This window comes from Chiloscyllium plagiosum, unplaced genomic scaffold (assembly GCF_037043375.1).
Source record: "Chiloscyllium plagiosum isolate Xiang-an unplaced genomic scaffold, Cpla_swu_hap1 HiC_scaffold_31, whole genome shotgun sequence".
In the NCBI taxonomy this organism is placed as follows: domain Eukaryota; kingdom Metazoa; phylum Chordata; class Chondrichthyes; order Orectolobiformes; family Hemiscylliidae; genus Chiloscyllium; species Chiloscyllium plagiosum.
The window spans coordinates 64,691,709-64,763,797 of record NW_028270169.1 but is presented as its reverse complement, the minus strand read 5'-3'; the positions used below and the strand labels follow the sequence as shown (position 1 = coordinate 64,763,797).

The following is a 72,089-nucleotide window of genomic DNA, read 5'->3' as shown; positions in this document are numbered from 1 at the left end:
TACAATTGACATTGGTTTCGATTACTGACATCAGCTTTGGGATCTCAATATTTTATTCATTGTTATTAATTTCCACCAGATATCAGAGCATGAACCTGTTCCTCTGGATCAGTAACCAGTAACAGTTCCACAACAGCACTATTTCCACATGGGGAACTAGTAGAAACCACACTGAGCAAGTTACTTCTCTACTGCTTGACAGCTCTGTCAAAAATAACTTCCAACAATTTGACTATAGTGATGAGATGGAGGGTGTGGCAATTGGTCATATTGTAATTATTCCCATTTTAGGGAACTGAACATAGTTAAACAATTTTGAACATTGTCAGGGAGATTTCAGAGTTGGAGTTAGAATGATACGGATTCCCCAGTTGAATCGCAGGAATGGTATCAGGGCCCATTGCTTTTGTCGTATCCATTGTGTTCTGCTGTTTCTTCATGTCACGTGCATTGAATCAGATTGATTGCAGATGGGCATTTGTGATTCTGTAGCCATCATGATGAGGGTGAGGTGATTCATCGACTCAATACTTCTGTCTAAGGATGGTGCAGATACTACATTTTTGACTTTTGCTGCACTGTCCATTAATTAAAACTGGGGTATTTATGGAGCCCTCTCCTCCAGTGACTTGTTTAATACTCCATCACCATTCATGACTGAATGTGGCAACACTGCAGATCTTAGACATCATTTTGCCTCTTCTATCAGATTTTTTTTCTGCTGCTTGGAATGCAAGCAGTTAAGTGTGATAGCTTTAACAGGATTGTCATCAGTTTTAGATTAACATGGTTCTAACCCTGGCATGTTCACCCACACTTGTCACTGAACCATAGATCCACTTGAAAGAAATAGTAGACTGAGGGATAATCCAGTGAAAGAACTTACTGAACTTCATTGAATACAATTCTGCTTCTGCTGCTGCTGTGGTATACAGCATGCCAGGAGAACTGCAGTATCTGCAATGCAATTCTGTTGCCTGTCCCCCAATTCACACAAGCCTCGTTCATTCATCATCCCTCTACTCAGTAACCTACTGTAGTTTCTGCTGTAGTAACACTTCCATTGTAATATTCCTATTCTTCTGAGGTGTCATGTCTCCAATTTGTCACAATCTCAAAACACTTCAGCATATTCATCTGAACATTTTCCTTCCATCTTCTGTGTTTAAAATGAATGTGTCTCCCTGACCATGATGAAGAGCTCTGTAGTGTCAGTGATGCCAGCCTTATGTAGGTTCAGAACCAATGAATTTGTACACAAAAATTGACAGAGTCGCAGAAAGAACAGGGAACTGACAGATAATAAAAGAGAATATAGATAGGCTGGAGAGTTGGGCAGAGAAGTGGCAGATGGAGTTCAATCCAGGCAAATGTGAGGTGATGCATTTTGGGAAGTCTCATTCTAGAGTGAACTATACTGTAAATGGAAAAGCCTTGGGAAAAGTTGATGAGCAGAGAGATCTGGGAGTTCAAGTCCATTGTACCCTGAAGGTAGCTGCACAGGTGGATAGAGTGGTCAAGAAGGCATATGGTATGCTTGCCTTCATCAGATGGGGTATTGAGTATAAGCGCTGGCAGGTCATGTTAAAATTGCACAAGACTTTGGTTCGGCCACATTTAGGATATTGTGTACAGTTCTGGTCGCCACATTACCAAAAGGATGTGGATGCTTTGCAGGGGGAGCAGAGAAGGTTTTCTTGTATGGAAGGTGGTAGCTATGAAGAGAGGTTGAGTAGGTTAAAATTGTTTTCATTAGAAAAAAAGGAGATTGAAGGGGGACCTGATTGAGGTCTACAAAATCATGAAGGGTGTAGACAGGGTGGATAGCAAGAAACTTTTTCCCAAGGCGAGGGATTCAATAACGAAAGGTCACGCTTTCAAGGTGATAGGTGAAAAGTTTAAGGGAGATACCCATGGAATGTACTTCACACAGAGGGTGGTAGGTGCTTGGAATACATTGCCAGCAGAGATAGTAAAGGCAGGCACGGTAGATTCATTTAAGGTGTGAAGATTTGTAGCTCAGGTTGAGGTTCTGGATGTAGTTTTTCTCACAGAGCTGGAAGGTTCATTTTCAGACGTTTCATCACCATACTAGGTAACATCTTCAGTGAGTCTCTGCTGATGATTCCTGATGGGGGTCCAAGTCAATATGTTCAAGTCAATACTCTCTCACTAGTATCCTTACGTACAGATAAGGAAGGCCACCACTTCAATTGGGATGACACATCAATCCTCAGACAAGCCAAACAGAGACACATGGCATTCCAACCAGAACTCTATCAACAAACACATTGACTTGGACCCCATTTACCATTCCCTGAGAAAAAGAACAGGAAATGACTTCCCTGTAGGAAATGACATCATCACAGGAAATGACATCGCCAGCCCAAAGAAACGCAAACATATAAATAGAAAGGAGGAATCGTCAGCAGTGCTTTGTCCGGAGGCTCACTGAAGATTTTACCTAGTATGGTGACAAAACATCTGAAATTGAACCTTCCAGCTCAGCAAGCAAACCTACATTCATTTATGTATGTCTAGACAGATGCATGAGTAGGTTGGGAGCAGAGGGATGCAGATCCTTAGGAATTGGGCGATAGGTTTAGACAGTGGATTTGGAGCAGCACAGGCTTGGAGGGCCGAAGGGCCTGTTCCTGAGCTGTACATTGTCTTTGTTCTTTGTTCTTTGTTCTATAATCATAGAATCTCACTGAGCCACCATGTGGCCAAACACATTAGCATGGACTGAGGATTGAACAACACAGAAGATGAAGAGTGGGAATGAATGTGACTTGATCAGATTAAAAAGATGTATTTACTGGAGTGCCACAAGTATTAACCCTATTACATTAGCTACTTACAAAGGATTAGGACGTTCCTGTGCATTGAACAAATACCTAGACTGATTCCTGGGATGAATCTGTCGACCTATCATGAACGCCTAAAATAACCATTTATTAATTGTTGTTGAAATGATGAGCGCTGATATTACTGAAACATAGAAGATAAAGAAAGGGCTTGACAATGTAGATATTGGGATGATGTTTACATTCTTGGGCGGACGCTCGAACAGAGATACAGAATAAGGGACATCAATTTAAAACTGAGTTCCAAAGAAATGTCTGGAATTCCCTAACCAGAGAGTTGTGGAGGCTAGAGCACTTGAAGGAATTGGTAGACAATGTAGATGGGTTTTCGACATATTGGCGAGTTGAGGGATACAAGGAGTTGGCAGGAAGTTGGTGTTGAGCCCTGGAGCAGATCAGCCATATTCTTATTGAATGACAGGCAGGCTTCTGCTCTTATTTCTTATGTTCTTATGTTCTGTTATTGGAAAGAAGGGAGATTACAGAGAGTTAGGCAGAAATTTAAAGAGGAGGGCCTCAAGAGTAGTAATATCTGGATTAATCCCAGTGCTACGAGCTAGTGAGGGCAGGAATAGGAGGATAGAGCAGACAAATGCATGGCTGAGGAGCTGGTGTATGGGAGAAGGATTCACATTTTTGGATCATTGGAATCTCTTTTGGGGTAGAAGTGACCTGTACAAGAAGGATGGATTGCACCTAAATTTGAAGGGGACTAACAAACTGGCAGGGAAATTTGCTAGAATTGCTTGGGAGGATTTAAACTAGTAAGGTGGGGGAGGTGGGATCCAGGGAGATAGTGAGGAAAGAGATCAATCTGAGATGGGTACAGCTGAGAACAGAAGTGAGTCAAACAGTCAGGGCAGGCAGGGACAAGGTAGGAGTAACAAATTAAACTGCATTTATTTCAATGCAAGAGGCCTAACAGGGAAGGCAGATGAACTCAGGGCATGGTTAGGAACATGGGACTGGGATATCATAGCAATCACAGAAACATGGCTCAGGGATGGGCAGGACTGGCAGCTTAATGTTCCAGGATACAAACGCTATGAGAAGGATAGAAAGGGAGGCAAGAGAGGAGGGGGAGTGGCATTTTTGATAAGGGATAGCATTACAGCTGTACTGAGGGAGGATATTCCTGGAAATACATAGAGGAAGTTATTTGGGTGGAACTGAGAAATAAGAAAGGGATGATCACCTTATTGGGATTGTATTATAGACCCCCCCTCCAAAAGTCAGATGGAAATTGAGAAACAAACTTGTAAGGAGATCTCAGCTAAGTGTAAGAATAATAGGGTAGTTATGGTAGGGGATTTTAAGTTTCCAAACATAGACTAGGACTGCCATAGTGTTAAAGGTTTAAATGGAGAGGAATTTCTTAAGTGTGTACAAGACAATTTTCTGATTCAGTATGTGGATGTATCGACTAGAGAAGGTGCAAAACCTGACCTACTCTTGGGAAATAAGGCAGGGTAGGTGACTGAGGCGTCAGTGGGGGAGCACTTTGGGGCCAGCGACCATAATTCTATTCATTTTAAAATAGTGATGGAAAAGGAAAAGGACAGACCAGATCTAAAAGTTGAAGTTCTAAACTGGAGAAAAGCCAATTTTGACGGTATTAGGCAAGAACTTTCGAAAGCTGATTGGAGGCAGATGTTCGCAGGTAAAGGGGCGGCTGGAAAATGGGAAGCCTTCAGAAATGAGATAACAAGAATCCAGAGAAAGCATATTCCTGTCAGGGTGAAAGGGAAGGCTGGTAGGTATAGGGAATGCTGGATGACTAAAGAAATTGAGGGTTTGGTTAAGAAAAAGAAGGAAGCATATGTCAGGTATAGACAGGATAGATCAAGTGAATCCTTAGCAGAGTATAAAGAAAGTAGGAGTATACTTAAGAGGGAAATCAGGTGGGCAAAACAGGGACATGAGATAGCTTTGACAAATAGAATTAAGGAGAATCCAAAGGGTTTTTGCAAATATATTAAGGACAAAAGGGTAACTAGGGAGAGAATAGGGCCCCTCAAAGATCAGCAAGGCGACCTTTGTGTGGAGCCACAGAAAATGGGGGAGATACTAAATGAATATTTTGCATCAGTATTTACTGTGAAAAAGGATATGGAAGATATAGACTGTAGGGAAATAGATGGTGACATCTTGCAAAAAGTCCAGATTATAGAGGAGGAACTGCTTGATGTCTTGAAATGGTTAAAAGTGGATAAATCCCCAGGACCTGATCATTGGATAAACCCCAGGACCAAGAACTCTATGGGAAACTAGAGAAGTGAGATATTTGTATCATCAATAGTCACAGGTGAGGTGCTGGAAGACTGGAGGTTGGCTAACATGGTGCCACTGTTTAAGAAGGGTGGTAAAGACAAGCTAGGGAACTATAGATGGTGAGCCTGACCTTGGTGGTGGGCAAGTTGTTGGAGGGAATCCTGAGGGACAGGATGTACATATATTTAGAAAGACAAGGACTGATTCGGGATAGTCAACATGGCTTTGTGATTGGGAAATCATGTCTCACGAACTTGATTGAGTTTTTTGAAGAAGTAACAAAGAAGATTGATGAGGGCAGAGCAGTAGATGTGACCTTTATGGACTTCAGTAAGGCATTCGACAAGGTTCCCCATGGGAGACTGATTAGCAAGGTTAGATTTCATGGAATACAGGGAGAACGAGCTATCTGGATACAGAACTGGCTCAAAGGTAGAAGATTTAGGGTGGTGGTGGAGGGTTGTTTTTCAGACTGGAGGCCAGTGACCAGTGGAGTGCCACAAGGATCGGTGCTGGGTCCTCTACTTGTTGTCATTTACATAAATGATTTTGATGCGAGCATAAGAGGTACAGTTAGTAAGTTTGCAGATGACACCAAAATTGGAGGTGTGGTGGACAGCGAAGAGGGTTACCTCAGATTACAACAGGATCTGGACCAAATGGGCCAATGGGCCGAGAAGTGGCAGATGGAGTTTAATTCAAATAAATGCGAGGTGCTGCATTTTGGGAAAGCAAATCTTAGCAGGACTTATACACTTAATGGTAAGGTCCTAGGGAGTGTTGCTAAACAAAGAGACCTTGGAGTGCAGATTCATAACTCCTTGAAAGTGGAATCGCAGGTAGATAGGATAGTGAGGAAGGCGTTTGGTATGCTTTCCTTTATTGGTCAGAGTATTGAGTACAGGAGTTGGGAGGTCATGTTGCGGCTGTACAGGACATTGGTTAGGCCACTGCTGGAATATTGCATGCAATTCTGGTCTCCTTCCTATTGGAAAAGATGTTGTGAAACCTGAAAGGGTTCAGAAAAGATTTACAGGGATGTTGCCAGGGTTGGAGGATCTGAGCTACAGGGAGAGGCTGAACAGGTTGGGGCTGTTTTCCCTGGAGTGTCGGAGGCTGAGGGGTGACCTTATAGAGGTTTACAAAATTATGAGGGGCATGGATAGGATAAATAGACAAAGTATTTCCCCTGTCTTTTCTGGACTCCCTGGGGTTGGGGAGTCCAAAACTAGAGGGCATAGGTTTAGTGTGAGAGGGGAAAGATATAAAAGAGACCTAAGGGGCAACATTTTCACGCAGAGGGTGGTACGTGTATGGAATGAGCTGCCAGAGGATGTGATGGACGCTGGTACAATTGCAACATTTAAAAGGCATCTCAATGGGTAGAAGAACAGGAAAAGTTTGGAGGGTTATGAACTGGGTGCTGGCAAGTGGAACTAGGTTAGGTTGGGATAACTATTCGGCATGGACGAGTTGGACCAAAGGATTTATTTTTGTGCTGTACATCTCTATGACTCTACGACTTTATGTTGGTGTCCAAAGAAGTTACATATGTCATTAAAGTGTTCCTCTGACTGTCTATTGAAGTCTCTCTCTCTGGAAGTTGTTCCCTCCTGCCTGTAAAAGTCAATGCCTGTATTTACATTTTTTCAAGGTGTGTGTTTATGGGATGTTACTGTATTGGAGCAGTTAGTTAGTGGTAGTTACTGAATCGGGTTGTTTAAGTTTCCAGTAGCTAACTTATAAAATTTAGCTTTCTTCTGTTCGTGTTTCAACTGTAGTATTTAGATAAATTTTGTTTTCCTTAAAGCCAGTAGTTTGACCAGTTGCATCAGACCTGGAACAACCACGTCATATCTGCCTTTATAATAAGAAAACGTTCGGGTCTAGGCTAATTCTTAAAAGATTTTGAGTGGGTCTGGCCTGATATATAACAGTCAGCACTGGTCACATTCTCACTGTAATTGTTAATTTTTGTTAAAGTCATAAAGATTTATTTATCCCTCATTTGTTCCTGCTTCCAGCTCATGAACCACTCCTCCTGTTTAGCAGCTTTGAAAGGCTGAATAGTCCTTTCCATTCCCAGCAGACTTGAGAGATTAAAAACAATGCTCCAATGGCTCATTAACAGGGTTGAATGGATGAGCGACATCATTCTATTCCTATTTAAATCTCTTAATGGACTGAATAAACTGCTTCAGTATGAGTGTAGTTGTGAATGATGCTGACCATTTTGGAACCATCAGTGAACAGTCCAGTTCTGACTTTATGATGGAGGGAAGGCCATTCATACTGCAGCTGCTGATGGCCCACACTGCCTCATGGCTGCCCAGTTTTAAATTGGCGAAAGTGAGTTCTGCAGAAGCTGGAGATTAGAGTCAAGATTAGAGTAGTGCTGAAAAAGCACAGCAGGTCAGGGAGCATCCAAGGAACAGGAAAATCAACATTTCGGGGAGAAGCCCTTCATCAGGAATGAGGCTGGGACCCTCGGGGGTGGAGAGATAATTGGAAGGGGTGGGGCTAGGATAAGGTTGCTAAGAGTGCGATCGGTGGATGGAGGTGGGAGTAAAGATGATAGGTCGGAGAGGAGGGTGGAGTTAATAGGTGGGAAAGAAGATGGACAGGTGCAACAGGTCATGAGGACTGTGCTGAGCTGGAAGGTTGGAACTGGGGTAAGGTGGGGGGAGGGGAAATAAAGAAACTGGTGAAGTACACATTGGTGCGCTGGGTTTGAAGGGTTCCAAGGCAGAAGATGAGGCATTCTTCCTCCAGGTGTCAGGTGGTACGGGAGTGGCGATGGAGGAGGCCCAGGACCTTCACATCCTCGACAGAATGGGATGGAGAGTTGAAATGCTCCGCCATGGGGCGGTGGGGTTGATTTGTGTGGATGTCCCGGAGATGTTCTCTGAAGCACACTTTGATGAGGCATCCAGTCTCCCCAGTGTAGAGGAGACCGCATCAGGAACAATGAATACAGTAAATGACATGTGTGGAAGTGCAGGTGAAACTTTGATGGATGCAGAAGGCTACTTTGAGGACTTGGGCAGAGGTGAGGGGAGAGGTGTGGGTGCAGGTTTTGCAATTTCTGCGGTGGCAGGGGAAGGTGCCTGGAGAGGAGGGTGGGCTGTTAGGGGACATAGACCTGACCAGGTAGTTATGGAAGGAACAGTCTTTACGGAAAGTGGATAGGGGTGGGGAGGGAAATATATTTCTGGTGGTGGGGTCAATTTGCAGCTGGTGGAAATGTCAGCGGATGATGCAACGTATACGGAGATTATTAGGGTGGGAGATGAGGACCGGGGGTTCTGTCCTTGTTGCAGTTGGGGTTCAAGGGCAGAGATACAGGGAGTGGAGGGCATCTTCAAGCACGTGGGAGGGGAAATTTTGGTCTTTAAAGAAGGAGGCCATCTGGTGTGTTCTGTGGTGGAACTGGTGCTCCTGGGAGCAGATGAGGCTGAGGCGGAGGATTTGGGAATAGGGGATAACATTTTTGCAGGAGGCAGGGTGGGAGGAGGTGTAATCCAGGTAGCTGTGGGAGTCGGTGGGTTTGTAGAAAATGTCAGGGTTGAGTCGATCATCATTGATGGAGATGGAGAGGTCCAGGAAGGGGAGGGAGGTGTCAGAGATGGTCCAGGTGAATTTAAGGTCAGGGTGAAATGTGTTGGTGAAGTTGATGAACTGTTCAACCTCCTCATGGAAGCACGAAGTGGCGTCGATGCAGTCATCAATGTAATGGCGGAAAAGGGGGGGAATGGTGCTAGCGTAACTGCGGAAGATAGACTGCTCTACATAGCTGACAAAAGACAGGCATAGCTGGGTCCCATACGGATGACCATGGCTACACCTTTCATCTGGAGGAAGTGGGAGGATTCGAAGGAGAAATTATTGAGGGTGAAGACCAGTTCAGCCAAACGAATGAGAGTGTCAGTGGAAGGGTACTGGTGGGGACGTTGGAAGAGGAAGAAACGGAGAGCTTGGAGGCTCTGGTCATGGCGGATGGAGATGTAGAGGGATTGGATATCCATGGTGAAGATGAGGCATTGGGGACCAGGGAAACAGAAGTCTTGGAGGAGGTGGAGGGCATGGCTGGTGTCCCGAACGTATGTGGGGAGTTCCTCAACCTGGGGTATAGGACAGTATCGAGGTAGATGCAGATTATATGAGATTAGATTAGATTAGATTCCCGACAGTGTGGAAACAGGCCCTTCAGCCCAACAAGTCCACACCCACCCTCCGAAGAGGAACCCACCCAGACCCAATTCCCTCTGACTAATGCACCGAATACTATGGGCAATTTAGCATGGCCAATTCACCTAACCTGCACATCTTTGTACTGTGGGAGGAAACCGGAGCACCCGGAGGAAACCCACGCAGACATGGGAAGAATGTGCAAACTCCACACAGACACCCGAGGCTGGAATCAAACCTGGGACCCTGGTGCTGTGAGGCAGCAGTGCTAACCACTGAGCCACCGTGTGGTGGGACAGGACCAGGCTGTGACGATGGGTCAGCCAGGGTGGTCAGGTTTGTGGATCTTGAGTAGGAGGTAGAATCGGGCGATGTAGGCTTCCTGAACTATGGGGTTGGATTCTGTGGGTGGGAGTTCCCCTGGGGTGATGAGTTTGTGTATGGTGTGGTAATGGGGGGGGGGGGGGGGTGAGGTCATGGTGAAGGGCGATGGGGGGAGCGATAGGAGGAGGTGTCTTCGAGTTGTCACCTGGCTTCAACAGTGTAGAGGTCAGTGTGCCAAACTACCACTGCACCCAACTTGTGCGCTAGTTTGATGGTGAGTTTTAATTTGTTCAATCGTTTAAAAGTATGCCATACTTCGCAGGAGGTAGTGCAATGTAACACAGTATCTTCAATGTATGTGTGACGATGCTGTCACTTTAAAATGGTTATTTTGCCCTGGCTGTTTTTTTGAAGAAAGGTTGTAAAGGCAGAGGTCCCATAATGTTTATTTAAACAGCTTAACAGTGGAAGGGGAACAGCCAGTTCTACCAGTCAGGCTTTCTAGAGTAGTTTTAGCTGTAGCATTTACAAGGTGTTTGAGAGCCAGAATGGTTGCAAGTTTCACTAAATGATTCCTAACTGACTCTCTCTGAAATCTCTCTTGTTGTTTTTCCCTCCTGGATTGGAATACTTCCCATAAGATTCTATGTTTGAAATATCTTTTTGCCCAGGATGTGTTTATGGGATGTTACTATATGGGACCAGTTAATTACTGAGTAGTTGCTTCAATTTTCAAATTGTTAAGTTATTCTAAAGTTCTTCTTTTGTTCATGTTTCAACTGCAAAGTTTAAATAAATTATGTTCTGTTTAAAGCTGAGTGATTTGAGCAGTTGCATCACATTCTGGAACACCCACTTCACATCTGCCTTTAAAATAAGAGGAAGTTTAAGGCCTGGGCTACCTTCTTCAAACACTTTGAGAGGGTCTGGTCTGCTCTGATCCATAGTATGAGGAGGAGACATTTCCTTCGCCAGGATTGTGCACTGTGTGTTCGTACCGATACAGTTCGGTCAGATACATCTGTACAAGGTGTTTGATGAGAATGTTTCCCTCTAGTTGGTTCACCCATCACTTCCCACTATCTGGCTGCTCAGTCAGTGGTGGGCCTGTGGAGACATGCTTGGTGACGGACATTGAAAGACCACACCCAGAGTATGTTCTGTGCCTATGCCACCTGCAGTGCTTCCTCCAATTTATTTTCAACATTGAGGGACAATGATTTGAGGGATGGTGTAGAGAGCAGTAGATTTCCATCGTCAGGCTATTTCTTTGACCACCTTTGGCCTGTTACCATGAGATTTCTTGGGTTCTGGGTGCAATGTTGGGAAACTCATATCCTAACTGTATAATACGTTGCGAATACCACTGGTGGTTCTGTCTTGCCGGTAGGACAGGAAAGATCCAGGGATGGTGATGGTGTTTTTTGAAGTATGAAATCAAATGATCAAGGTATTGGCTTTATCTTGTTTTTGTATGCAAAGTGCAAGTTGATTTGAGTTGGGTAGAACTTTTCACTGCGAGGCTGAGTGGAACTCACCAAACTCAGCTGGAACAAACACAGTCCATGCAGCGCTACCCTTACAGCCTCTGATATTGAGCCTACACAGAGGTCTCTGGGAGAAATTGCTGTACTAACCGAATCCACGTTGTGGGCATGGGCATGGAGCTCCTCTTGGTGCAGAGGTGCACAAGCAGAACTGCTCTGAAGTTGGAACCCAGGTTACAGTAGACTTAGCTATTTGGAAAAATACACATGATTTGGAGATGCCGGTTTTGGACTGAGGTGTACAAAGTTAAAAATCACACAACACCAGCATTGTAGGGAGATCACCATCTTTCAACATTCCACCAGTGTAAGGGAAGACCCAGTGACGAATTCACCATCCCCCTTGAGAAGAATGAACAAGCAGCGAGATCATTTTAGCATCAAGAAAGACCTCAACAAATATCTTGTTCAATCTAACATTAATCTCGCTGCAGCCCACATCACAGAGATTCTACAGAAACACTTTGGCTGGAGCTCAGAAACAGCAAGTACTGGTGAGATTTTTATATCGAAGACTAAACGATAGGGCAGATGTTGTGCATGTCATAAACAGGAAATTAGTGTGCCAGTACAGAAATAGCCAGTGAAACTCAATGAGTCTGATGGCATCTGAAGGAAATAAGCAGAGATCACATTTCAAATCCTCAACTCTTCATCAGAATAGTTTCAGATCTCCTTGCTTTATTTTAGATAGGCAAGTATTTTCCATACTGCAATATTAATTAGCAACTTGATCTGGGAAGAAGGAGAAGTGGTAAGGGCAGTGGCGCAGGAAATGTTTCAGTTACAGCTGAAGGCCCTGTCTATCAGAGTTTGGGGGAGTGGGTGAAAAATCCTCGAGTGAAGGCAAAGGAGCTCATGTCGAAGGTATGCCACTGAATTCAATATCATCAGAACTGGGATGACAGATCAGGAGAAAGTGGGAGAATGCAGGCACTCTTAGCTGCTCATTGGAGAAGCATGGTGAATCAGTGCTTCGTACCTTTGCCTTACAGCACTGTGGATCCAGGTTCAATTCCACCATCGGCAATTGTTTTTGTGGAGTTTGCACATTCTCTGTGTCTGTGTGGGTTTCTTTTAGGTACCCCTGTTTCCTCCTACAACCCAAAGTTGTACAGGTTAGGTGGATAGGCCATGCTAACCTGTCTGTAGTACCCAGGAATGTGCGGGTTGACTGTGGGAAATGCAGCATTACAGACATCGGTTGAAGTGTGTGTGGTGGAATGCTCTTCAGAGAGTCGGTGTGGATTTAATGGGCTTGAATGGCCTGTTTCTGCACTGTAGGGATTCTACGATTCCTATAGAGGTCTCTGTGTTTGGCAACATTACCCAGAACCCCACCTATAAGTCTTGCCTCGATTTGCCTTACTAAAACGCAACATCTCACATTTATCTAAAGTTAACTCCATCTGCCACTCCTCAGCGAATTGACCCATCTGATCAAGATCCCACTGTACCCTGAGAATAACTTTCTTCACCGTCCACTGCACCACCAATTTTGGTGTAATCTGCAAACCTACTCACTTTCCCTCCTATATTAATTTTCAAATCATTTACGAATGACAAAAAACAGTTAGCCCAGTACCAGGCCTTAAGGCATGCTTCTGGTCTCAGGCTTCTTGTCTGAAAAAACAACCTCCATCAGCAACCTCATTTTCCTATGTTCGAGCATTTATTTTTATCAAAAGGCTAGCTCTCTCTGGATTCCATGTGATCAGTTTGCCATGTGGAAACTTGTTCAATGCTTTGCTGAATTTCAAAGAGAAAATCTTCACTGCTCTGCCTTCATCAATCTTCTTTGTCACTCCTTCAAATAACTCAGTCAAGTTAGTGCGTGATTTCCCATGCACAGCAAAATCCTGTCCCTCAGAATCTTCTCCAACAACATACCCACCACTGCCATCAGGTTCACTGATCTATCGTTCTCTAGCTTTTCCATACCACTTTCTTAAATAATGGCATTATATTAGCCAACTTCCAGTCTTCCATGTCACTTGTGGATATCAATGAAACAAATATCTCAGCAAGTGGCCCAGAAATCACTTCTCTAACTTCCACAAAGTTCGAGGGTACATATAGAACTTAGAACATAGAATATTACAGCACAGTACAGGCCCTTCGGTCCTCGATGTTGCACCAACCTGTGGGACCAATCTGAAACCTATCGATCCTACACAATTACATTTTCATTCATGTGGCTATCCAGTGACCATTTAACTGCCCTTAAAGTTGGCGAGTCTACTACTGTTTCAGGCAGTGCATTCCATGCCCCTACTACTCTCTGAGTAAAGAAACTACCTCTGACATCTGTCCTATATCTATCACCCTTCAATTTAAAGCTTGTGCTAGCCATCACCATTTGAGGAAAAAGGCTCTAACTATCCACCCTTTCTAACCCTCTGAGTATCTTAAATGTTTCAATTAAGTCATATCTCAACCTTCTTCTTTCAAACAAAAACAACCTCAAATCCCTCAGCCTTCCCTCATAAGACTTTCCCTCCATACCAGGCAACATCCTAGTAAACCTCTTCATAACCCTTTCCAAAGCTTCCACATTGCTCCTATAATGCGGTGACCAGGACTGTATGCAATATTCCATATACTGGCCGCACGAGAGTTTTGCACAGCTGCAGAATGACCTTGTGGCTCCAAAACTCAATTCCTGTAGAAATAAAAGCGATCACACCAAAAACCTTCTTAACATCTCCAGGGTGGCAACTTTCAGGAATCTATGTACATGGACACTGCTTATCCACAATACCAAATATGCTATTGTGTTCTTTTGGAACTTTGGAGAAAAAAAAGTCAAAATAACAGCACTTTTAACAGGGAGAGGAACAAGCAAAGGCAGCACATAGTGAGATCAGTGTATGAGAAAAAACCCAGACTGCTAACTGACACAGCAGTGAACCTGTGCAGTTACTGCCTTTGCTGTTGAATTCATGCATCGCTGGACATCGTATTTAATCTGGGAAAATTAACAAACAGTGAAATTCACAACTAATCTTGGAGGAACCTGTTTGGTAGAGGTCACAGCACAGAAACAGATACGTGAATATTATTAGGCATGGCCTTACAAAAAGTCTACAGTAGTGAGTTGAGTGGGTTCTTTCTTGATTATATGTTTATTGAGATATGTCACTTGATTAAACTTAAAAATATAAGCCACAAGTATTAAGTTAGCCTGGGTAAGTGTTGTTTTTTCGAGGAGTAAGATAGTGCTGTTTTCTGGGTCTATACATTGAAAGAAACAAAAATGGCCTTTAATAGAGTGATATGCTCTTCTTGTCAGAGGTGGGAGTTTAGGGAGAGTTGACATGTTACTGAGGATTATATATGCAATACATGCTATTGGTTGTGAATCCTATCAGATCAAATGGATTGATTGGAGAGACAGTTAGTGGCAATGAGGAATTTACAATAGCAAATGGATGTGATGGATGGCAGTTATAGGAAGGGAGAAAAGTTGCAGATACAGTCACATAGATGGGTTAACTCCAGGAAACATAAGAGAGGTAGGCAGGTAGTGCAGGAGTCTTCTGTGGCTATCCCCATTTCATGCAAGTATGCTGTTTTGGAAAATGTAGGGGGTGATGGATTCTCAAGGGAATGTAGCACAAATAGCCAAGTTTCTGGTATTGAGACTGGCTCTAATGCAATCAGGGGTACGCTGGGTTCCAAGAGATCAATTGTGTTAGGGGACTCTCTAGTCCGAGGCACAGACAGATGTTTCTGTGGCCAACAGCAAAAAATGAGAATGGTGTGTTGCCTCCCTGGTGCCAGGATCAAGGATGTCTCAGAGAGGGTGCAGAATGTTCTCAAGGGGGATAGGGACAAGCAGGAGGTCATTGTACACATTGGAAACAATGAAGTAGGAAGGGAAAAGTTTGAAATCCTGAAGGGAGAATATAGAGAGTTAAGCAGGAATTTTAAAAGGAGATCCCCGAGAGTAGTAATATCTGGATTAGTCCAGGTGCTACGAGCTAGTGAGGGGAGGAATAGGAGGATAGAGCGGATGAATGCATGGCTGAGGAGTTGGCATATGGGAGAAGGATTCACATTTTTGGATCATTGGAATCTCCTCTGGGGTAGAAGTGACCTGTACAAGAAGGACAGCTTGCAACTGAATTGGAAGGAAATTTGCTAGAGCTACTCAGGAGGACTTAAACTATTAAGGTGGGAGGAGAGGGGGATCCCAGGGAGATAGAGATCAATCTGAGACTGGCAAAGAGTCAGGACAGGCAGGGAGAATGCAAGAGCCCAAACAGGGAAGGCAGATTAACTCAAGGCATGGTTCAGAACATGGGACTGGGATTTCATAGCAATTACAGAAACGTGGCTCATAGATGGACAGGACTGGCGGCTTAATGTTCCAGGATGCACATGCTACAGGAAGGACAGAAAGAGAGGCAAGAGAGGAGGGGGAGTGGCGTTTTTGATAAAGGATAACATTACAGCTGTACTGAGGGAGGATATTCCTGGAAATGCATCCAGGGAAGTTATTTGGCTTGAACTGAGAAATAAGAACGGGATGATCACTTTATTGGGATTGTATTATAGTCAGAATGAAATTGAGAAACAAATTTGTAAGGCGATCTCAGTTATCTGTAAGAGTAAAGAGTAAGTTATGCTAGGGGATTTTAACTTTCCAAACATAGACTGGGACTGCCATAGTGCTAAGGGTTTAGATGGGGAGGAATTTGTTAAGTGTGTACAAGAAAATTTTCTGATTCAATATGTGGATGTACCAACTACAGAGGTGGTGCAAAACTTGACCTACTCTTGGGAAATAAGGCGGGGCAGGTGACTGAGATGTCAGTGGGGGAGCACTTTGGGGCCAGCGACCATAATTCTAAAATAGTTTTGAAATAGTGATGGAAAAGGATAGACCAGATCTAAATTGATTGAGGATTGGCTGTCTGACAGAAGGCAAAGAGTTGGGAGAAAAGGGTTCTTTTTCAGAATGGCAGTTGGTGACAAGTGGTGCCCCGCAGGGTTCAGTGTTGGGGCCGCAGCTATTCATTTTATATATTAATGATCCTGATGAAGAGACTGGGGGCTTTCTGGTGAAGTTCGCCGATGATGAGATGTTAGGTGGACAAGCAGGTAGTTCTGGGGAGGTGGGAAGGCTGCAGAAAGATTTAGACAGTTTAGGAGAGTGGTCCAAAAAATGGCTGATGACATTAGACGTGAGCAAATGCGAGGTCTTGCAATTCAGAAAAAATAACACAGGCATGGACTATTTTATAAACGGTGAGAAAATTCATAAAGCCAAAGTACAAAGGGATCTGAGAGTGCTTGTACAGGATTCTGAGCTGAAAATGTGTTGCTGGAAAAGCGCAGCAGGTCAGGCAGCATCCAGGGAACAGGAGAATCGACGTTTCGGGCATAAGCCCTTCTTCAGGAATGAGGAAAGTTTGTCCAGCAGGCTAAGATAAAAGGTATGGAGGAGGGACTTGGGGAGGGGCGTCGGAAATGTGATAGGTGGAAAGAGGTCAAGGTGAGGGTGATAGGTCAGACTGGGGTGGGGGCGGAGAGGTCAGGAAGAAGATTGCAGGTTAGGAAGGCGGTGCTGAGTTTGATGGATTTGACTGAGACAGGGTGGGGGGAGGGGAAATGAGGAAACTGGTGAAATCCAAGTTCATCCCTTGTGGTTGGAGGTTTCCTAGGCGGAAGATGAGGCGTTCTTCCTCCAACCGTCGTGTTATTGTGGTCTGGCAATGGAGGAGTCCAAAGACCTGCATATCCTTGGTGGAGTGGGAGGGGGAATTGAAATGTTGAGCCACAGGGTGGTTGGGTTGGTTGGTCCGGGTGTCCCAGAGGTGTTCTCTGAAACACTCCGCAAGTAGCCGGCCTGTCTCCCCAATATAGAGGAGGCCACATCGGGTGCAGAGGATGCAATAAATGATATGTGTGGAGGTGCAGGTGAATCTGTGGCAGATATGGAAGTTTCCTTTGGGGCCTTGGAGGGAGGTGAGGGGGGAGGTGTGGGCGCAAGTCTTGCACCTCCTGCGGTTGCAGGGGAAGGTGCCGGGAGTGGAGGTTGGGTTGGTGGGGGGGTGTGGATCTGACGAGGGAGTCACGGAGGGAGTGGTCTTTACGGAACGCTGATAGGGGAGGGGAGGGAAATATATCCTTGGTGGTGGGGTCCGTTTGGAGGTGGCGGAAATGACGGCGGATGATGCGCTGTACATGGAGATTGGTGGGGTGGTAGGTGAGGACCAGTGGGGTTCTGTCCTGGTGGCGGTTGGAGGGGCGGGGCTCAAGGGCGGAGGAGCGGGAAGTGGAAGAGATGCGGTGGAGGGCATCGTCGACCACGTCGGTGGGGAAATTGCGGTCCTTGAAGAAGGAGGCCATCTGGGTTGTGCGTTTTTGGAACTGGTCCTCCTGGGAGCAGATGCGGCGGAGTCGAACGAATTGGGAGAATGGGATGGCGTTTTTACAGGGGGCAGGATGGGAGGAGGTGTAGTCCAGGTAGCTGTGGGAGTCGGTCGGTTTGTAGTAGATGTCCGTGTTGATTTGGTCGCCTGAGATAGAAATAGAAAGGTCGAGGAAGGGGAGGGAGGAATCTGAGACTGTCCAGGTGAATTTGAGGTCGGGGTGGAAGGTGTTGGTGAAGTGGATGAACTGTTCAACCTCCTCGTGGGAGCACGAGGCGGCGCCGATACAGTCATCGATGTAGCGGAGGAAAAGGTGGGGGGTGGGGCCAGTGAAGTTGTGGAAGATGGATTGTTCCACATATCCCCTGTGGCTCAAAGTTTCAATTCCCCCTCCCACTCCACCAAGGATATGCAGGTCTTTGGACTCCTCCATCGTCAGACCACAACAAAACGACGGTTGGAGGAAGAACGCCTCTTCTTCCGCCTAGGAACCCTCCAACCACAAGGGATGAACTCGGATTTCACCAGTTTCCTCATTTCCCCTCCCCCCACCCTGTCTCAGTCAAATCCATCGAATTCAGCACCGCCTTCCTAACCTTCAATCTTCTTCCTGACCTCTCCGCCCCCACCCCAGTCTGACCTATCACCCTCACCTTGACCTCTTTCCACCTATCACATTTCCGACGCCCCTCCCCCAAGTCCCTCCTCCCTACCTTTTATCTTAGCCTGCTGGACAAACTTTCCTCATTCCTGAAGAAGGGCTTATGCCCGAAACATCGATTCTCCTGCTCCATGGATGCTGCCTGACCTGCTGCGCTTTTCCAGCAACACATTTTCAGCTCTGATCTCCAGCATCTGCAGACCTCACTTTCTCCTGTACAGGATTCTGTAAAGGTTGACTTGCAGGTTGAGACTGTGGTAAAAATAATGACTGCAGATGCTGGAAACCAGATTCTGGATTAGTGCTGGAAGAGCACAGCAGTTCAGGCAGCATCCAAGGAGCAGCGAAATTGATGTTTCGGGCAAAAGCCCATCATCAGGAATAAAGGCAGAGAGCCTGAAGCGTGGAGGGATAAGCTAGAGGAGGGTGGGGGTGGGGAGAGAGTAGCATAGAGTATGATAGGTGAGTGGGGGAGGGGATGAAGGTGATAGGTCAGGGAGGAAAGGGTGGAGTGGATAGGTCGAAAAGGAGATAGGCAGGTAGGACAAGTCTGGACAAGTCATGGGGACAGTGCTGAGCTGGAAGTTTGGAACTAGGGTGAGGTGGAAGAAGGGGAAATGAGGAAAATGTTGAAGTCCACATTGATGCCCTGGGGTTGAAGTGTTCCGAGGCGGAAGATGAGGCATTCTTCCTCCAGGCATCTGGTGGTGAGGGAGCGGCGGTGAAGGAGGCCCAAGACCTCCATGTCCTCGGCAGAGTGGGAGGGGGAGTTGAAATGTTGGGCCACGGGGCGGTGTGGTTGATTGGTGCGGGTGTCCCGGAGATGTTTCCTAAAGCGCTCTGGTAGGAGGCGCCCAGTCTCCCCAATATAGAGGAGACCACATCGGGAGCAACGGATACAATAAATGATAGTAGTGGTTAGAGACCGTGGTTAAGAAAACAAATATAATGTTGTCATTCATTTCAAGAGGGTTGGAATGTAAAAGCATTGATGTGCTACTGAGAGCTCTGGTTAGACCCCATTTAGAATACTGTGTCCAGTTTTGGACCCCTCACCACAGGAAGGGCATACTGGCACTGGAGCGTGTCCAGCAGAGATTCACAAGGATGATCCCTGGAATGGTAGGCCTAACATACGATGAATGGCTGAGGATCCTAGGATTGTATTCGTTAGACTTCAGAAAATTGAGGATAGATCAAATAGAAATTCACAAGATAAATCATGGCTTAGAAAGGATGGATACTGGGAAATTGTTTCCGTCAGGCGGGGATACTAGGACTCGTGAGCACAGCCTTAGAATTACAGGGGGTCAATTTAAAATGGAAATGAGGAGACATTTCTTCAGCCAGAGAGTGATGGGCCTGTGGAAGTCACTGCCACGGAGCGCAGTGGAAGCCGGCATGTTAAATATCTTCAAAGTAGAGGTTGATACATACTTAATCTCGCAAGGAATTAAAGGATATGGGGAGAGTACGGGTCAGTGGCATTAAAATGCTCATCAGCCATGATGTCATGGTGGAGTGGACTCGATGGGCCAAATGGCCTTATTTACACTCCTATTTCTTATGGTCTTAAATTGGAGGGAGGCTAATTTTGATGGTATTTGGCAAGAACTTTCAAAAGCTGACATAGGGCAGAAGTTTGTAGGTAAAGGGGTGGCTGGAAAATGGGAAGCCTTCAGAAATGAGATAACAAGAATCCAGAGACAGTATACTACTGTTAGGGTGAAAGGTAAGGCTAGTAGGTGTAGGGAATACTGGATGACTAAAGAAATTGAGGATTTAGTTAAGAAAAAGAATGAAGCATATGTCAGGTATAGACAGGGTAGATCGAATGAATCCTTAGAAGAGTATAAAGGCAGTAAGAGTATATGTAAGAGGGAAATCAGGTGGGCAAAAAGGGGACTTGAGATAGTTTTGGCAAACAGAGTTAAGGAGAATCCAACGGGTTTTTACAAATACATTATGGACAAAAGGGTAACTAGGGAGAGAATAGGGCTCCTCCAAGATCAGCAAGGCAGCCTTTGTGTGAAGCCGCAGGAGATGGGGGAGATACTAAATTAGTATTTTGCATCAGTGTTTACTATGGAATTAAATAATTTACAGTGTGGAAACAGGCCCTTTGGCCCAACAAGTCCATACCGACCTGCCGAAGCGCAACCCACCCAGACCCATTCCCCTACATTTACCCCTTCACTTAACACTACGGGCAATTTAGCATGGCCAATTCACCTGACCTGCACATTTTTGGATTGTGGGAGGAAACCAGAGCACCCGGAGGAAACCCACCCAGACACAGGGAGAATGTGCAAACTCCACACAGATAGTCACGTGAGGCAGGAATTGAACCTGGGCTCTGGCGCCTGTGAGGCAGCAGTGCTAACCACCGTGCCACCGTGCCACCACACCACTGTGCCACTGTGCCTGCCCACAGTCATGGAAGATATAGAATATGGGGAAATAGATGGTGATAACTTGAAAAATGTCCATATTACAGAGGAGGAAGTGTTGGATGTTTTAAAACACATAAAAGTGGATAAAATCCCAGGACATGATCAGGTATACCCTAGAACTCTGTGAGAAGCTAAGGAAGTGATTGCTAGGCCCCATCCAGAAGACTGGAGGTTGGCTAATGTGGTGCCATTGTTTAAGAAGGTGGTAAGGACAAGCCAGGGAACGATAGACCCGTGAGCCTGACGTTGGTGCTGGGCAAGTTGTTGGAGAAAATCCTGAGGGACAGGATGTACATGCATTTGGAAAAGCAAGGACTAATTAAGAATCGTCAACATGGCTTTGTTCGTGGGAAATCATGCCTCACAAACTTGATTGAGTTTTTTGAAGAAGTAACAAAGAGGATTGATGAGGGCAGATCTATATGGACTTCAGTAAGGCATTCAACAAGGTTCCCCATGGGAGACTGGTTAGCAAGGTTAGATCTCATGGAATACAGGGAGAACTAGCCATTTGGATTCAGAACTGGCTCAAAGGTAGAAGATAGAACAAAAGCAACCTCAAATCCCTCAGCCTTTCCTCATAAGACCTTCCCTCCAGACCAGGCAACATCCTGGTAAATCTCCTCTGCACCTTTTCCAATGCTTCCACATCCTTCCCGAAATATGGCAACCAGAACTGTACACAATATTCTCAGAGCAGCTGCACTAGCATTTTGTATAGTTGCAGCATGACATCACGGCTCTGGAACTCAACCCCTCTACCAATAAAATCTAACACACCGTATGCCTTCTTAACAGCACTATCAACATGGGTGGCAACTTTCAGGGATCCATGTACATGGACTCCAAGATCCCTCTGCACATCCACACTATCAAGAATCTTTCCATTGGCCCAGTATTCTGCCTTCCTATTATTCTTCCCAATGTGAATCACCTCACATTTAGCTGCATTGAACTCCATTTGCCATATCTCAGCCCAATTCTGCAAGTTTATCCAAGTCCCCCTGCAACCTCACCACCAGACGCCTCATCTTCCGCCTCAGAACACTTCAACCCCAGGGCATCAATGTGGACTTCAATAGTTTCCTTATTTCCCCTTCCCCCACTTCACCCTAGTTCTAAACTTCCAGTTCAGCACTGTCCCCATGACTTGTCCGGACTTGTCCTACCTGCCTAGCTCCTTTTCCACCTACCCACTCCACCCTCTCCTCCCTGACCTATCACCTTCATCCCCTCCCCCACTTACCCATTGTACTTTATGCTACTTTCTCCCCACCCCCACCCTCCTCTAGCTTATCTCTCCACGCTCCAGGCTCACTGCCTTTAATCCTGATAAAGGGCTTTTGCCCGAAACATCAATTTCGAAGCTCCTTGGATGCTGCCTGAACTGCTGTGCTCTTCCAGCACCACTAATCCAGAATCTGGTTTCCAGCATCTGCAGTCATTGTTTTTACCACATTCTTCCAAACTGTCCATTACTCCACCGACTTTAGTATCATCTGCAAACTTACTAACCCATCCACCTATGCCTGTGTCTAAGTCATCTATAAAAATGACAAACAACAAAGATCCCAAAACAGATCCTTTTGGCGCCCCCCTAGTAATCGGATTCCAGGCTGAATATTTTCCATCAACCACCACTCACTGTCTTCTTACAGAAAGCCAGTTTCTAATCCAAACTGCTAAATCACCCTTAATCCCATCCCTCTGCATTTCCTCCAACAGTCTACCATGTGGAACCTTATCAAAGGCTTTACTGAAGTCCATGTATACCACATCAATTGCCCTACCCTCATCTACATGCTTGGTCACCTTCTCAAAAAACTCAAGGAGGTTTGTGAGACATGACCTGCCCACGATGAAACCATGTTGACTGCCTGAAATCAAATTATTTCTTGCTAGATGATTATAAATCCTATCTCTTATAATCCTTTTCAAAATCTTTCCTACAACAGACATAATCTAATCTATTTGATCTGTAACTGTGATTAATGTCAGTCTCCATGAATCCTAATTATCTTAGTGGAGGGTTTCCATCTTTCAATGTTAAATGAGTTCCATTCAATGTGTTATCCCACATTGAGCAGGAGCATCACCTACAACGCTAACAGGAATCATCAGCTGCAGAGAGATGAAGAGGAGAGATCAGAATCTGAGAGCATTTGACTGGAATATTAAACAATGGACAGAAGTTTATCTGAAAATATTTGGAAGCTTTCTCTAAGTTTTGATTGGATGTCATTCTGACAGCATATAGAATATGTACTTTACATTGTTCAATATTTTTATTGTCCTCTCCTGGTTTTCAATGGTGTACCTGGTAAGTTTCATTGTCCAGTTATTATTCTGTAAAGCATGTATGACTGAATTACTGTTTTTCTCATTTACTCTGTGCTCCCTGTTGCTATTCCCTTTCCGGCTAAGACTCTGAATCAAGATAGGCAGCATCCAAGGAACAGGAGAATCGACATTTCGGGCATAAGCCGTTCTTCAGGAAGAAGGGCTTAAGCCCGAAACGTCGATTCTCCTGCTCCTTGGATGCTGCCTGACCTGCTGCGCTTTTCCAGCAACACATTTTCAGCTCTGATCTCCAGCATCTGCAGTCCTCACTTTCTCCTTTGAATCAAGATACTCACTCAACAAACCACTTCATCAGTGAACTTCTTTCTTCCTTCTCTCTCCCTCTTTGCTTCTGGCAGTATGCATCGTGGGTCTCTATACTGACCTATTTTGTTTGACTTGTGAGCCATGATTCATTTTATCACTGCCCTTTTATTTTGATTTTGGGAGCATAGAGTTCATCTGAGCCGATACTCCATGACTCAGATCTAAACTCACACCAAAATCTCATTCATCCGTCATTCCTGCATGTACTGGTCTATTTTGTTACTGGGTCTGGTAATGCCTTGATTTCAATGTTATCAAGCACATCATCACATCTGTCCATGAAACATCGGTCAGTCTCTCTCTGTTAATTACCCTAACCCTTGCCAAATGTTTACACTTAAACTGATTTCCTCAATACATGTTCTCTTTCAAACAATGATTTTCACATGTAGCCTATCGACCACACACACGCACGCACGCACACACACAGACACCATTGTCTTGTATTGCTGCAATGGAGAAAATGAGATATAAATTAGTAGGAGATTCATTTACTGTTATTCAGAGCATGGGTGGCAAATTCCTCTGCTCAGCAGTTAGCTCAAACAAGAGTAATACTAGCAAATGTTTACAGTGCTCCCCATGCTCGGTAGGTAGTCCAGTTTACTGAGTAGTACACACCTTTGTCCGCACAGCTCCATGTTGAGCTGACATCTTGTCCCAGGTTATGGTGTCTGGGCTGGCTATGTGCGGTAGATTCAGAATTTGATGTCGCAAACCATTTCAGCTGATTTAGCAATACCTTTATTCAATGTTTCATTCTTGTGGTTGGATTGTCTGAGGTGCCACTCCTCCAGACAGTCCCACTCCCTATCATATTCCCCATATTCTCAGTTAATTAATTGTATGTTTCTATCTTTAATATGAATCTTTCCATCCCTCTGTATTGCTCTCTGCCTTTGGATTTGGCTCCCTGGTCTATTTTATGCTTGCATTGTGAGGATCAGAAACAATGAAATAGTGTGTGTCAGGCTGTTGTTCACTTCCCAGTGTATCCCATGTGGTGCTCCGTATTGAACAAGGGTTACAGTAGGCTTGGCTCATATCTTTGAAAGTTGGTCTGCCCCTGTCTACTGAACACCTTTGTTCGTCCCTCCCAGCTGATTGTCAGTAGCACGAGGAAGCCCCTTGAGTATAATTGGAAAGGATCAGGCATCGAACATGCAGCTGAGGAGCTCCTGACTGACTCCTGTTATTGAAACGTTAGTGGAGGTGCTGGGGATGGTTTGCTGGAGGTTGTGCTATGAGCTGCCTCAGATATTCAGGGAGACCTGGGCACTTGTTGATCCAATTCTGGACAGAGCATGGGGACCACAGTTACAGCACCTGGGTCTACAACATGAACAATAAATGGAAGAGAGGCTGCAGAGATGGGAAGCTCTGAAACCACGGGGTGAGTATATGTGGGGAAAGGGATTTGCTGAATCCAGCTGATTTTCCATGAGGAGCTTCCTAAGCTATATTAGCTCAGGAGCAGAGCATGAGGGGACCCTGATTGAAGAAGGAGCTGCTCACAGAGTGGTGTCACCTTTTTCAACACAACCTGCAGCTTCACACCAGCGGGAGGACGGTGCAACCAGTGGCTGTTAGGATCATAATTTCATTCAGCTTCTATGATCCAGAACAGGCAGGAATTGGTGACATACCGACCATATCCCAGTATGCCAACATCAATGTCACCATGCAGTAGATGGAGGAGAAATATGGTGGATGAGGTGCCCACAATGTTCTCTCCATGAGCAGGGAGCTGTTTTCCCAGTATAGCGGGATTCCCGATGGTATAGATGGCTCTACAGAGTCCCCATGTCAATGGGGAGAGGTAGAGAAACTGACGGAACTCTCACTCAATTATTGCTGCAGTGTGACACTGCACAGTACATCATGTTGGTGAATACCCACTGTCCTGGCAGCAGCCACAGTCTCTTCATTCAGAAGCAGGCAGCCATTCCCATTGCCCTTGCATCTCCTAATGCAAAGAAAGGATGGCATCTCGGATAAAGGTCATCCCATTGATAAATGATTCATTACACCTGCCCCCCTACACCACTCCCGATCGCCAATCAAACACATCAAAATATCTCATCTGTACTGAGAGCAATGGGGCCTTTGAGATCATTAGGGAGCAGACTGTCAAACCAATTCTGATGTCTGACTGGGTCAGAGTGAACCACCAAGTACAGACTCTACCACTAAGTCCTGTGATCTCTCTCCATTTCAGTAACATACTGACTTCCATTTTTCCTGAAAGGAATTGACAGGTTCACATCCAGTCACGTGAGATTCCACCTGCTAAACTATTATCCAATGACTTTAACTTATTTATGTCCATTCGGGGACTCTCCACCTTCTCTTGACAATTTAATTTCCTCTTCATCTTCGTGTCACTATCAAACATAGTTTCAACACATTTGTTCCACTTCTCCAAATCACTGATATAGATTATAAATAGTTGAGGATCCAGTCTCTGTATAACTCCACAGTTCTGTCGAACAATTAAAACTGTTTTATCGCGAGTGCCTGCTTGCTGTTTGATAACTAGCGGTGCCCCATTCTGTGTAGCACGCTGAAAGGGTTGAATAAGAACAAAGAGCATCAGTCGACAATGCAGCCCAGAGACTTATTCAAAATTCAGTGCAATCACATTCCAAAAATCTTCATTTTCTCAAGATTCCTTTATCTGGGAGATTGAATTCCACATCTACATTGTGAATCCCTTTAGAAACTTACAGATCTCAAATAGGTTTCCTCTCATTCTTCTAAACTCAAGACAGTACAGGCCTGAACTGCTCAATCTCTCTTCAGAAGACAAGCTCCTCACCTCTGGAATCAATTTAGAGAACTTCTTCTGAACTGCCTCCAATGCAACTGCATGCCTCCTCAGGTCAGGCAGCAAAATTGTACACCAGTACACCAGTACACCAGTACACCAGTACACCAGTTGCAATCTCACTATTGCCTTGCATAGTTACATCAACACTTCCCTACCTTTAAACTCTATTCTTTTAGAAATAAATCCTAAAATTGCACTTGCCTTTCTCGTGACCTGCTGTACATGCATGCGGGTTTTCTGTGATGTGCACAGGGCACCCAGAACCTGTTGCATTTAAGTATTCTGGCATTTCTCACAATTTAGATAACCCGGTGCCTTTCTATTCCTGTGACTAAAATGGATAACCTCATACGTATCCATGTCAGGTTTCACTGCCAAATGTTGGCCCATTCACCAAAGCTATTCATATCCTTCTGTAATTTTTTTTAGATTTTCATTGCAATGTACTTTTTATGTCTATTTTAGTGTCATCTGAAAATTTGACTATAGTATCTTCTATCCCCTCAAAAAAGTAATACTACAGATTGCAAATAGTTATGGCCTGATGTCTAAACTCTATGCACACCAAATGCTAACAATCAGAAATCTACATATTCATATAACATCTCAATGTATTGTGTTTAGTTAATCAATCCTGTAGCCAAGCTAATAAATTACTCCAAACAGCATGTGCTCTTATGTTATGGATTTTGGTTTGTGCTGCACCTTATTCAATGGCTTTCTGGAAGTCCACAAGTGTTATATCTCCAGGATCCCCATTATCCACCTTGCATGTCCCCTCTTTAAAGAAGTCGAACAAATAATTCAAACATGACATATCCTTCATAAAATCATGTTGACTCTGATGGATTGTGGTTTGACTTTGAAAATCTCCTGCAATTAACACCTTCATAACAGATTCTAACAATTTGCCTTCAATCCCAATAGTTTGTTCACGACTATTTATTCCCAAGTGAAGATATTATTGTAAGTTCTTCCCTTTCTAAAAACTCTATGTTCCCTTTCAATTCTTGTGTAACAGGCACAAGGCTCCTATTGTTATGTAAGAGGCATCAGTGGCTGAATGGACACTTTCTGTTCTTGATTTAAACACTCGATGAGCAGAATGTCCCCCTGGTGTTATTACATTATAGACTCGATGGCTGAAATGTCCTACTCCTGTTCCTGAGTAAGAGGCTCATGGTCTGCTTGTCTTCCTCCTGTGCTGTGTAACAAGTGAGGGACAGAAGGTCTCATATTCCACTGTAACAGACTCTAGCTGCTGAACAGCCTGCTACTGCATCCCTAAAATGGGTTTGAAGGAGTTATCGATCTTCTCCTGAATTACCTCCTCCTTTCCTGTAAAAGTCTCAAATAGCTTTGTATCCTTGTCCGGTTCCTGTGCATTAGGCTCAATGGGCTGAATGACCTCCACCTATTCCAGTGTAACAGTCTCCAATCACTTTGTAGCCTCTTCCAGTTCCTGTGTTACAGACTTGAGGAGCCTGAATGGACTGATTCTGTTGCTGAGTAACAGGATACTGGTGCTCCAGGCTGACACTTGGTCCAGTATTACCGGCTCGAGGGGCTGATTGGCCTCCTTCTGTTATTGCATATCAGGGTCCAGGGGCCCCATACTGGTGTAACTTGGCTGAAGGCCTGAATATACTTCTTCCTTTCCAGGCTCAAGAAGTGAAATAGATTCCTCCATTATCTCTGTAACTTGCTTCTGTTGCTGACTCCTGCTGTTTGATGGATCAAACTGATAATCCTTTCCTTTTAAGTTAGCAGTTTCATTGCAGACATCAGTTGAGGGAACCATCTCTGAGATGTTTCCAAAGCAACAGTATGTGTCCATCAGTGAGGAAACAAGATCTCACGAAGATCCTGTACAATGGCAGCCACCCTTTGCCAGCCTGCTGTAAAGGTTCCTGCCCAGGCTGGAGCAGTCTCAGCTGTCTGCAGTGATGTCCTTCTCTACTACATCAGAATAACAGGAGGGCTGTTAAAAATGTCACAATGACATTTGAGGAGAACAAATCAGATGTGGCAAGATGATCTCAATGTTGAAATGGACCTCGCCAAACATCTTGCCTGAATCTACAGAATCTGGTAATGTGGAGCTAAGATACAGCAAGGAGAAACAAATATTGGTGGGATTTTTATGTCACCATCAAAACTGCAATACAAATGTTGGGCATACTTTAAAACAAAAAATTAGATCTACAAGTTTGTGGGTATGCAGTAACTATGGACGTATTCAACCTGTATCTGAACTGTGTTAGGAGGAGAAAGTGAGGACTGCACATGCTGGAGATCAGAGCTGAAAATGTGTTGCTGGAAAAGTGCAGCAGGTCAGGCAGCATCCAAGGAACAGGAGAATCGACGTTTCGGGCATAAGCTCTTCTTCAGGAATGAGGAAAGTGTGTCCAGCAGGCTAAGATAAAAGGTAGGGATGAGGGACTTGGGGTAGGGGTGTTGGGAATGCGATAGGTGGAGGGAGGTCAAGGTGAGGGTGATAGGCCGGAGTGGGGTGGGGGCGGAGAGGCCAGGAAGAAGATTGCAGGTTAGGAAGGCGGTGCTGAGTTCGAGGGATTTGACTGAGACAAGGTGGGGGGAGGGGAAATGAGGAAACTGGAGAAATCTGAGTTCATCCCTTGTGGTTGGAGGGTTTCCAGGCAGAAGGTGAGGCGCTCTTCCTCCAACCGTCGTGTTGCCATGGTCTGGTGATGGAGGAGTCCAAGGACCTGCATGTCCTTGGTGGAGTGGGAGGGGGAGTTGAAGTGTTGAGCCACAGGGTGGTTGGGTTGGTTGGTCCGGGTGTCCCAGAGGTATTCTCTGAAACGCTCCGCAAGTAGGCGGCCTGTCTCCCCAATATAGAGGAGGCCACATCGGGTGCAGCGGATGCAATAGATGATGTGTGTGGAGGTGCAGGTGAATTTGTGGCGGATATGGAAGTGTCTGGATGCTGCCTGACCTGCTGCGCTTTTCCAGCAGCACATTTTCAGCTCTGAACTGTGTTAACCTAAGTGAATGCTAATACCGGGGAAAATGGATTTCATGAGTGTCTATGAGATAGTTTGCTTTATGTTGATCATTGAGCTAGAGATCAGGCTATTTAGGAATTAGTATGATGCGATCAGAAGAGTTAATTGAAAACCTTGTGGGAAAGGAGAATGTAGGAGTAGTGCTAATATTGCATTTTAGATTATGTCTGAATACAAAACAATTTTTGATTTTTATTGAAATTACCATCATAAACTTGAGTCATGCAAGCCATGAAGATACGAGTAAGAAGATGGCTTCAGTGAAATGGAAAAGTACATGAAAAAGATAAAAGGGAAGATAAGCAATAGCCTTTATTTATGGAAACACTGTAAGGTGTACAATATACATATATCCTCCAATGTACAAACAACAAAAGGAAAGGTGACTCATGATGGTTAACAAAAGTTCAAGATTGCATTAATACAAAGGAAGCAGCTTAATGAAATACCAGATATTGCAGTAAGCCATGGATTCAGAGAAATTTAGAACCCATCAAAGGAGGCCCAAGAAATGTTAAGGAAAGAGTATAAGTATGCAAACTAACAAAAAACATAAAAACTACTGAAAAACTTTGATTGATATTTGAAAATAAAATAAAAGTGAGGTCAAATATGGAACAGTGTGCAGTCATGATAATTTATTGTGGCGAACAGGAAAATTACAGGAAAGCAAAACAGTTACTTTGTGCCGGTCTTCATGGAGGAAGATCCAGAAAATCTCCCCAAAATATCAAGTGACCATGGGACTTGTGTAACTAAAGATCAAAAGCATTCATTTGACAAGGTAGTATTTGAAAACATAGCTGGGTTGAACATTGATGAGCCTGGCAAACCAGTGTCCTTAATACTGGGAATTTAAACGAAACAGCAATAGACATGCTGATTGCATTGGGCTCATTGTGTTATTTCCCATTACATTCTGCAAAGACAAGAAGCCAATAATAAATTTAATCCAATGATATACAAAGGGAAGAAAAGGGAGAGTAGAGAACCACAGATGAGTTAACTTGTCATCCACAGTAGGGAATCTGTTGGATTCTTTTCGAAGAGTTATAGTTGGATATTTAGAAAGGAACAACAAAATTGAAAAAAAAATGCATTTATGAAAGGAAAATCATAATTAAAAACTTTTTTGGAATGGTTTCAGGATGGTTCATTTAGACACAGATAATAGAGAACCAGTGGCTAGATATAGTTGGCTATTCAGCAGGGCTTATTTAAAGAATTCGCAGTGACTTAGTAGAAAAAATTAAACCGAAAGAAGTTGGGAGGAACATTTGCAAATGGCAAGGGAGAAGTTAAGTTGATTTTCATTTAAAGGGAATTGGAATATAGAAGTAATAATTCCTGCACTAGTTGTGTAGAGTGTTGGTGAAGCTGTAGACTGTACCTGAAGTATTTATGTACTGTTTTGGTGCCACAGTTTAAGAAAGAATATACTGACCACACAGGAAGTGCAATGGACATCGTTCACATTAATCTCTCAGATTGTAAGATTGTCTGATGAGGAAATTCGGCTTGTATTCTCCAGAGATTCAAAGAATGAGAAGTGATCGCAGTGAAACTTGGAAAATTCACACAGAGGGGAGGGTCTAGTACAGGAGCATGGAGAAGTCCGAACAGGCAAGATGAGGGAGAATGGGAAGATATTCCATAGGTAAGTCAAGCAGAGCAGAATAACCAAGGAACAATTACAGCCCATTAGAAATGAAGGGGGCAATCTGTGTGTGAAACTGGAGAACATTGACAAATTGCTACATGTGTGATTTGCATCTGTTTTACTTGGGAGAAGAGGGATGCAAATATAGAATTTGAGAAGATTGACTGTGAAGCTCTTGAGTAGATGGACATAAGATGTGAGCAGGCATTGATGGTTTTGGTTGCTTTAAAATTGGACAAATCCTGAGGTCGAGATGAGTTGTTTCTCGGGTTTGTTGGAGACAAGGGAGGAAGGGCCTGATGCAATTTTCTAAGTAGAATCTGGCCACAGGATAGTTAAACAGCAAATGTCATTCTACTTTGCAGGAGACAGACCAGGAAAGTATAAACTAGTGACTATGAGATCAGTGTTCAGGAAACTATTTGAGAAAATAAGAAAGGAGTGAATTGACATCCATTTAGAGAGGCAAAGTTTGATCAGAAACAGTCAGCAGTTTTTCTCAGATTGAAGTCATATCTAATTACTTTCCCTGAAGAAGCAGCACAGTGGGAGGCACGGCTGCCTCACAGCGCCAGGGATCCAGTTTGATTCCAGCCTCGGGCGGCAGTCTGTGTGGAGTTTGCACATTCTCCCCATGTCTGCGTGGGTTTCCTCCGGGCACTCCGGTTTCCTCCCACCGTCCAAAGATGTGCAGGTTAGGCGATTTAGCCATTCTAAGTTGCCCATAATATTAGGTGCATTAATCAGAGGGAAATTTGGGTGGGTTACTCTTTGACTTATTGGGCTGAAGGGCCTGTTTCCACACTGTAGCAAATCTAATTTAAAAAAAAGCCATTTATATGGTTTTCAGCAATGTCTTTGACAAATTCCATGGGAAACAGAAAAAGAAAATAAATTTTCATGGTATCAAGGGTAACTTTGCAAGTTACATCCAAAATTATCTCCGTGGCAGGAGAGAGGGTGTGATGGTAGAAGGTTGTTTGTGTGACTGGAGACCAGTGTCTGATGGTGTACCACAAGGATCAGTGTGCCCTTATTATCTGTGAAATTCATAAATGATGGAGATGTGAATGTGGAGTGGGTGGGTGTAGTGTATTAAATAAGTTTCTTTTGACATAATGGTTGGTCAAGTAATTGGCAGTGAGGAGGAAAGTCGTATGTTTCAGGAAGACATAGTTGGAATGGTCAGAAGGACAAATCATTGGCAGATGGGTTTAAACCTGACAAATCTGAAGTGAGGCACTTTGGGAGAAGGAATTAGACAGGGGATTACTGAATGAATAGCAGCACACTATGAAGTTCAGAGGGTGCTTCTCGACCCGATCTCTGACTGGACTGGGTATTAGACATAGGGGGCCACAGGCTTAGTCTTTATTCATCGAGTCGTAGGTTATAAGAACTATACAGGACATTTGGGATCCACATTACAGGAAGGATGTGATTGCATTGGAGGGAGTGCAGAAGATATTCACCAGGATGTTCCTGGGATGGAGCAGATCAGCTATGGAGAGAGGCTGGATCAGCTCGGGTTGCTTGTTTTGATGCAGAAACAGCAGTGGGGGTACGTGATGCAAAAATCTAAGATTATGAAAGGATTGGACACTCTGGAGGCAGGAAACATGTTTCCGCTGATGGGTGAGTGCCGCACCAGAGGACACAGCTTAAAAATACGGGGTAGGCCATTTAGGACAGAGCTCAGGAGAAACTTCTTCACCCAGAGAGTGGTGGCTGTGTGGAATGCTCTGCCCCAGAGGGCAGTGGAGGCCCAGTCTCTGGATTCATTTAAGAAAGAGTTAGATAGAGCTCTCAAAGTTGGTGGAATCAAGGGTTATGGAGATAAGGCAGGAACAGGATACTGATTAGGAATGATCAGCCATAATCATATTGAATGGCGGTACAGGCTCGAAGGGCTGAATGGCCTACTCTTGCACCTATTGTCTATTGTCTATTGTCTATTTTGAGGGACATGGACAGGGTGGATAGACAGCAGCTGTTTCTTTTACTCAAAGGGCCAAGACTAAAGGAACAGACTTGTAAGGTGAAGGTTTGAGGTTCAGAGAGTATTTGAGAATTGTTTTACACCCAGAGGGTGCTGATATCTGGAATACACTTCCTAAGAATGTTGTTGTCACGGGTAACCTCACACCCATTAAAAAGTATTTGTGCCATAACATCCTGGCTACGGGCCTCATGTAGGAAAGTGGGACTAATGTAGATCATGCTGTATTTCCAATAGTACAGAGTCTATGCATCTGTGATTGTATGATTGTGAAAGGTTGAAACAGGACTTGCTGGGTTTTGAAGAGTATATTAACAAGGGTTGTTAATAACCCTTCTAAAATTATGCCAGTGTGAAAGCTAAGAGAAGCCAAATGCAGCTTCCTCACACTCTGAAACCAAAGAATGGAGAATGGAGAACAAGGAAATGGCAGAACTATGAAGCAACTATTTCAGTTCTATCATCTCAGAAGAAATCAAAACAAAAGTAAATCATCCCAACAATACCCCACAGAAGCCTAAGTCTGCTGAGAAACAAAGAGAACATGGTGAAGTTAGTAAATAGGTGATTTCGAGAAATTATTGGAAATTAATGTAATGGGCACAGACAAAGTCAATATGAATTGATAAAATGAGCTTCATATTTTAGAAACTGACTGTTAGATAAATTATGGAGAAGCAATGGACACTATGTGCCTAGATTTTCAGGAGGATTTTTGATGAAGTCCAAGCCTAATATGCAAAATCAAATCTTATGGAATTGGGGCTAATATATGGGCATGGTTTTAGAATGGGAGAGCTGGCAGGAAACAGTGTGTAGGAATTAAATGATCTGTTTTTTGAGTGGAAGCATCATGGGGTGTTGCAGTGATTGGACCTCAGCTATTCACAATAAATATCAAACATTTGATTGAGGGAATCAGGTACAATATTTCCAAGTCTGCTGACAGTACCAAACGATGTAGGATTGTGAGTGGTGAAGACGATATAAAAAAGACCCAAGATGATTGAGACAAGTGAAGTGAATGGGCAAATATGTGGCAAGAGCAATGCAGATAGATGTGACATTGTGCACTTGACTGGGAAAAATAGAACTGCAGCCTACCATTTGACACGGGATTGGTTGAAAGATGTTGATCTATAAAGGGACATATGCTCCCTTTCTTTTGTGTTCTTCTGCTCAGACCTCCAAGATTCATGCACGGCAGCATGTTCTGCAGCCAGAAGTCAATACCGGGAATGGCATTGGCAGGCTGGCCCGCGTACATAGACCTTGCCAATTGGGTAGCTGTAACATTGAAAAAGATCTAGATCTCCTTGTACATGAGTCACTGGAAGCAATATTGCAAGAACAGAAAGATGTGATAACATCTCCATCTTGATATTCTCATACTTCTGAGGGTCTCTCCATCATGTCACGCATTCAATTTGTCATATTCCTCAAAACCGTTTAAGATTAGATTTGATTAGATTAGATTAGATTACAGTGTGGAAACAGGCCCTTTGGCCCAACAAGTCCACACCGACCCGCCGAAGCGAAACCCACCCATACCCCTACATTTACCCCTTACTTAACACTACGGGCAATTTAGCATGGCCAATTCACCTGACCTGCACATCTTTGGACTGTGGGAGGAAACCGGAGCACCCGGAGGAAACCCACGCAGACATGGGGAGAACGTGCAAACTCCACACAGTCAGTCACCTGAGGCGGGAATTGAACCCGGGTCTGTGTTGTGAGGCAGCAGTGCTAACCACTGTGCCACCGTGCTGCCCACTACATTCATCTGAATGTTTTCCCTCCAGGCATGCTGTCTTCTGTGTTTAAATTGAGTGTGTTTCCCTCTGTTTCTCTCCCTGACTATGATGAAGAGCTCTGTAGTGTCAGTGATGCCAGCCTTATGTAGCTTCAGACCCAATTAATTTCTGCAGCTTGCATTATCATGCACATCCTGGTATTTGGTGTTCTGTGTTGATAGGGCATTTGAGCAGCTTTGACACAATCTTTGAAACTTGCACAAAAGCAGAAATGGCTGTTGAAGCAAAACAGTTCTGGCAATATTCATGCAGTCATGCTAGATTGCCCGTAGTGTTAGGTAAAGGGGTAAATGTAGGGGAATGGGTGGGTTGCGTTTCGGCAGGTCGGTGTGGACTTGTTGGGCTGACGGGCCTGTTTCCACACTGTAAGTAATTTAATCTAATCTAATCTAATCTAATCAGTCAAAGCAGAGTTCATCTTTTTGGACCAATGATCATTCTTCAAAGTTCTGAGCAATTTCTCCAGCAATTTTTGTTTTTGTTTCACATTTCCAATGTCCACAATTCTTCCTTTTATTGAATTTTTTGTACCCTATTCATTTCAGGAGAAACTTCGCAAGTTTTGCAGCATCTGTGAGTCAGAGAATGAGACTTAACATCTCAAGTTTAGATGATGTTTCTTCAAGAACTGGAAACAATTGGAAAATGAGCATTTTAATCCCTTGTCAGAGATAAAGGAGAATTAAGGGAAAAAAAAGAGGATGTAAAGGCCTTGTGCAAAAGACAAATGGGCTTTTAATTGTGGTGAAAGTGAAATAGATGTTAAGTGGATGTCAGTTAAGGCATGAATATGGAAATGCATTCCCTCAAATGAGTCCAAGATAAACAACACACAAGGAAAATGTGGGGACTGTGGATGCTGGAGAGTCAGAGTCGAAATTTCTAATGCTCGAAAAGCACAACAGGTCAGGCAGCATCCGAGGAGCAGGAGAGTCAATGTTTCTGGCATAAACCCTTCATCAGGAATGTCTGATGGAGGGCTTATGCCCGAAACTTCAATTCTCCTGCTCCTTGGATGCTGTCTGACCTGCTGTGCTTTTCTAGCACCACATATTTCGCCACAAATAAGACGAGGCCAAAAGGAGACCAGGAGAATGAATGTATGAAAAATGGAGAACAGTCATAATTGGGTCAGGCTGTGAATTTATGGAATTGAACATTACATCCTAGAGGCTGCAAAGTACCAAAGTGTAAAGTGAAGTGTTATTCGACCTTGTGTTGTGCTTCATTGGAACATTGTAGCAGCCCAAGACCGAAATGTTACCATCAAAGCAAGGTGAGTTATTGAAATGGAGAAAGTGAGGTCTGCAGATGCTGGAGATCAAAGTTGAAACTTTATTGCTGGAACAGCACAGCAGGTCAGGCAGCATCCAGGGAACAGGAGATTCGACGTTTCGGGCACAGGCCCTTCTTCAGGAATGAGCAGAGAGTGTTCAGCAGGAGAAGATAAAAGGTAGGGAGGAGGGACTTGGAGGAGGGGCGTTGGAAATGTGATAGGTGGAAAGAGGTCAAGGTGAGGGTGATAGGTCGGAGTAGGATGGAGGCGGAGAGGTCAAGAAGAAGACTGCAGGTCAGGAAGGCGGTGCCGGGCTGGAGGGATTCGGCTGAGACAAGGTGGGGGGAGGGGGGATGAAGAAACTGGTGAAGTCCAAGTTCATCCCCTGTGGTTGGAGGGTTCCCAGTCGGAAGATAAGACGCTCCTCCTCCGACCGTCGCGTTGTTGTGGTTTGGCGGTGGATGAGTCCAATGACCTGCATATCCTCGGTGGAGTGGGAGGGGGAGTTGAAATGCTGTGCTACAGGGTGGTTGGGTTGGTTCGTCCTGGTGGCCCAGAGGTGCTCTCTGAATCGCTCCGCAAGTAGGCGGCCTGTCTCCCCAATATAGAGGAGGCTACACCGGCTGCAGCGGATGCAGTAGATGATGTGGGTGGAGGTGCAGGTGAATCTGTGGCGGATATGGAAGTTTCCTTTGGGGCCTTGGAGAGAAGTGAGGGGGGAGGTGTGGGCGCAAGTGTTGCACCTCCTGCGGTTGCAAGGGAAGGTGCCGGGAGTGGAGGTTGGGTCGGTGGGGGGTGTGGATCTGACAAGGGAGTCGCGGAGGGAGTGGTCTCTACGGAAAGCTGATAGGGGAGGGGAGGGAAATATATCCTTGGTGCTGGGGTCTGTTTGGAGGTGGCGGAAGTGACGGCGGATGATGCGCTGTACATGGAGATTGGTGGGGTGGTAGGTGAGGACCAGTGGGGTTCTGTCCTGGTGGCGGTTGGAGGGGCGGGGCTCAAGGGCGGAGGAGCGGGAAGTGGAGGAGATGCGGTGGAGGGCACCGTCGACCACGTCGGGGGGGAAATTGCGGTCCTTGAAGAAGGAGGCCATCTGTGTTGTACGTATTTTGAACTGGTCCTCCTGGGAGCAGATGCGGCGGAGACGAAGGAATTGGGAGAATGGGATGGCGTTTTTACAGGGGGCAGGATGGGAGGAGGTGTAGTCCAGGTAGCTGTGGGAGTCGGTTGGTTTGTAGTAGATGTCCGTGTTGATTCGGTCGCCTGAGATAGAAACAGAAAGGTCTAGGAAGGGGAGGGAGGAGTCCGAGACTGTCCAGGTGAATTTGAGGTCGGGGTGGAAGGTGTTAGTGTAGTGGATGAACTGTTCAACCTCCTTGTGGGAGCACGAGGTAGCGCCGATACAGTCATCAATGTAGCGAAGGAAAAGATGGGGGGTGGGGCCAGTGTAGTTGCGGAAGATGGATTGTTCCACATACCCTACGAAGAGGCAGGCATAGCTGGGGCCCATGCGGGTGCCCATGGCTACTCCTTTTGTTTGGAGAAAATGGGAGGATTGGAAAGAAAAGTTGTTCAGGGTGAGGACCAGTTCGGTCAGTCGAAGGAGGGTGTCGGTGGAAGGGTACTGGGTGGTACGGCGGGAAAGGGAGAAGCGGAGTGCTTTGAGTCCTTCGTGATGGGGGATGGAGGTGTACAGGGACTGGATGTCCATGGTGAAGATGAGGCATTGGGGACCGGGGAAGCGGAAATCCTGGAGGAGGTGGAGGGCGTGGGTGGTGTCACGAACGTAGGTGGGGAGTTCTTGGACTAATGGGGACAGGACCGTGTCTAGGTATGCCGAGATGAGTTCGGTTGGGCAGGAGCAGGCTGAGACGATGGGTCGTCCGGAGCAGTCAGGTTTGTGGATTTTGGGCAGGAGGTAGAAACGGGCGGTGCGGGGTTGTGGGACTATGAGGTTGGAGGCGGTGGATGGGAGGTCCCCTGAGGTGATGAGGTTATGGATGGTCTGGGAGATGATGGTTTGGTGGTGGGGGGTGGGGTCATGGTCAAGGGGACGGTAGGAGGAGGTATCTGCGAGCTGGCGTTTGGCCTCAGCGGTGTAAAGGTCACCCGGACGAACCAACCCAACCACCCTGTAGCACAGCATTTCCCCTCCCACTCCACCGAGGATATGCAGGTCATTGGACTCATCCACCGCCAAACCACAACAACGCGACGGTCGGAGGAGGTGCGTCTTATCTTCCGACTGGGAACCCTCCAACCACAGGGGATGAACTTGGACTTCACCAGTTTCTTCATCCCCCCTCCCCCCACCTTGTCTCAGCCGAATCCCTCCAGCCCGGCACTGCCTTCCTGACCTGCAGTCTTCTTCTTGACCTCTCCGCCTCCATCCTACTCCGACCTATCACCCTCACCTTGACCTCTTTCCACCTATCACATTTCCAACGCCCCTCCTCCAAGTCCCTCCTCCCTACCTTTTATCTTCTCCTGCTGAACACTCTCTGCTCATTCCTGAAGAAGGGCCTGTGCCCGAAACGTCGAATCTCCTGTTCCCTGGATGCTGCCTGACCTGCTGTGCTGTTCCAGCAATAAAGTTTCAAGAGTTATTGAAATGGAAAGCAATGAGAAGGTCAGGGTTATTCCTACAGACAGAGTGGAAGTATTCCTCTTTCAGTTTCTGTTTGGTCTCAAGGTGGGCGGCACGGTGGCACAGTGGTTAGCACTGCTGCCTCACAGCGCCAGAGACCCGGGTTCAATTCCCGCCTCAGGCGACTGACTGTGTGGAGTTTGCACGTTCTCCCCGTGTCTGCGTGGGTTTCCTCCGGGTGCTCCGGTTTCCTCCCACAGTCCAAAGATGTGCAGGTCAGGTGAATTGGCCATGCTAAATTCCCCGTAGTGTTAGGTAAGGGGTATGGGTGGGTTGCGCTTCGGCAGGTTGGTGTGGACTTGTTGGGCCGAAAGGGTCTGTTTCCACACTGTAATGCAATCTAATCATAATCTAAATGAAAAGGAGACTGCATTGTGAGCAGAAATGACAATGGGCTGGATTGAAAGAGTGCAAGTGAAATGCTGCTTCACCTGGAATATTGTGTTGTGGCCTTGGACAGTGAGGAGGGAGGGGGTGAATGGGCAAGTGTTGCAGCTTCTGCAGTTGTATGGGAAGGTGCTACGAGGGCATTTTCGGGTGATGAAGGATTTCACAGAAGGAATGGTTCCTGTGAAATGTTGACAGTTGATGTAAGGGGAAGGCGTATTTGATGTTGGTATCCTGCTGGAGGTGGCAGAAGTGGGAAAGGATAACTCTTTGAAGGGAGACAGTAGCACAGTGAAAAGTAAGGGCAAGGCAATCTCCATCATTCTTCTGGAAAGGAGGGGAAGGGGTGAGGTGAGAATCATGCGAGATGGGACAGTAACAAGTAAAGGGATTGTCCACAAGAGTTAGGAGATATCTATCTCTCAATGGAGGGAAAAGGAGTCATGTTGGAGGATTCCCACTGTAATGTGGCATAAATAGAACAGAAGAGAGAGAAACTGAGAGAAAAGAGTCACTCTCAGCTGATCATGTGTTCAGCCACATATGAAAGTTCCCTCTGAATAATTTATTATAACCAAGTATCTCAATTGTGGACTTTTTATCTTAAATCTTGTCAAAAATAGGATGTGAAAATAGACCCTGAGGAAGGACAGCAGATGTACAGTAGAAGACAGTTAAAGAGACATTTCAAAACACTCAGCAATGATGCAAAAAGAAGGACTTAATAAGAAGGTGAGAGACTGTCTAACACCACATCCTACCTCCCCTTGCCTGCGACCACACCACGACCCATTAGTCGAAAATGAAATGCACTGTCCGTGCCCTCACTGCCTCTGGTGATCTCCCTCCACTGCCTCCAACCTCATAGTCCCCTTGCTCTACACTTCCCAGATCTACCTGCTCCCCAAGATCCACAAGCACCAACTGCCCTAGCCAACCTATCATCTCGGCATGCTTCTGCCCCACCGATCTCATCTCATCCTATCTCGTCACCATCCTGTCCCTCTTAGTTCAGGCACTTCCCACCTTCATCCGCGACACCAACCATACCTTCCATCTCTTCAGTAACATCCAGTTCCCCAAACCCCAGCACTTTATCTTCACTATGGACATGCAGTTCTTATACATGTCCATAACTCAATAATGCTGTACTCAGGCCCTCAGCTTCTCACTCTCCATCAGACCAATCCATTCCCCCTCCACCAATGCCCTGGTCCCCACCCACAATAACTTTTCTTTTAACTCCTCCCATTTCCTCCAAATCCAGGAGGTGGCCATGGACACCCCGATGGGTCCCAGCTATGCCTGCCTCTTTGTCGGCTATATTGAACAGTCCCTCTTCAGTACCTACACAGGAACTGTGCCCCAACTCTTCTACCATTACATCAATGACTGCATCAGTGCAGCGTCCTGTACCCAGGCTGAATTGGAGCAGTTCATTGACATCACCCACAACTTCCACCCCACCTTCAAATTCACAAGGACCATCTTGGACACCTCCCTCCCTCCCCTTTCGTGACCTCACCATTTCCATCTCTGGCGACAGTCTCCAAACTGATGTTTACTACACAACAACAAACTACCTGGCCTACACCTCCTCCCACTCAGTATCCTGCAAGAACTCCATCCCATTCTCCCAATTCCTCTGCCTCCACCACATCTGCTTGGACGAGAAGACATTCCATTCACAAGCATCCCAGATGTCTGCCTATTTTGAACAACATGCTTTTCACTCCTCAGTCATCCAGACAGCCATCCACCGCAGCACCTCAATTCCCCGTTCCATTGCTCTAAACCCTCCTCCCAGCACAATAAAGAAAGAATCCCACCTTGTCCTCATCTACCACCCCATCAGTCTCCACACTGTGGGCAGCACGGTGGCACAGTGGTTAGCACTGCTGCCTCACAGCGCCTGAGACCCGGGTTCAATTCCCGCCTCAGGCGACTGACTGTGTGGAGTTTGCACGTTCTCCCCGTGTCTGCGTGGGTTTCCTCCGGGTGCTCCGGTTTGCCATGCTAAATTGCCCGTAGTGTTAGGTGAAGGGGTAAATGTAGGCGAATGGGTCTGGGTGGGTTACGCCACCACCAAGAACATCTTCCCCTACCCACCCCTCTCTGCCTTCCACAAAGACCATTCCCTTTGACAGTCCTTGGTTTGCGCCATTCTGCCCAATGAAACCCCTTCTTCCAAACTCCCAAGTACCTTTCCCTACAACCGGAAAAGATGCAAAACCTGCCAGTACACTAGCCCCCTCACCTCCATCCAAGGCACCAAACAGTTCTTCCAGGTGAGACAGAGGTTTACCTACCTCCCTTTCAACCTAGTTTACTGCATCATGGTCTTCTCTACATCAGGGAGACTGAACGTATTCTTAGGGAACGGTTCACCGAGCATCACAGCCGGGTCAGCAAGAGCTGACCAGACCTCCGAGTCACCACCCATTTCAATTTCCACTATCACTCCTTTTCTGATGTGACCATGTTTGGCCTCCTCCATTGCCAAAATAAACCACAGCGCAAATTGGAGAAACAACACCTTCTCTTCTGCCTGGGCTGCCTACAGCCCAGAGGACTCAACATTGAGTTCTCCAATGTCAAATAAACTCCCTTCCCATCCCCTGACTGCCTTCCTAGCCCCCTCCCCATCCTTTCCACTGCTCCCTGACACCAACCAGATTCATTCCTCCCATTGACCAACCAGGTCGAACCCTATACCTGTCTTCACCTATCCCCAGCTGAAAATGTGTTGCTGGAAAAGCGCAGCAGGTCAGGCAGCATCCAGGGAACGGGAGAATCGACGTTTCGGGCATAAGCCCTTCTTCAGGAATCAAGACAATAAAAGATACATGTTAGCATGCTGGTGCAGCAAGTAATTAGTTTGATTCAATGGGCTGATTTCTGGGATGAGATTGTTGAATTATCAAGAACGTCTAAAATGTTTAAGTGTTTATTCATTGTAGTTGAAACGATCGAGGGATCTTAGTATTAAAAAAATACAAGATATAGAAGGGACTTGACAAAGTAGATATTGAGAAGGTGTTTCCACTTCTGGGCTAAGTCCCGAACTAGGAACACAATAAGAGACAATGATTTAAAACTAAGATGCAAAATGTTTTCTTCTCTCAGAAGGTAGTGAATGGCTGAAATTCTCTAACCCAGAGAGTTGTGGAAACCAGATTACTGAAACCATTTACAGATGAGGTGGGTGGATGTTTGACATAGCGGTGAGTTGAGGGATATAAGGAGTTGGCAGGAAAGTGGAGTTGAACTCTACAGCAGATTAGGCTTGAGGGGAAAAATGGTCCAGTCCTGATCATATTTCTTATATTCTTATGTTACGGACCAGGCCAAATCTTTCAAAATATTCGGAAGGTGGACTAGACCATGATGTTTTCTTATTTTAAAGGTAAATATAGTATGTCATGGTCCAAATTTGTCGAACTGCCAGATTTAAACTGAAATACTTTATTTATCTACTTTAGTTAAAATAAAACAAAATACAGAAGGAATTGGAATAGCTTAACTCATCCCGTGTGGTTGGAGGGTCCCAAGGCACAGGATGAGGCATTCTCCCTCCAGGGTTCTTAGGATTTGGCAGTGGAGGAGGCCCAGGATTTGCATATCCTTGGAGGAGCAGGAGGGAAATCAATGTGGATTTTACCAGTTTCCTCATTTCCCCTCTCCCTACCTCATCACAAATCCAAACGTCCAACTCACCACTGCCCTCTTGACCCATCATTCTTCCTTCCCACTGATCCACTCCACCCTCCTATCACCATCCCCACCCTCATCTTCCTATCGTGTTCCCAGCTACCTTTCCCCAGACCCACCCCCCTCCCATTAATTTGGGCGGCACGGTGGCACAGTGGTTAGCACTGCTGCCTCACAGCGCCAGAGACCCGGGTTCAATTCCCGCCTCAGGCGACTAACTGTGTGGAGTTTGCACGTTCTCCCCGTGTCTGCGTGGGTTTCCTCCGGGTGCTCCGGTTTCCTCCCACAGTCCAAAGATGTGCAGGTCTGATGAATTGGCCATACTAAATTGCCCGTAGTGTTAGGTAAGGGGTAAACGTAAGGGTATGGGTGGGTTGCGCTTCGGCGGGTCGGTGTGGACTTGTTGGGCCGAAGGGCCTGTTTCCACACTGTAAGTAATCTAATCTAATCTAATCTAATCTAATTTCTCAGCCCCCTTGTGCCACAAGCCTCATTCCTGATGAAGGGCTTATGTTCAAAATGTCAATTCCCCTGCTTCTCAGATGCTACCTAACTGGCTGTGCTTTTCCAGCACCACACACATAGAAAGTTAAATATCAGACAACAACAGGTTATAGTCCAACAGTTACACTGGAGATGCAACATTCCATAAACATGCCATTGGCTCACATACAACTCCCGGAGTAGAGGACTCCCAGGCTGTACTGGGAGAGGAAAAGGAAAGCTTTCACTTTTTCTAGGTTGTGTGGAAGCTCGATCATACCCACTGAGGCTGTGTCAAAGTTGTTGTTCCAACTTTTAAAAACAAAACCCAACTCCTCACAAGTTGTTTACTCTCATGGCTCTGGTAGACGATTCAACACATCTGCCTTAAGCATCTTCTTTATTTTTAAAAAAAGAACAAAAACACATTTTCGAGCTGATGTATCAACCCTCTTATATCATTCTATTGGAAAGTTACTGATTATTTTCCTGGAAGTTGTATGTGGAATGTTACAATCAACAAGACAGCAGGACTTATTCAAGACAATTCTGGGTGAGATTTGGAGGCTGTATTCAGTGAATCTGGTTCTGCAGCATGAGAAACATCTGGAGCAAATATTGCACAGTGAGGGAGCATGTAAAGAGGGATAATCGGGATGTTTTCTCAGTGGGAGAAAAAGAACCGGAAATGACATCACCACAGGAAATGATGTCACCAACCCAAGGACACCCAAACATATAAATAGAAAGCAGGCTTCACCACCAGTGCTTCATTCGGAGGCTCACTGAAGATGTTACTTAGTATGGTGATGAAACGTCTGAAAAAGAACCTTACATCCAGTCAATCTGAAATCAAGCACAGTCAGCCTAATCCCCAACACTGTCCTGTTCACATCCCCCCTGTACTCACTGACCTACACTGATAATTCAATCATCATTCACTGACATATATTGTCCTATTCACCTGTCACCACTGTACTCACTGACATACAATTTCCTGTTCACACATCAAGCCTGTACTCGTGAACCTACAGTGTCCTTTCATACATCAGCTCAATTCTTACAATGTCCCCTTCACCCATCAAACCTGTACTCAATGAGTACACTGCCCTGTTTATATATCATCCCTGTACTCACTGACCAATAGTGTGCCATCCAAACATCACCCCTGGACTCACTGACCTACACTATCGTGTGCATCCATCATGCTTGCACTCATGACATACACTGTCCCGTTCACCAAACACAGTGGTAATCACTGAAGTACATTGTCCCATTCACGATTCACCCCTGTGCTCACTGACCTACAAAGTCCCCTTCTCCTATTACTCCTGTACTCAGTGAAGTACAGTGTCATGTTCACCCATCATCCCTATACTCACTAACCTACACTGTCCCATTCACCCATCACCCCTGTACTCACTGACCTACACTGTCCCATTAGATTAGATTAGATTAGATTACAGTGTGGAAACAGGCCCTTTGGCCCAACAAGTCCACACCGACCCGCCGAAGCGAAACCCACCCATACCCCTACATTTACCCCTTACCTAACACTACGGGCAATTTAGAATGGCCAATTCACCTGACCCTGCACATCTTTGGATTGTGGGAGGAAACCGGAGCACCCGGACGAAACCCACGCAGACACGGGGAGAACGTGCAAACTCCACACAGTCAGTCGCCTGAGGCGGGAATTGAACCCGGGTCTCTGGCACTGTGAGGCAGCAGTGCTAACCACTGTGCCACCGTGCCGCCCATTCACCTATCACCCCTGTACTCACTGACCTACACTGTCTCATTCACCCATCACCCCTGTACTCACTGACCTACACTGTCCCGTTCACCCATTAACCCTGTACTGACTGACCTACACTGTCCCGTTCACCTATCATCCCTGTACTCGCTGATCTGCAAAGTCCCGTTCATGCATCATCCCTATAGTCACTGACCTACACTGTCCCGTTCACCCACTACCCATGCACTCACTGACCTACACTGTCCCGTTCACCCATCACCCCTATACTCATTGTCCTGCACAGTCTCATTCACCCATTACCCCTGTACTCACTGACCTGCACTGTCCCGTTCACCCATCACCCCTGTACTCACTGACCTGCACTGTCCCGTTCACCCATCACCCCTGTACTCACTGACCTGTACTGTCCCGTTCACCCATCACCCCTGTACTCACTGACCTGCACTGTCCCGTTCACCTATCACCCCTGTACTTACTGACGAACCCTGTCTCGTTCACCTATCACCCCTGTATTTACTGACCTACATTGTATCATTCACCCATCACCGCTGTACTCTCTGACATACACTGTCCCGTTCACCCACTACCCATGTACTCACTGACCGACACTCTCCTGTTCACGCATTACCCCTATACTCACTGTCCTGCACTGTCCCATTCACCCATTACCCCTGTACTCATTGACATACACTGACCCATTCACCCACTAACCATGTACTCACTGACCTACACAATCCCATTCACCCATCATCCCTGTACTCACTGAACTACACTGTCCCGTTCACCCATTACACCTGTACACACTGACCTACACTGTTCCGTTCACCCATTACCCCTGCACACACTGACCTGTGCAGTCTCATTCACCCATCACTCCTGTACTCACTGATCTATACTGTCCCATTCACACATCACCCCTGTAGTCACTGACCTACATTGACCCATTCACCAATCACTTCCGTACTCACTGACCTACACTGTCCCGTTCACCCATCACCCATAATCACTACCCACACTGTCCCATTCACCTATCACTCCTGTACTCACTGACCTGCACAGTTCCGTTCACCCATTACTCCTGTACCCACTGACCTACACTGTCCCGTTCACCCATCATGACCGGACTCACTGACCTACACTGTCCCGTTCACCTATCACTCCTGTACTTACTGACAACCCTGTCCCGTTCACCCATCACCCCTGTACGCATTGACCGGCACTGTCCCATTCACCCATTACCCCTGTACTCACTGACCTACACTGTCCCGTTCACCTATCACTCCTGTACTTACTGACGAACCCTGTCCCATTCACCCATTACCCTGAACTCACTCACCAACACTGCCCACTTCGCTCAACACCCCTATACTCTTTGACCTACGCTATCCTGTTCACCAATTACCCCTATACTCACTGACCCACACTGTCCCATTCACCTATCACTCCTGTACACACTGACCTACACTGTCCTGTTCACCAATCACTCCTGTAATCACTGACCTACACTGTTCCATTCACCCATTACTCCTGTACTCACTGACCAACACAGTTTCGTTCACCCATTACTCCTGTACTCACTGACCTGCATTATCCCATTCACCCATCACCCCTTTACTCACTGACCTGCACTGTCCCATTCACCCATCACCCCTGTACTCACTGTCCTGAACTGTCCCGTTCAGCTATCACCCCTGTACTTACTGACGAACTCTGTCCTGTTCACCCATCACCCCTGAACTCACTGACCTACACTGTACCATTCACCCATCACCGCTGTATTCTCTGACATACACTGTGCCGTTTACCCACTACCGATATACTCACTGACCGACACTCTCCTGTTCACCCATTCCTCCTGTACTCACTGACCTGCACTTTCCCGTGCACCCATTACTCCTGTACTCACTGACCTGCACTGTCCCATTCACCCATCACCCTATAAAAGCGCACAGCTCCAAGGCCTGGGCCTCACACTGTTTGGCAGTTGCTGCTTGAAGCTCGGTGACGTTTGTTTAACGGTTTAAATTTGAAAGTTTTTTTTTAAAAAAAAGTGCGGAGCGGACCTGGAAGCTGGTGTAGCGCAAGCTTACCTGGGTAGGTTTTTTTTCCTATAAAAGCGCGCAGGAGAGGAGCCTGTCCCCGTTGCTCAGAAGGGAAGGGTGGAGAAGAGCAGAGCAATAGTAATTGGGGACTCGATAGTTCGGGGCACAGATAGGCGGTTTTGTGGGGGCGAGAGAGACTCACGTTTGGTATGTTGCCTCCCAGGTACAAGGGTACGTGATGTCTCTGATCGTGTTTTCCGGGTCCTTAAGGGAGAGGGGGTGCAGCCCGAAGTCGTGGTCCACAAGGCACCAACGACATGGGTAGGAAGAGGGCTGAGGATGTTAGGCAGGCTTTCAGGGAGCTAGGTTGGAAGATCAGAGTTAGAACGAACAGAGTTGTTGTCTCTGGTTTGTTACCCATGCCATGTGATAGAGAGTCGAGGAATAGGGAGAGAGAACAGTTAAATGCGTGGCTACAGGGATGGTGCAGGAGGAAGGGATTCCGGTATCTGGATAACTGGGGTTCTTTCTGGGGAAGGTGGGACCTCTATAAACAGGATGGTCTACACCTGAACCTGAGGGGCACCAGTATCCTTGGGGGGAGGTTTGCTAGTGCTCTTAGGAGGTTGTTAAACTAACTCTGCAGGGGCATGGGAACCTAGACTGTAGCTTTAGGGTGCAGGACCTGGAGTGTAGGGAGGTTAGGAACATGGCATCAATCTCAAAGGAGGGTGCCTGTAAACAGGAAAGTGTCTTGAAGTGTGTATACTTCAATGCAAGAAGTATACGAAATAAGGTAGGTGAACTTGCAGCGTGGGTTGGCACCTGGGACTTCGATGTTGTGGCTATTACGGAGACATGGGTAGAACAGGGACAGGATTGGCTGTTGCAGGTTCCAGGGTTTAAATGTTTTAGTAGGGTCAGAGGTGGGGGTAAAAGAGGGGGAGGTGTGGCATTGCTTGTCAAAGATAGTATTACAGCGGTGGAAAGGATGATGGATGAAGACTCGCCATCTGAGATAGTTTGGGCTGAGGTTAGTAATAGGAAAGACGAGGTCACCCTGTTAGGAGTTATCTACAGGCCTCCTAATAGTCCTAGAGACGTAGAAGAAAGGATTGCGAGGATGATTCAGGAGAAGAGTGAAAGTAATAGGGTGGTTGTTATGGGGGACTTTAACTTTCCAGATATTGACTGGGAAAGCTACAGCTCGAGTTCGTTAGATGGGTCGGTGTTTGTCCAATGTGGGCAGGAGGATTTCCTGACACAATATGTAGACAGGCCAACAAGAGGTGAGGCCATACTGGATTTGGTTCTGGGTAATGAACCAGGCCAGGTGTTAGAATTAGAAGTAGGTGAGCACTTTGGGGACAGTGACCACAATTCGGTGACTTTTACTCGAGTGATGGAGAGGGATAAGTGCGCACTGCAGGGCAAGAGTTATAGCTGGGGACAGGGAAATTATGATGCGGTGAGACACGACTTAGGATGCGTGGCTTGGAAAAGTAGGCTTCAAGGGAAGGGCGCAATTGATATGTGGAGCTTGTTCAAGGAGAAACTATTGAGTGTTCTTGATAAGTATGTATCTGTCAGACAGGGAGGAAAGGGTCGTGTGAGGGAGCCATGGTTTAATAAGGAATTGGAATCCTTTGTTAAAGGGAAGAGGGCGGCCTATGTAAAGATGAGGCGTGAAGGTTCAATTGGGGTGATTGAGAATTATAAGGTAGCCAGGAAGGATCTGAAGAGAGAGCTAAGAGCAGCAAGGAGGTGACATGAAAATTCCTTAATTGGTAGGATTAGGGAAAACCCTAAGGCTTTCTATAGGTATGTCAGGAATAAAAGAATGACTAGGGTAGGAATAGGTCCAGTCAAGGATAGTAGTGGGAAGTTGCGTGTGGAGGCTGAAGAGATTGGGGAGACACTGAATGAATACTTTTCGTCAGTATTCGCTTAGGAACAGGACGTTGTTGACGATGTGAATACTGAGTCACAATTAATTAGAATGGACGGCTTTGAGGTATGTAGGGAAGAGATGTTGGAAATTCTGGAAAGGGTGAAAATAGATAAGTCCCCCGGGCCTGATGGCATTTATCCTAGGATTCTCTGGGAAGCAAGGGAGGAGATTGCAGAGCCATTGGCCTTGATTTTTATGTCCTCGTTGTCTACAGGAATAGTGCCAGAAGACTGGAGGATAGCAAATGTGGTTCCCTTGTTCAAGAAGGAGAGTAGGGATAACCCTAATAACTATAGGCCGGTGAGTCTCACTTCTGTTGTGGGCAAAGTCTTAGAGAGAATTGTAAGGGATAGGATTTATGAACATCTGGATAGGAATAATGTGATCAAGGATAGTCAGCATGGTTTTGTGAAGGGCAGGTCGTGCCTCACAAACCTTATTGAATTCTTTGAGAAGGTGACTAAGGAGGTGGATGAGGGGAAAGCGGTAGATGTAGTGTATATGGATTTTAGTAAGGCGTTTGATAAGGTTCCCCATGGTAGGCTACTGCAAAAAATACGGAGGTATGGAATTGAGGGTGAGTTGGAGGTTTGGATTAGGAATTGGCTGGCTGGAAGAAGACAGAGGGTAGTAGTTGATGGTAAAGGTTCATCTTGGAGTGCAGTTACTAGCGGTGTTCCGCAAGGATCTGTTTTGGGACCATTGCTGTTTGTCATTTTTATAAATGACCTGGAGGAGGGGCTAGAAGGTTGGGTGAGCAAGTTTGCGGATGATACGAAAGTCGGAGGAGTTGTTGACAGTGGGAAGGATGTGGCAAGTTACAGCGGGATATAGATAAGCTGCAGAGCTGGGCAGAAAGGTGGCAAATGGAGTTCAATGTAGCTAAGTGTGAAGTGATTCACTTTGGTAAGAGTAACAAGAAGATGGGGTACTGGGCTAATCGTCGGATACTTGGTAGTGTGGATGAGTAGAGGGATCTTGGTGTCCATGTACACAGATCTTTGAAAGTTGCCACCCAGGTAAATGTCAGAAGAAGGCATATGGCGTACTGGCTTTTATTGGTAGAGGAATTGAGTTCCGGAGTACTGAGGTCATGTTGCAGTTGTATAAGACTCTGGTGCGGCCGCATCTGGAGTATTGTGTGCAGTTTTGGTCGCTGTACTATAGGAAGGATGTGGAGGTATGGTAGGAAGATCATATGAGGAAAGGCTGAGGCACTTGGGGCTGTTTTCATTGGAGAAAAGAAGGTTTAGGGGTGACTTGATAGAGGTGTAACAAGATGATTAGGGGTTTAGATAGGGTTGACCATGAGAACCTTTTTCCACGTATGGAGTCAGCTATTACGAGGGGGCATAGCTTTAAATTAAGGGGTGGTAGGTATAGGACAGATGTTAGGGGTAGATTCTTTACTCAGCGAGTCGTGAGTTCATGGAATGCCCTGCCAGTAGCAGTGGTGGACTCTCCCTCTTTATGGGCATTTAAGCAGGCATTGGATAGGCATATGGAGGATAGTGGGCTAGTGTAGGTCAGGTGGGCTTGGACCGGCGCAACATCGAGGGCCAAAGGGCCTGTACTGCGCTGCATTTTTCTATATTCTATGTTCTATGTTCTACCCCTGTACTCACTGACCTACACTGTTCCGTTCGCCCATTTCTCCAGTACACACTGACCTACACTGTTCCGTTCACCCATTACTCCTGTACTCACTGACCTGCACTGTCCCATTCCCCATCACCCCTGTACTCACTGACCTACACTGTCCCGTTCTCCCATCACCCCTGTACTCACTGACCTACACTGTCCCGTTCTCCCATCACCCCTGTACTCACTGACCTACACTGTTCCGTTCGCACATTTCTCCAGTACACACTGACCTACACTGTTCCGTTCACCCATTACTCCTGTACTCACTGACCTGCACTGTCCCATTCCCCATCACCCCTGTACTCATTGACCTACACTGTCCCGTTCTCCCATCACCCCTGTACTCACTGACCTACACTGTCCCGTTCTCCCATCACCCCTGTACTCACTGACCTACACTGTTCCGTTCGCACATTTCTCCAGTACACACTGACCTACACTGTTCCGTTCACCCATTACTCCTGTACTCACTGACCTGCACTGTCCCATTCCCCATCACCCCTGTACTCACTGACCTACACTGTCCCGTTCTCCCATCACCCCTGTACTCACCGACCTGCACTGTCCCGTTCTCCCATCACCCCTGTACTCACTGACCTACACTGTCCCGTTCTCCCATCACCCCTGTACTCACTGACCTACACTGTTCCGTTCGCCCATTTCTCCAGTACACACTGACCTACACTGTTCCGTTCACCCATTACTCCTGTACTCACTGACCTGCACTGTCCCGTTCTCCCATCACCCCTGTACTCACTGACCTGCACTGTCCCGTTCATCCATTACCGCTGTACTCACTAAACTACACTCTCCCATTCAACCATCACCCCTTTACGCACTGACGTACACTGTCCCATTCACCCACTACCCCTGTACTCACTGACCTACACTGTCCTGTTCACCTATTCCCTCCTGTCCCATTCACCCATCACCCCTGTACTCACTGACTTACACTGTACCATTCACTCATCACCGCTATACTCGCTGACATACATTGTCCGGTTCACCCACTACCCATGTACTCACTAACCGACACTCTCCTGCTCACCCATCACCCCTGTACTCACTGACCTGCACTGTTCCATTCATCCAATATCCCTGTACTCGCTGACCAACACAGTCCCTTTCACCCATCACCCCTGTACTCACCGACCTACACTGTCCTGTTCACCCATCACTCCTGTACTCACTGACCTACACTGTCCTGTTCACCCATCACTCCTGTACTCACTGACCTACACTGTACTGTTCACCCTTCACCTCCCGTACTCACTGACCTGCACTATCCCATTCACCTATCACTCCTGTACTTACTGACGATCCCTGACCCATTCCCCCATCACTCCTGTACTCACTGACCTGCATGGTCCCGTTCACCTATCACTCCTGTACTTACTGATGAACCCTGTCCCGTTCACCCATCATCCCTGTATGCATTGACCTGCACTGTCCCGTTCACCCATTACAACTGTATTCACTGGCCTACACTGTCTCCCTCACCCATCAGCCCTGTACTCACTAATCTACACTGTCCCGTTCACCTGTCACTCCTGTACTTACTGATGAACCCTGTCCCATTCACCCATTACCCTGTACTCACTCACCTACACTGCCCACTTCGCTCAACACCCCGATACTCTTTGACCTACGCTATCCTGATCACCCATTACCCCTATACGCACTGACCGACACTATCCCATTCACCTATCATTCCTGTACACACTGACCTACACTGTCCCGTTCACCAATCACTCCTGTAATCACTGACCTGCACTGTCCCGTTCACCCATCATCCCTGTACTCACTGACCTGCACTGTGCTGTTCACCCATCACCACTTTACTCACCGACCGACACTGTCCCGTTCACCCACTACCCACGTACTCACTGACCTGCACAGTCCTGTTCACCTATCACCCCTGTACACACTGACCTACACTGTCCCATTCACCCATCACCGCTGTACTCACTGACCTGCACAGTTCCGTTCACCCATTACGCCCATACTCGCTGACCTACTCTGCCCATTCACCCATCACCCCTATACTCGCTGACCTACTCTGCCCCGTTCACCCATCACCCATGTATTTACTGACCTATACTGTCCCGTTCACCCGTCCCCTCTGTACTTACTGACCCACACTCTCAAGATCACCCAACATGCCTGCATTCACTGACCTGCGCTGTCCTGTTCACACATCACCCCTGTACTCTGTGACCTACACTGTTCCGTTCACTGATCAGACCTGTATTTACAGATCTACACTAACCCATTCCCCCATTACCCCTGTACTGACTGTCCCACACCACCCTATTCACCCATCGTTCCTCTATTCACTGATCCACACTGTCCTTTTCACCCAACATTCCCGTACTTACTGACCGACACTGTCCCATTCACCCATTACCCCTGTACTCACTGAATTACACTGTCCATTTCACCCTTCACACCTGTATTCACTGAATTACACAGTCCCGTTCACACATCACCCGATATTCGCTGACCTACACTGTCCCGTTCACACATCATCACTGTACTCACTGACCTACACTGTCCCGTTCACCCATCATGACCGGACTCACTGACCTGCAATGTCCCGTTCACCTATCACTCCTGTACTTACTGAGGAACCCTGTCCCGTTCACCCATCACCCCTGTACGCATTGACCTGCACTGTCCCGTTCACCCATTACGCCTGTACTCACTAACCTACACTGTCCCATTCAACGATCACCCCTTTACGCACTGACCTACACTGTCCCATTCACCCACTATCCATGTACTCACTGACCTACACTGTACCGTTCACCCTTCACCCCTGTACTCACTGACCTGCACGGTCTCATTCACCTATCACTCCTGTACTTACTGACAAACCCTGTCCCGTTCACCCATCACCCCTGTACTCACTGACCTACACTGTTCCATTCACCTGTCACTCCTGTACTTACTGATGAACCCTGTCCCATTCACACATTACCCTGTACTCACTCACCTACACTGCCCACTTCGCTCAACACCCCTGTACTCTTTGAACTACACTATCCTGTTCACCTATTACGCCTGTACTCACTGACCTACACTGCCCACTTCGCTCAACACCCCTATACTCTTTGACCTATACTATCCCGTTCACCCATTACGCCTGTACTCACTGACCTCCAGTGTCCCATTCACCTATCATTCCTGTACTTAATGACGAACCCTGTCCTGTTCACCCATTACCCCTGGACACACTGACCTACACTGTTGTGTTCACCAAATACTCCCATACTTACGGACATACACGGTCCCATTCACCCATCACCCCTGCACTCACTGACCCACACTGTCCCATTCACCCTTCACTCCTGTACTCACTGACCTACACTGTCCTGTTCACCCATCACTCCTGTACACACTGACCTGCACTGTCCCATTCACCTATCACCCCTGTACTTACTGACGAACCCTGTCCCGTTCACCTATCACCCCTGTATGCATTCACCTGCACTGTCCTGTTCACCCATCACCCCTGTACGTACTGACCTACACTGTCCCGTTCACCCATCACCCCTGTACTCACTGACCTACACTGTCCCATTCACCTATCACCCCTGTACTCACTGACCCGCACTGCCCCGTTCACCTATCACTCCTGTACTTACTGACGATCTCTGATCCATTCCCCATCACCCCAGTACACATTGACCTTTGTTGTCCTGTTCACCTATCACCCCTGTACGTACAGATGAATCCTGTCCCGTTCACCCATCACCCCTGTACTTACTGACGATCCCTGACCCATTCCCCCATCACCCCTGGACTCACTGACCTGCACGGTCCCGTTCACCCATCACCCCTGTACTTACTGACGATCCCTGACCCATTCCCCCATCACCCCTGTACTCACTGACCTGCACGGTCCCTTTCACCTATCACTCCTGTACTTACTGACGAACCCTGTCCCGTTCACCCATCACCCCTGTACTCACTGACCTACACTGTCCCGTTCACCTGTCACTCCTGTACTCACTGATGAACCCTGTCCCATTCACCCATTACCCTGTACTCACTCACCTACACTGCCCACTTCGTTCAACACTCATATAGTCTTTGACCTATGCTATCCTGTTCACCCATTACCCCTATACTCACTGACCTCCAGTGTCCCATTCTCCGATTAAACCTGTACTCACTGACCTACACTGTCCCGTTCAACCATCATGACTGTACTCACTGCCTGCACTGTCCCATTCACCTATCATTCCTGTACTTACTGACGAACCCTGTCCCGTTCACCCATTACTCCTGTACACACTGACCTACCCTGTTCAAATTCACCCATTACTCCTGTACTCACTGACCTGCACTGTCCCGTTCACCCATTATCCCTATACTCACTGACCTCCAGTGTCCCATTCACCTATCATTCCTGTACTTACTGACGAATCCTGTTCCGTTCACCTATTTCCCCTGTACTCACTGAACTACACTGTCCCATTCAACCATCACCCCTTTACTCACTGACCTACACTGTCCCGTTTACCCACTATCCATGTACTCACTCACCTACTCTGTACCGTTCACCCATCACCCCTGTACTCACTGACCTGCACTGTCCCGTTCACCTATCACCCCTGTACTTACTGACGAACCCTGTCCCGTTCACACATCACCCGTGTACTCACTGACCTGCACTGTCCCATTCACCAATCATCCCTTTACTCACTGACCTGCCCTGTCCCATTCACACAAAATCCCTGTACTCACTAACCTACACTTTTCCATTCACCCATTACTCCTGTACTCACTGACCTACACTGTCCTGTTCACCCACTACCCATGTACTCACTGGTCCGCACTGTCCCGTTCACTCATCACCCTTGTACTCACTGACCTACACTGTCCAGTTTGCTCAACACCCCAATACTCTTTGACCTATGCTATCCTGTTCACCCATTACCACTATACTCACTGACCTCCAGTTTCCCATTCACCCATTACACCTGTACTCACTGACCTTATGTATCCAGGTCACCCATTACTCCCATACGCGCTGACTTACTCTGCCCATTCACCCATCACCCCAATACTCACTGACTTACACTGTCCCATTCACCCATTACCCCTGTATTCACTGACCTACACTGTCCCGTTCACCCGTCCCCTCTGTACTTACTGACCCACACTCTCAAGATCACCCAACATGCCTGCATTCACTGACCTGCGCTGTCCTGTTCACACATCACCCCTGTACTCTGTGACTTACGCTGTTCTGTTCACCGATCAGACCTGTATTTACAGATCTACACTAACACGTTCCCCTATTACCCCTGTACTGACTGTCCCACACCACGCTATTCACCCATCGTTCCTCTATTCACTGACCTACACTGTCCTGTTCACCCATCATTCCTGTACTTACTGACCGACACTGTCCCGTTCACCCATTACCCCTATACTCACTGGCCTACACTGTCCCCTTCACCCATCACCCCTGTACACACTGACCTACACTGTCCCGTTCACCTGTCATTCCTGTACTTACTGACGAACCCTGTCCCATTCACCCATTACCCTGTACTCACTCACCAACACTGCCCATTTCGCTCAGCACCCCTATACTCTTTGACCTACGCTATCCTGTTCACCCATTACCCCTATACTCACTGACCCATACTGTCCCATTCACCTATCACTCCTGTACATACTGACGTACACTGTGCCATTCACCAATCACTCCTGTAATCATTGACCTACACTGTCCCGTTCACCCATCACCCCTGTACTCACTGACCTGCACTGTTCCGTTCACCCATTACCCCTATACTCACTGAACTACACTGTCCCATTCAACCATCACACCTTTACTCACTGACCTACACTTTCCCGTTCACACACTACCCATGTACTCACTGACCTGCACTGTCCCGTTCACCCATCACCCCTGTACTCACTGACCTGCACTGTTCCGTTCACCCATCATCCCTGTTCTCACTGACCTACCCTGTTCCTTTCACCCATCACTCCTGTACTTCCCGACAAACCCTGTCCCGTTCACGCATTACCCATGTACTCACTGACTTGCATGGTCCCATTCACCTATCACTCCTGTACTTACTGACGAACCCTGTCCCATTCACCCATTACCTCCAGTGTCCCATTCACCTATTACACCTGTACTCACTGACCTACACTGTCCCGTTCACCCATCATTCCCATACTTTCTGACCGACACTGTCCCATTCACCCATTACCCCTGTACTCACTGAATTACACTGTCCCTTTCACCCTTCACCCTGTACTCACTGAATTACACTGCCCCTTTCACCCTTCACTCCTGTATTCACTGACCTATGCTGTCCCGTTCACACATCATCACTGTACTCATTGACTTACACTGTCCCGTTCACGCACCATCCCTGTAATCAATGACATGCACTGTCCCATTCACCCATTACACCTGTACTTACTAACATACACTGTCCCGTTCACCCATCATGACCAGACTCACTGACCTGCACTGTGACTGTCCCGTTCACCTATCACTCCTGTACTTACTGACGAACCCCGTCCCGTTCACCCATTACCCCTGTACTCACTGACCTGCACTGTGACTGTCCCGTTCACCTATCACTCCTGTACTTACTGACGAACCCCGTCCCGTTCACCCATTACTCCTGTACTCACTGACCTACACTGTTCCGTTCACCCATTACTCCTGTACTCACTGACCTACACTGTTCCGTTCACCCATTACTCCTGTACTCACTGACCTACACTGTTCCGTTCACCCATTACTCCTGTACTCACTGACCTACACTGTTCCGTTCACCCATTACTCCTGTACTCACTGACCTACACTGTTCCGTTCACCTATCTCTCCTGTACTCACTGACCTACACTGTTCCGTTCACCCATTACTCCTGTACTCACTGACCTGCACTGTCCTATTCACCCATTACTCCTGTACTCACTGACCTACACTGTTCCGTTCACCCATCACCCCTGTACTCACTGACCTGCACTGTCCTATTCACCCATTACTCCTGTACTCACTGACCTACACTGTTCCGTTCACCTATCTCTCCTGTACTCACTGACCTGCACTGTTCCGTTCACCTATCTCTCCTGTACTCACTGACCTGCACTGTTCCGTTCACCCATTACCCCGGTACTCACTGACCTACACTGTTCCATTCAACCATCACCCCTTTACTCACTGACTTGCACTGTCCCATTCACCCACTACCCATGTACTCACTGACCTATACTGTCCCATTCCCCCATCATCCTGTACTGAATGACCTGCACTGTCCCGTTCACCCATCACCCCTGTACTTACTGACGATCCCTGACCCATTCCCCCATCACCCCTGTACTCACTGACCTGCATGGTCCCGTTCACCTATCACACCTGTACTTACTGACAATCCCTGACCCATTCCCCCATCACCCCTGTACTCACTGACCTGCACGGTCCCGTTCACCTATCACACCTGTACTTACTGACGATCCCTGACCCATTCACCCATCACCCCTGTACTCACTGACCTGCACGGTCCCGTTCACCTAACACTCCTCTACTTACTGACAAACCCTGTCCCCTTCACCCATCATCCCTGTATTCACTGACCTACACTGACCCGTTCACCTGTCACTCCTGTACTTACTGACGAACCCTGTCCCATTCACCCATTACCCTGTACTCACTCACCTACACTGCCCACTTCGCTCAACACCCCTATACTCTTTGACCTACGCTATCCTGTTCACCCATCACCCCTATACTCACTGACCCACACTGTCCCATTCACCCATTAAACCTGTACTCACTGGCCTACACTGTCCTGTTCAACCATCATGACCGTACTCTGTGACCTACACTGTCCTGTTCACCCATTTCCCCTGTACACACTGACCTACACTGTTCCGTTCATCATCACACCTTTACTCACTGACCTACTCTGTCCCGTTCACCCATCACCCCTGTATTCACTGACCTGCACTGTTCCGTTCACCCATCATCCCTGTTCTCACTGACCTACCCTGTTCCTTTCACCCATCACTCCTGTACTTACCGACAAACCCTGTCCTGTTCACGCATTACCCATGTACTCACTGACTTGCACGGTCCCATTCACCTATCACTCCTGTACTTACTGACGAACCCTGTCCCATTCACCCATTACCTCCAGTGTCCCATTCACCTATTACACCTGTACTCACTGACCCACACTGTCCCGTTCACCCATCATTCCCATACTTTCTGACTGACACTGTCCCATTCACCCATTACCCCTGTACTCACTGAATTACACTGTCCCTTTCACCCTTCACCCTGTACTCACTGAATTACACTGCCCCTTTCACCCTTCACTCCTGTATTCACTGACCTATGCTGTCCCATTCACACATCATCACTGTACTCATTGACTTACACTGTCCCGTTCACGCACCACCCCTGTAATCAATGACATGCACTGTCCCATTCACCCATTACACCTGTACTTACTAACCTACACTGTCCCGTTCACCCACCATGACCAGACTCACTGACCTGCAATGTCCCGTTCACCTATCACTCCTGTACTTACTGACGAACCCCATCCCGTTCACCCATTACCCCTGTACTCACTGACCTGCACTGTCCCGTTCACCTATCACTCCTGTACTTACTGACGAACCCTGTCCCATTCACCCATCTCCCCTGTACTCACTGACCTACACTGTTCCGTTCACCTATCTCTCCTGTACACACTGACCTACACTGTTCCGTTCACCCATTACTCCTGTACTCACTGACCTGCACTGTCCCGTTCACCCATCACCCCTGTACTCACTGACCTACACTGTTCCATTCAACCATCACCCCTGTACTCACTGACCTACACTGTCCCATTCACCCATCACCCCTGTACTCACTGACCTACACTGTTCCGTTCACCCATTACTCCTGTACTCACTGACCTGCAATGTCCCATTCACCCATTACCCCGGTACTCACTGACCTACACTGTTCCATTCAACCATCACCCCTTTACTCACTGACTTGCACTGTCCCATTCACCCACTACCCATGTACTCACTGACCTACACTGTCCCATTCCCCCATCACCCCTGTACTGAATGACCTGCACTGTCCCATCCACCCATCACCCCTGTACTTACTGACGATCCCTGACCCATTCCCCCATCACCCCTGCACTCACTGACCTACACTATCCCATTCACCTATCACCCCTGTACTTACTGACGATCCCTGACCCATTCCCCCATCACCCCTGTACTCACTGACCTGCACTATCCCATTCACCTATCACCCCTGTACTTACTGACGATCCCTGACCCATTCCCCCATCACCCCTGTACTCACTGACCTACACTGTCCCGTTCACCTATCACTCCTGTACTTACTGACGATCCCTGACCCATTCCCCCATCACCCCTGTACTCACTGACCTGCACGATCCCGTTCACCTAACACTCCTCTACTTACTGACAAACCCTGTCCCGTTCACCCATCACCCCTGTATTCACTGACCTACACTGACCCGTTCACCTGTCACTCCTGTTCTCACTGACGAACCCTGTCCCAATTCACACATTACCCTGTACTCACTCACCTACACTGCCCACTTCGCTCAACACCCCTATACTCTTTGACCTACGCTATCCTGTTCACCCATCACCCCTATACTCACTGACCCACACTGTCCCATTCACCCATTAAACCTGTACTCACTGGCCTACACTGTCCTGTTCAACCATCATGACTGTACTCTGTGACCTACACTGTCCCGTTCACCCATTACCCCGGTACTCACTGACCTACACTGTCCCGTTCAACCATCACCCCTTTACGCACTGACCTACACTGTCCCATTCACACACTACCCATGAACGCACTGATCTACACTGTACCGTTCACCCATTACCCCGGTACTCACTGACCTACACTGTCCCGTTCAACCATCACCCCTTTACTCACTGACCTACACTGTCCCATTCACACACTACCCATGAACGCACTGACCTACTCTGTACCGTTCACCTATCACCGCTGTACTAACTGACCTGCACTGTCCCGTTCACCTATCACCCTTGTACTTACTGACGAACCCTGTCCCATTCACCCATCTCCCCTGTACTCACTGACCGAGACTGTTCCGTTCACCCATTACTCCTGTACTCACTGACCTACACTGTTTCGTTCACCTATCACCCCTGTACTTACTGACGAACCCTGTCCCTTTCACCCATTACCCATGTACTCACTGACCTCCAGTGTCCCATTCACCCATTACACCTGTACTCACTGACCTACACTGTCCAGTTCGCTCAACACCCCAATACTCTTTGACCTACACTATCCTGTTCACCCATTACCTCTATGCTCACTGACCTCCAGTTTCCCATTCACCCATTGTACCTGTACTCACTGACCTTCTGTATCCAGATCACTCATTATTCCCATACTCGCTGACTTACTCTGCCCCATTCACCCATCACCCCGATACTCGCTGACCTACTCTGCCCCGTTCACCCATTACCCCTGTATGCACTGACCTACACTGTCCCGTTCACCCGTCCCCTCTGTACTTACTGACCCACACTCTCAAGATCACCCAACATGCCTGCATTCACTGACCTGCGCTGTCCTGTTCACACATCACCCCTGTACTCTGTGACCTCGACTGTTCTGTTCACCGATCAGACCTGTATTTACAGATCTACACTAACCCGTTCCCCCATTACCCCTGTACTGACTGTCCCACACCAACCCATTCACCCATCGTTCCTCTATTCACTGATCCACACTGTCCTTTTCACCCATCATTCCCATACTTACTGACGGACACTGTCCCATTCACCCACTACCCCGTACTCACTGACCGACACTGTCCCATTCACCGATCACCCCTGTACTCACTGACCTACACTGTCCCATTCACCCATCACCCCTATACTCACTGAATTACACTGTCCTTTTCACCTTTCACCCTGTATTCACTGAATTACACTGTCCCTTTCACACTTCACCCCTGTATTCACTGAAATACACTGTCCCGTTCACCCATCACCTGATACTCACTGACCTACACTGTCCCGTTCACACTTCATCACTGTACTCATTGACTCACACTGTCCCGTTCACGCACCACCCATGAAATCAATGACCTGCACTGTCCCATTCACCCATTACACCTCTACTCACTGACCTGCACTGTCCCGTTCACCCACCATGACCGGACTCACTGACCCGCAATATCTCCCGTACTCTCTGACCTACACTATTCTGTTCACCCATTACTCCTGTACACACTGGCCTACACTGTTCCGTTCACCCATTACTCCTGTACTTACTGACCTGCACTGTCCCGTTCACCCATCACCCCTTTACTCACTGACCTGCACTGTCCCATTCACCCATTACCCCTATACTCACTGACCTACACTGTCCCGTTCACCCACTACCCATGTACTCACTGACCTACACTGCCCTGTTCATTGTGTACCCGTTCCTTTTAAATACACTGTGTAGGTGAGTTCCCTCTGCTCTGCGTAGTTCCTCTGTTCTGCAGTGTGTGGTGGGTCATTGAAATGTTCTAATGCAGCTTCGTTTGTGGATGTTAGGATGACTGTTTCTGTAGTTCAATATTTGATCCGTATGTGTTGTTTTCCTGGAGACGCTGGTTTGAAGTTCCCTATTGGCTATTTATTCTACTGCGACATCTAGGAATGGCATTTTGTTGTTATTTTCCTCCTCTTTATTGAATTTTATACCAGTAAGGGTATTATTGATGGCCTTGATGGTTTCCTCTAATTTATTTCATTTAGTGATAACGAAGTTGTCATCCACATAGTGGACTCAGAGTTTGGGTTGGATGGTTGGCAGAGCTGTTTGTTCAAGTCTCTGCATTACTGCCTCTGCTTAGAACCCTCATAGCGGGGATCCCATGGGTTTTCTGTTGGATTGTCTGTAGGTTTTGTTGTTGAAGGTGAAGTGGGTGGTAAGGCATAGGTCCATTGGTTGACAATATTGTCCTTGCTGATGAAGTTGGTGGTGTTTGGTGTATGTGTCTTTGGTTCTTCTAATAATGTAGTCAGTGTTTCCTTGGAGAAAGTGAGGACTGCAGACGCTGGAGATCAGAGCTGAAAATGTGTTGCTGGAAAAGCACAGCAGGTCAGGCAGCATCCAAGGAACAGGAGAATCGACGTTTCGGGTATGAGCCCTTCTTCAGGAAATGTTTCTTTGGCCAGGTTGATGTTGATGGATGTGAACAGGGCTGTTACATCAAAGGAGACCATTATTTCATCCTCCTCTATCTTCGTGTCGTTGATAGTCTTCAGGAATTCTCGTGCATCTTCTACTCAGTGTTTGGTCTTTGGTGTAGCTCCTTGGCCAATCTGTAAGTTGGTGTTTCCAGGTTTGTGAACTTTGGGTAATCGATAGAAGTATGATGTGTCGGATCTGTCTGGTTTCACTTTTTGGAAGTCGGTCTTATTTATTTCTCTAGATATTTGAAGTTTTTTGAGTAGCGCTGTGATTCAGTTCTGTAGTTGTGGGGTCGGGTCTATTGCCACTTGTTGTTAAGTGTTGGCATCTGCAAGTAGTGCATTTGCTTTCTCAATATAGTCTTTTTGATTCATTCCTAGAAGCATGGCATTCCAACTGGAAACTGTCAACAAAGACATTGACTTGGATCCCATTTCCCCTGAGAAAAAGAACAGGAAATGACATCACTATAGGAAATTATGTCACCACAGGAAATTAAAACACCAACCCAAGGAAACTCAAACATCTTAATAGAAAGCAAGCTACTGCACCAGTGCTTCATTCGCAAGCTCACTGAAGATTTTACCTCGTATGGTGATGAAAACGAACCTTCCAGCTCAGCGAGCAAACTTACATCCAGAACTCTGAATTCCTGTTACTCCTTCGATAGTGAATCACCTCACATTTTTCCGCATTAAACTCCATTTAATGCCTGTACAGTGGCTCAGTGGTTAGCACTGCTGCCTCACAGCACCAGTGTCCCAGGTTCAATTCTAGCCTTGGGTGACTGTCTATGTGGAGTTTGCACGTTCTCCTTGTGTCTGTGTGGGTTTCCTCCGGGTGCTCCGGTTTCCTCCCACAGTCCAAAGATGTGCGGGTCAGGTGAATTGGCCATGCTAAATTGCCCATAGTGTTCGGTGCATTAGTCAGAGGGGAATGGGTCAGGGTGGGTTACTCTTCGGAGGGTCAGTGTTGGCTGGTTGTGCTGAAGGGCCTGTTTCCACACTGTAGGGAATCTAATCTAATCTAATCTAATCTAATCTAATCTAATCTAATCTATACCATTTGCCACCTCTTAGCCCAGTTCTGCAGCTTATCTATGTCCCTCTGTAACCTGCAACATCCTTCTGCACTGCCCACAACTCCACTATCTTTAGTGTCATTCACAAATTTACTAACCCATCCTTCTATGCCCTCATCCAAGTCACTTATAAAAATGACAAACAACAGTGGCCTCAAAACAGATCCTTGCAGTATACCACTGGTAACTAAACGCTAGGGTGATAAATTTCCCATCAACCTCCACTCTCTGTGTTCTTGCGGCTCACCAATTCTGATAAATGGGACAAATAGGCAGAAAGCTAGCCACCAGGATTCATGAACATCAACTAGCCACAAAAAGACATAGCCCACTATCACTAGTATCCTTCCATACATCTGAGGAGGGACTGCACTTTCACAGGACAACACATCCATCCGAGGACAAACCAAAGAGAGACATGCCCGAGCATTCCTGGAAGCATGGCGTTTCAACTGGAGCTCTATCAACAAACACATGGAAATGGACCACATCTATCACCCTCTGAGAAAAAGAACAGGAAATGACATCACCAAAGCAGGAAGTGACATTACCAAAGCAGGAAATGACATCACTAACCCAAGGAAGCCTAAACACATAAATAAAAAGTGGAACATAGCATGAGCATTTCAGCAATGTCTCAATGATGATGTTACCTAGTATGGTGACGAAATGTCTGAAAATGAACCTTCCAGCTCAGCGAGGAAACTTACATTCTGATCGCAACTGCTAATCCCATGCCACTGTATTTTCTGAAATAACCCACTGTGGGGAATCTTATCAAATGCTTTACTGAAATTCATATACACCACATAAACTACTTTACCCTCATCCACCTATTTGGTCACCTTCTCAAAGAAATCAGCAAGGTTTGTGAGGCACGACCTACACTTCACAAAACCATGTTGACCAACCCTGATCAAATTATTCCTTTCTTGATGATTATAAATCCTATCTCTTCTAATCCTTTCCAAAATTTTGCCCACAACAGATGTAATGCTCACTGCTCTATAATTACCAGCGTTGTTTCTACTCCCCTTCTTGATCAAGGGGACAACATTGGCTATCATAGAGTCATAGTCATAGAGATGTACAGCATGGAAATAGACCCTTCAATCCAACTCGTCCATGCCAACTAGATATGCCAACCCCATCTAGTCCCACCTGCCAGCACCCGGCCCATATCCCTCCAAACCATTCCTACTCGTATCCTCCAGTCTTCTGGCACCATTCCTGTGGACAATGGTGACATAAAGATCAAAGCCAAGGCTCTGCCATTTCTCCCTGGCTTCCCAGATAATCCAAGTATAAATCCCATCAGGCCCAGGGAATTTATCAATTTTCACAATTCCAAGAATTGTTAATACCCCCTAATGCTCATGAATCCCATCTAGCCAAATTGTCAGTATTTCAGAATTCTCCTCAACAACATTGTCTTTTTCCTGTGTGAATGCAGATGAAAAAATATTCATTTAGAGCCTCTCCGATCTCTTCAGACTCCACACACAACTTCCTATTACTGTCCTTGATTGGCCCTAATCTTACCCGAGTCATTCTTTTATTCCTGACATTCCTATAGAAAGCTTTAGGTTTTTCCTTGATCCTACCACCAAAGACTTCTCATGTCCCCTCCCGGCTCTTCTTAGCTCTCTCTTTTGGTCCTTCCTGGCTAACATGTAATTCTCAAGCACCCTAACTGAGCCTTCAGTTCTGGTCTTTACATAAGCTTCCTTCCTCATCTTGACAAGAGATTCAACTTCTTCAGTAAACCACAGTGCCCTCACTTCGCCACTTCCTCCCTGCCTGACAGGTACATACTTATTGTCCATATTGGAACCAACGACATAGGAAGGGAAAAGGTTGAGATTCTGAAGGGAGATTACAGAGAGTTAGGCAGAAATTTACAAAGGAGGTCCTCAAGGGTAGTTATATCTGGATTACTCCCAGCGCTACGAGCTAGTGAGAGCAGGAATAGGACGATAGAGCAGATGAATACATGGCTGAGAAGCTGGTGTATGGGAGAAGGATTCACATTTTTGGATCATTGGAATCTCTTTTGGGGTAGAAGTGACCTGTACAAGAAGGACAGATTGCACCTAAATTGGAAGGGGACTAATATACTGGCAGGGAGATTTGCTAGAGCTGCTCGGGAGGGTTTAAACTAGTAAGGTGGTGGTGGTGGAGTGGGGGGGGGGGGGGGGGGGTGGCAGGGAGATAGTGAGGAAAGAGATCAATCTGAAACTGATACAGTTGAGAACAGAAGCAAGTCAAACAATCAGGGCAGGCAGGGACAAGGTAGGACTAATAAATTAAACTGCATTTATTTCAATGCAAGGGGTCTAACAGGGAAGGCAGGTGAACTCAGGGCATTGTTAGGAACATGGGACTGGGATATCATAGCAATCACAGGAACATGGCTCAGGAATGGGCAGCTGAAAATGTGCTGCTGGAAAAGCGCAGCAGGTCAGGCAGTATCCAAGGAACAGGAGAATCGACGTTTCGGGCATAAGCCCTTCTTCAGGGCTGAAGAAGGGCTTATGCCCGAAACGTCGATTCTCCTGTTCCTTGGATGCTGCCTGACCTGCTGCACTTTTCCAGCAACACATTTTCAGCTCTGATCTCCAGCATCTGCAGTCCTCACTTTCTCCTCAGGAATGGGCAGGACTCGCAGTTTAATGTTCCAGGATACAAATGCCACAGGAAGGTTAGAAAGGGAGGCAAGAGAGGAGGGGGAGTGGTGTTTTTAAGAAGGGATAGCATTATAGTTGTGCTGAGGGAGTATATTCCTGGAAATACATAGAGGAAGCTATTTGGGTGGAACTGAGAAATAAGAAAGGGATGATCACCTTATTGGGATTGTACTATAAACCCCTAATAGTCAGAGGGAAATTGAGAAACAAACTTGTAAGGAGATCGTGGATTTTAACTTTCCAAACATAGACTGGGACTGCCATAGTTTTAAGGGTTCAGATGGAGAGAAATTTGTTGTGTGTACAAGAAAATGTTCTGATTCAGTATGTGGATGTACCTACTAGAGAAGGTGCAAACCTTGACCTACTCTTGGGAAATAAGGCAGGGCAGGTGACTGAGGTGTCAGTGGGGGAGCACTTTGGGGCCAGCGACCATAATTCTATTAGATTTAAAATAGTGATGGAAAAGGATAGACCAGATTGAAAAATTGAAGTTCTAAAATGGAGAAAAGCCAATTTTGATGGTATTAGGCAAGAAATTTCAAAAGCTGATTAGGGGCAGATGTTCACAGGTAAAGGGATGGCTGGAAAATGGGAAACCTTCAGAAATGAGATAATGAGAATCCAGAGAAAGTATATTCCTGTTAGGGTGAAAGGAAAGGCTGATAGGTAGAGGGAATGCTGGATGACTAAAGAAATTGAGGGTTTGGTTAAGAAAAAGAAGGAAGCATATGTCAGGTGTGGACAAGATAGATCGAATGAATACTTAGAAGAGTATAAAGGAAGTAGGAGTATACTTAAGAGGGAAATCAGGAGGGCAAAAAAGGGACATGAGATAGCTCTGGCAAATAGAATTAAGGAGAATCCAAAGGTTTTTACAAATATATTAAGGACAAAAGGGTAACTAGGGAGAGAATAGGGCCCCCCAAAGATCAGCAAGGCGGCCTTCGTATGGAGCCACAGGAGATGAGAGAGATACTAAACGAGTATTTTGCATCAGTATTTACTGTGGAAAAGGATATGGAAGATATAGAATGTAGGGAAATAGATGGTGACACCTTGAAAAATGTCCACATTACAGAGGAGGAAGTGCTAGATGTCTTGAAATGCATAAAGGTGGATAAATCCCCAGGACCTGATCAGGTGTACCTTAGAACTTTGTGAGAAGCTCAAGAAGTGATTGCTGGGCCTCTTGCTGTGTATCATCAATAGTCACAGGTGAGGTGCTGGAAGACTGGAGGTTGGCAAACGTGGTGCCACTGTTTAAGAAGGGTGGCAAGGACAAGCCAGGGAACTATAGACCAGTGAACCTGACGTTGGTGGTGGGCAAGATGTTGGAGGGAATCCTGAGGGACAGGATGTACATGTATTTGGAAAGGCAAGGACTGATTAGGGATAGTCAACATGGCTTTGTGTGTGGGAAATCATGTCTCACAAACTTGATTGAGTTTTTTGAAGAAGTAACAAAGAGAATTGATGAGGGCAGAGCAGTAGATGTGATCTATATGGACTCCAGTAAGACGTTCGACAAAGTTCCCCATGGGAGACTGGTTAGCATGGGTTAGATCTCACAGAATACAGGGAGAACTGGCCATTTGGATACAGAACTGGCTCAAAGGTAGCAGACAGAGGGTGGTGGTGGAGGGTTGTTTATCAGACTGGAGACCTGTGACCAGTGGAGTGCTACAAGGATAGGTGCTGGGTCCTCTACTTTTTGTCATTTATATAAATGATTTGGATGTGAGTATAAGAGGTATAGTTAGTAAGTTTGCAGATGACACCAAAATTGGAGGTGTCGTGGACAGCAAAGAAGGTTACCTCAGATTACAACAGAATCTTGATCAGATGAGCCAATGAGCTGAGAAGTGGCAGATGGAGTTTAATCCAGATAAATACGAGGTGATGCGTTTTGGGAAAGCAAATCTTAGCAGGATTTATACACTTAATGGTAAGGTCCTAGGGAGTGTTGCTGAACAAAGAGACCTTGGAGTGCAGGTTCATAGCTCCTTGAAAGTGAAGTCGCAGGTAGATGGGATAGTGAAGAAGGCGTTTGGTATGCTTTCCTTTATTCGTCAGAATATTGAGTACAGGAGTTGGGAGGTCATGTTGCGGCTGTACAGGACATTGGCTAGGCCACTGTTGGAATATTGCAAGCAATTCTGGTCTCCTTCCTATCGGAAAGATGTTGTGAAACTTGAAAGGGTTCAGAAAAGATTTACAAGGATGTTGCCAGAGTTGGAGGATTTGAGCTATAAGAGAGGTTGAAGAGGCTGGGGATGTTTTTCCTGGAGGTTTGGAGGCTGAGGGGTGACCTTATAGAGGTTTACAAAATTATGAGGGGCATGGATAGGATAAATAGACAAAGTCTTTTCCTTGGGGTCAGGAAGTCCAGAACTAGAGGGCATAGATTTAGGATGAGAGGGGAAAGATATAAAAGAGACCACTGGGACACCTTTTTCACACAGAGGGCGGTACATGTATGGAATGTGCTGCCAGAGGATGTGGTGGAGGCTAGTACAATTGCAACATTTAAAAGGCATTTGGATGGGTATATGAATAGCTGAAAAATGTGTTGCTGGAAAAGCGCAGCAGGTCAGGGCAGCATCCAATGAGCAGGAGAATCGACGTTTTGGGCATAAGTCCTTCTTCAGGAAAAGAGTATATCAATAGGAAGGGTTTGGAGGGATATGGGCTGGGTGCTGGCAGGTGGGACTAGATTAGGTTGGGATATCTGGTAGGCCTGAACAGGTTGGACCAAAGGGTCTGTTTCCGTACTGCACATCTCTATGACTCTATAACATGGATATTAAAAACATGTGAGCAGTGGCAGCATGGGGTTGAGCTACCTCTGCTGAAACCACAGCGGATGCATCAGGTAGAAGTGAGAGAAGGACTTGAGTGAGAAACTATACTTGACCAAGAATGAGGACATGGGGTGATGGGGTGTGGGGGGAAGGGAGGGGAGTCTATTGGTGATGGTTGACAAAATGTTAATTTTCATTTTCTTTCATGTACCATATATTGTTGTGGTTCTGTTCGCCGAGCTGGGAATTTGTGTTGCAGACGTTTCATCCCCTGTCTAGGTGACATCCTCAGTGCTTGGGAGCCTCCTGTGAAGCGCTTCTGTCATCTTTCCTCCGGCATTTGTAGTGGTTTGAATCTGCTGCTTCCGGTTGTCAGTTCCAGCTGTCCGCTGCAGTGGCCGGTAGATTGGGTCCAGGTCGATGTGCTTATTGATTGAACAGGACTTTGGTTAGGCCACATTTGGAGTACTGTGTGCAGTTCTGGTCGCCTCACTTTAGGAAAGATGTGGAAGCTTTGGAGAGGGTGCAGAGAAGATTTACCAGGATGTTGCCTGGAATGGAGAATAGGTCGTACGAGGATAGGTTGAGAGTGCTAGGCCTTTTCTCATTGGAACGGCGAAGGATGAGGGGTGACTTGATAGAGGTTTATAAGATGATCAGAGGAATGGATAGAGTATACAGTCAGAAACTTTATCCCCGGGTACAACAGAGTGTTACAAGGGGACATAAATTTAAGGTGAAGGGTGGAAGGTATAGGGGAGATGTCAGGGGTGGGTTCTTTACCCAGAGAGTGGTGGGGGCATGGAATGCGCTGCCTGTGGGAGTGGTAGAGTCAGAATCTTTGGTGACCTTTAAGCGGCAATTGGATAGGTACATGGATAGGTGCTTAAGCTAGGACAAATGTTCGGCACAACATCGTGGGCCGAAGGGCCTGTTCTGTGCTGTATTGTTCTATGTTCTATGTTCTATGTTCTAACGAGCACCCGAGCTACAAATCTTTTCACAAACTTTGAATGTAACATATATGTATAATTATCAGGAAGGGGGGTAATATGGGTTAGAGCTGGCAGTGGTAAGTATCTTTCTCCAAAGAGTTTCATCTGAGACTATCACTTTTCAATAATGTGTAATCTGCTGTGAATGTCTCCATGAAGTGTCTTTTTTTCCCAACTTGCCCACGTTCCATTCACTTGTCCTGTCCAGAGAGTCCTGTCAAAAACTAACCATTCACTTTGTGGACTGTTTCATGTGGCAATATTTACTTTTATTTCAAAAGCCTTACAAAAAGGCTTGATGCCATCCAACACAAAACAGCCCACTCAATCACTGATGCACAGTGACAGCAGTGTGTACTATCTACAAGATGCACTGCAGTGACTCAGCAAGACTCCTCCAACAACACCTTCCAAAACTGCAGCTTTTACCATCGAGAGCAGCAGTCACATGTGAAATCCACCACCCACTCAATCCCCTCCAGGCCACACACTGTCCTGATTAGGAAATATATCATGCTCCTTCAACGTCACCTGGTCAAAATCCTGGAATTCCCTACTTAATATCACTGTAGGTCTCCCAACAGCACATGGACTGTAGTGATTCAAGAAGGCAGCTGCTGCAGGGCACTTAAAGATGGCAATAAATGCTTGTCTCACTAGCAATGTGAATGACCTTTGAGCAAATGAGAAGATCATGGTATCGAATGTCTGCTAATTAGCAATTAAACTGGAATAGGATATTTGCTTACTTGAGGTGGCATAGCTCTCTCTCACCTCTCGCTCAATTGCATTTGTAATTTTCAGTTCTGTTCTGACCACTGCTGGGGTCACAACGACTCAAGCTGTTCTTCTGCTGAGGAGTGACGTGATTTATAAAGTACTCAGGCACACCATACTTGAGCTTCAAGCAACAGATCAAGCATGGGTGCAAAGGATTTTCCATTCTTTTTATTTACCTGTGCTCAACCAGTGAACAGGTCTTAATTATCAAAGTCTAAACTAATAAACCCTCCCTAATGAACCTCGCTGCCATTCTGCCCGTTGCCCTGGGAGGGAAGGAGGGGTTGGTGATGGTGGTGAATTCTCTCCTGATTGGTTAAAAGTAGTTTCTTGTGGAAGAATGTCTTACTGTCCTCATGATTTCACAATGCTGTCTTATTCCGTCTGCTAAACTAACCATTTCTTGTCTTGCTTTTCTCAAGAAGCTGCATGTGTTTGAGACCCACCCTTCAGTGCAGGTTCACCGTAAATTTACACATTATTTCTTTCATGTGTAACACATCCTATCTGCACATTCACTGATTTTCCAACATCACATTACATATCAACTTTCAGGTGCATTTGTCATAAGTGATGTCTGTCTCAACATCTCCCTGTGTGATCCTGATCTTTCCTTAATGGATATAAACCTGTAGGATTATTAGGACAGAAAAAGTACTGACACTTGTTCTAAACAGAACGATCATGAGTTCAGAGGGCAGAATGGCCTCCCTCTCCGCTCTGCCACACTAACCCTATTATCCAAAGAGAACAGTATCAATTGCTCCGTTTTTTCCAACCAACTGAAGTTCTAAATCCCTGACGACATTCACGTAATTCATGTCTCAAGCATCTCAAGGAGCTTCTTTCTCAAAAAGGATTTGCCTGTGTTTGGGCAAGAAAATACTGAA

At 46.4% G+C, this 72,089-nt stretch overlaps 1 long non-coding RNA gene across 2 annotated transcripts; it reads left to right on the top strand.

Annotated features, from left to right (window-relative positions):
- Window positions 1-11,993: 11,993 nt before the first annotated feature.
- On the top strand, window positions 11,994-63,819 carry LOC148141957 (uncharacterized). Of its 2 annotated transcripts, none has more exons than XR_015752252.1 (3): window positions 11,994-12,064; window positions 39,624-39,732; window positions 63,233-63,819. It is a non-coding gene; the product is annotated as an uncharacterized LOC148141957 (long non-coding RNA). The 2 variants fall into 2 exon arrangements; XR_015752251.1 differs by lacking the exon at window positions 11,994-12,064 and adding an exon at window positions 30,744-30,871.
- The last annotated feature ends 8,270 nt before the right edge of the window (window positions 63,820-72,089 follow it).